Source organism: Triticum aestivum, chromosome 5A (genome assembly GCF_018294505.1).
Source record: "Triticum aestivum cultivar Chinese Spring chromosome 5A, IWGSC CS RefSeq v2.1, whole genome shotgun sequence".
NCBI classification, from domain to species: Eukaryota; Viridiplantae; Streptophyta; class Magnoliopsida; order Poales; family Poaceae; genus Triticum; species Triticum aestivum.
The window spans coordinates 581380429-581452517 of NC_057806.1; positions in this window are offsets into that span (position 1 = coordinate 581380429).

Here is a 72089-nt window from a genome sequence, read left to right on the forward strand (position 1 = left end):
GAATGGAGGCATTTCTTACTTGGGAATCGATGTGAAATATATACGGATCACAAAAGTCTCAAATATATTTTCACACAGCCAGAACTAAACTTACGGCAACGACGTTGGTTGGAGTTGGTAAAGGATTATGATGTTGGTATCCATTACCATCCAGGGAAAGCAAATGTAGTGGCCGATGCCCTTAGTCGGAACCCCAGCTCCGACGAAAACAATCTGCACAGCTTGAGGCCCGAATTCCAACAAGAATTTGCCAAGCTCAACTTGATAATGGTAGCAGAAGGCACCATATCAAACTTGGAAATACAACCCAACCTTGTGGAGAAAATTAAAGAAGCTCAGCCCGGTCACACCAGCATCGAAGGCATCAAAAGAAAGTTGAGTATGGGCAAGGCCTCGGAATTCGTCATAGACAATGAAGGAATATTATGGTACGGAGAAAGGCTCTGCGTGCCAAACATAGAAGACCTTAAACAGCAAATTTTAGCTGAAGCACACACCACTCCATATTCAATCCACCCTGGAGGAACCAAAATGTATAAGGATATTCAGGAAAGATTTTGGTGGCACGGTATGAAGAGGGACATAGCCACCTTCATTGCATGTTGCGACTCATGTCAACGCATAAAAGCTGAGCATCAGAGACCAGCCGGACTACTGCAACCGAACAAAATACCTGAGTGGAAATGGGATGAAATAGGGATGGATTTCATTGTCGGACTACCTCGGTCACGACACGGGAATGATGCCATATGGGTCATCACTGACAGGTTGACCAAAGTGGCACACTTTATTCCAGTGAAGACGACCCACACCACTCAGAGGCTTGCCAGGATTTATCTTTCCCGCATAGTTTGTCTGCACGGTGTCCCGAAGACTATAATATCCGACAGAGGCACTCAGTTCGTCTCAAGATTTTGGGAGCATTTACAACAGGCTCTGGGAACCCAACTAGCCTTCAGTACCGCATACCACCCACAGACTGATGGACAGACTGAACGCGTAAACCAATTTTAGAAGACATGCTGAGAGCATGTGTCCTCACATATGGAACCAGTTGGGAAGAAAGCCTGCCATACGCCGAGTTCGCGTATAACAATAGCTACCAGGCCAGCCTACAAATGGCACCATTTGAGGCTTTATACGGACGAAGATGTCGTACCCCGTTAAATTGGTCAGAGACCGGAGACAGCCGCATCTTCGGACCAGACATGCTCAGAGAAGCCGAGGAAAAGGTCAAGCTAATCAGAGACCGACTTAAGACCGCTCAAAGTCGACAGAAGAGTTATTATGATCAGAAACATCGTAGGGTCAGCTTCGAACCCGGTGAGTTCGTATACCTGAGAGTATCCCCTATGAGAGGACTGCAACGGTTTAAGATTAAAGGAAAGTTAGCACCAAGATTCATTGGACCATTCTGCATAGTGGCACGAAGAGGCACTGTAGCCTACCAGCTAGACTTACCCGAAGACTTGTCCGACATTCACGACGTGTTCCACGTCTCTCAATTAAGGAAGTGCGTAAGCAACCCAGAGAAACAAGTATCCCATGAAAACATTGACGTGCAGCCAGACCTCACTTATCGGGAACGTCCCGTAAGAATATTAGAGGAGTCTGAAAGGAGGACCCGACAGAAGACCATCAAGTTTTTCAAAGTCCAGTGGAGCAATCACACCGACAGTGAAGCAACTTGGGAAAGCGAGGATTTTCTTCGGACAGAGCATCCACACTTATTTAAGGATCAGCTGAAATCTCGGGGACGAGATTTTTCCTAAGGGGGTAGGTGTTGTGACACTCCAAAATTTTAATTTGGTTTTTATCAAAAACCTTGTGGTTTTCTTTGAAAAGAGGCCATTTAATTTTCTTTCAGAAAACCTTCCTCTTAAAAACTTCCTTTGCTTTGGCAAGGATTTTATTTTTTTCAAACTTTGGTGTTTGATCTTTTGAAACTTCTTCTCTGTTGGTTCCCTCTCAAATTTATTTTGGGAGTTTAATCTTTTTCTTTTAAAAAGAAACTCTATGAAAACTTGGGATTTTCATATCTTGAAAACCACCCATGACTTGGCATTTTTGCCCATGTGGTAAAACCCCTCCAAAACCTCCCCTACACCTTGTGATCAACCTAAGTTCTCTGTCCCAACTAATCCAAGCAAGTTTTGGATTTTATTCTAATTATTTTTCCTCTCAAATCAATTCTGAAAATTATTTGGAGCCTGAGTGATTTTCAAAGCAAGTACCCTATTGCATTTGAGTTTTGACCTCAAACCAACTCTCCTGGATAGTCCTTTGTACCCACAACCCAGAACCATCTTGATCCACTCCTCCTCTTTTCAAATTTTTCAAAATTCAGTCTCTGCAAGTTTGGACCAGATTTGCCAAATTTGATGAAATTCATATCTACACTCCTCCAAAAATTCCACCAAAATTCAGGCAGCCTACTTGAGCAATGAGAAGCCACTCCACCAAAAATCAGCTCAAGGAAAAATCTCCAGAGGCCAAAACATTCTGTCGAACACCTGAGCTGCACTGTTCCTTTGCAAATTCAGAAAGTTCAGAGATTCAGTTATCTTTTTCCTTCGTCAGACTCGGTCACGCGGCCACAGTGCGCCCTGGCGCGTTGCACGCAGCCTCTTCTCCCTGGCCAGCACCCCGCACGCACGCTTGGCCGATCCCTGGCGTCGGTAGCGACGAGCCTCGCCGGCGTTGGAAGCTTCTGCGGTGGCTGCACCTTCCGTGGCGGCCAACAAGGGCCCGAGCCCTCTCGCCACGCCACCCGGCGCCACCCAACACCCCCTGGCTCTCCGCGTGTCCCTGCCATGCCAGCGCACGCCCGTGGCACCGTCGCCGTGGTCCGGCAAGCACGGAACGTGCTCCCTGCCGCCGACGGGCCGCGCCACCCCCGTTCCGTCGAGCTCGCCCATAGCACCAAATCCCAGCCCGTTTAGCACCTAAATGGGACCGGTGGACCTCAACGGCGATGCCCAAGCCCCTAATCCCACTGCCCAACCACGGCACCGCCGTAATCACTCGCCGGAGACCCCCGTTCACGCCAACCGCCTCGGGCCGCCTATAAAAAGGGCCCCCGAGCTCACCCTCGTGCACGCATCATCACCACTCCTCACCAACGCCCCGCCAGGCCACTAGGAGGTCCTCGAGGAGGTCTCCTCCCCCAACTCCGGCCGCCCCGATCCGCCTCGGCCTCCACCATGATTCGCTCCGGTGAGGCCATCTCCGGCGCCCAAACCCCGTCCGTTACCCTCTCTAGCTACCAGAAGCCTAACCCCCTCTTCAATTTGATCTCTGCAGCCCTCTCCGACGAGTCCCTCGACCACCCGAGCCGCCGTCCGCCGGAGCAAAGCTCGCCGTCGACGTGGTACTCGCCGGCGACCACCACCACCACCAACCGACGCGGAATGGCGCCCTGAGCACGGAGGTACCCTCCGATCCCCCTGCCTCGCCGTGGATCGCCGCCGGCGACCACCGCGGCTCTCGGGCGCCGACGAGCTTCGTTCCCCCCCTTTTTGAAAGTTCAAACCTGACGAGTGGGACCCCACCGTCAGCCTCTCTGCCCTCTCTATTGAATCGTTTTCTGGAAGCGCCTTCGGGCAAAATGCGTTTTCCCTTTGGGCTGGCGTAGTTTCTGCCGAAGCGTTTCTGTTTTTATAAGCTAGCCCCTGGAAACTTTCTGTTTCATTACAGATGAGTCCCTGGGCAAAAACCTTTATAACTTTTAATCAGAAAAGTATTTTTGATTGATTCTTTTTCTGTTCTCTTTAAAATTTTGTCTAGTTTTTTATCAGATTTATTTGAAAAATATTTGGAATACTTTTTGTGCACTCCTTGGTATTTACGATAGCGCATATATTTTCTTTATACCGTAGATACCGAAGGAGGTGACGGAGCCGCGAACTTCACCGAGCTAGGCTCCGACTACTCTGAACCAGGCAAGCATGTTTGAACTTTTGATATGATGAGTGTCTTGGCATGTTTTGCATTTAGTTAGTTTCATGGCATGTTGAGAGCATATCGATGAACGTTATTTTATGCAATATTGAGGTAAGTGAGTTCGATGATCCATAAGTGGATGGATGTGAGTATGAATGGCCATGTGTTGGCATGAGGATGGGTAAGATGGCAGTGTCGTAGCATGCCAGTCTTATGCCAGACTATGTGACTTCAGTGTCAAACCGTATCGGTCCAGTTCCTCTCATTTCCTTCCCTGTACTACCACATGTTTTCCGCAAGGAATATGGTTTAGTAAGTTGCAAACCGCTTTTCTGGTACACACCAAAAGGAGAGGCCGTGATGATGGTTCCATGGCCCTGGATTAAAGCCAGTCATCCGGTCAGGGGGCATGGGTGTTTCCGGTTGGGACCGAGAGGGGGGCACCCCTTAGAGCGCGCGTATATAAATTTGATCCCATGCTATTCGAGATTGTGATCTCCCCGTCTCAAAAGTTTTTCTTGGACGATGTCTAGGGTGATTCCTAGCATCGAGAGGTAGGATGGGTGTGTACTGGTTAGCTGTGTTTTCTTCCGAAATACCGTAAACGGAACTAGTCCTTCGTGACTACGGAAATCCGTTGGCTGTGGGAAAAATTTTGTACAAACTCTGCAGAGTCATATATTCCTCCAAATCATCTATTCCATGTCCTAGATCGATATTATCTTATCCTAATCAAATGTCAGTTTTGATGGCAGAGACTCCGGTGATTCGCATGAGTGCTAATTCCGGTTAAATGATTATTCCTGTGGATGGACTAACCCATTTATTCTCATGAATTAAATGTTTATTATGAGTATTATTTACTTGTGAATAAAAGCCCTTTCTGCGATGTCGCTCAGACGTCCGACTGTGGCATTGTTGTATTCTACTTTCTTTTCAAGCCCTTTATGCGATGTCGCCCCGACGTCCGACTGTGGCATTTCTTTTAAAGCCCTTTCTGTGATGTCGCCCCGACGTCCGACTGTGGCATTTCTTTTAAAGCCCTTTCTGTGATGTCGCCCCGACGTCCGACTGTGGCATTTCTTTTAAAGCCCTTTCTGTGATGTCGCCCCGACATCCGACTGTGGTATTTCTTTTAAAGCCCTTTATGTGGTGTCGCTAAGACGCCCGACTGTGGCATCATTTCCTTATATTTATTTGTTCACCTTTCGAGGCGTCGCTTCAGACACCCGATCGGTAGTTATTTATGTTTTGTTGGGATTTCAGGCGGACTACCGCCGTTTCCCTTTTACTTACCTTGTTATGCTAATTTTTGAATGTACATTGGTGAATTATTCATGACGCATCCATGCATGCATTTGTTATATCTTACGTCCGAACTGTCTTGCGAGTACTTTCAAAGTACTCACTGGCTTGTTGATTTGGCCAGATGCTGACGAAGGCGATCTCATGGATGAAGAGTTTGATAGCGAGTCCGACACCTAGAGGAGTCCCAGTCAGTCTCGTGCGACCCTGGATTTGGTCACTGTTTTATATCCGCTTCCGCTACCAAATAAATTCATCGAGCCTCACCTCGACGCTCGATGAGATGACAGACTTAGAGTCTTGTATTTCTCTCCCCGCTGTGTTTCTCCACCACCGCCCTATCCTCGAGTCAGTAGTATGCCTCCACACCACTGTGTCATGTCCGCCATTATGTATAATTATTGGCGTGCTTGTAATAATTTGGTTGAGCAACCGTAGTTCGACCCTGTAATATATTTTATGCTACTGGCTTATTGTATCAAGAATTTGTCTACCAGTGAGGAGGATTTCTCTCATACTGGACTCAAAAGATTGGTTTCTCAATAAATATTTTTATTGGAAAACCGGTCGTGACATATATCTATATAATCAACGTAGTGAAGATAATCATGAAAATATGTTGAGTTCGAAGCCAAACCAAATGTGAAGACATTGCAAGGTAACGCCATGAGTGAAACACTTCAAAATAGAATGTTTGGTGGTGGCGTTACCCACCGTATAGGAAGTATTAGACCCAGACACGGCGCACAATTATCGTGGCGCTCCGAAGTCAAATTCCACATTAATGTATTCACACTTAGAATGTATGTCTTCATTGATTCAAGATATACTTCACTTCGTGTGTTGCACATCTAAGTCATCAATATGCATAAGGGTTAGGATGTGTGCCTGATCACAGGACATTTGAGGATTCTAGGATATTTAGCTCACACCGTAACTTGCAAAACCTCTTCTCATCCAAGGGCTTGGTGAAGATATCTGCCAATTGCTCTTCAGTGTTGACGTGTATGATATCAATGTCTTCCTTCACTACATGATCTCTGAGAAAGTGATGACAAATTTCAATGTGCTTTGTCTTCGAGTGCTGAACTGGGTTGTTGGCAATCTTGATGGCGCTTTCATTGTGGCAGTAAAGTGGCACTTGCTTCAGATGAATGCCATAGTCCTTGAGTGTTTGCTTCATCCATAGAAGCTGAGCGCAGCAAGATCCAGCAGCAATGTATTCAGATTCAGCAGTGGAGAGAGATACACAGTTCTGCTTCTTTGAAGACCAACATACACGTGATCGTCCCAGAAAGTGACATGTGCCTGATGTAGACTTGCGATCAACTTTGTCACCAGCATAATCAGCATCCGAGAATCCAACCAAATCAAACTATGAGCCCTTTGGATACCATAATCCTAGAGTTGGGGTGTGAGCCAAATATTGAAGAATTCGCTTCACAGCTAAGTGATGTGACTCCTTTGGTGCCGCTTGAAATCGAGCACACATGCAAACACTAAGCATAATATCTGGCCTAGATGCACATAGATAAAATAAAGAACCAATCATGGAGCAGTATACCTTTTGATCGAACTCTTTACCATTGTCGTCAGGACCCAGATGATGTTTGGCTGGCATTGGTGTTGTGAAGCCTTTGCAGTCTTGCATACCGAACTTCTTCAGGCAATCTTTGAGATACTTCTCTTGAGATATGAAGATGCCATTGCGTTGTTGTCGTATTTGAAGACCAAGGAAGAACTTCAGCTCCCCCATCATGGACATCTGATATTGCTCTTGCATCATATATCCAAACTCTTCACTGTACTTCTGATTGGTGCAGCCGAAGATAATGTCATCCACATATATTTGGCACACAAACAGTTCACCATCATATGTCTTTGTGAAAAGAGTGGGATCTAGGGAACCAGGTATGAAGCCTTTGCTCTTCAGGAAGTATTTTAGTGTGTCATACCAGGCCCTAGGGGCTTGTTTGAGGCCATACAACGCCTTGTTGAGCTTGTATACCATGTCAGGATGTTTTGGATTTTCAAAGCCGGGCGGTTGCGCAACATACACTTCTTCTTCAATCTTGCCATTGAGAAAGGCACTCTTCACATCCATTTGATATAGAAGAATGTTATGATGATTTGCATAGGCTAGCAGTATGCGTATGGCTTCAAGCCTAGCCACAGGAGCAAATGTTTCATCGAAGTCAATGCCTTCCACTTGAGTATATCCTTGAGCAACGAGACGAGCTTTGTTTCTGACAACTTGACCATGTTCATCTTACTTGTTGCAGTATATCCATTTGGTGCCTATTATGTTGTGCTTCCGTGGATCAGGACGCTTGACCAGTTCCCATACATTATTCAGCTCAAACTGTTGAAGCTCTTCTTGCATAGCTTGAATCCATTCAGGTTCCATAAAGGCTTCTTCAACTTTCTTGGGTTCTGATATTGAGACGAATGCGAAGTGCCCGCAGAAATTTGCTAGCTGAGTTGCCCTTGAACGAGTGAGTGGACCAGGTGCATTGATGCTATCAATTATTCTTTCAATCTGCACTTCATTGGCAACGCGAGGATGTACAGGGCGAAGACTTTGCTCTTGCTGTTCACTATCGTTGTTGGAAGGAATGTCTTCAGGATGAGCAATGTCTTCATGTTGATCAGGTGCTGAAATGATAAGTTCTTCTTCAGGATGAGTTTCAGAAGGTATAATGTCTCCAGTTCCCATTAGCTTGATTGATTCACTGGATGGAACTTCATCTAGCACACTTGGCAGCTACTCTCTTTGTGATCCGTTGGTCTCATCGAACCGCACATCCACTGTTTCAACCACTTTGTAATGAAAGAGATTGAAGACTCTGTAGGAGTGCGAATCCTTTCCATATCCAAGCATAAAACCCTCATGTGCTTTTGGTGCAAATTTTGAGGTGTGATGTGGGTCCTTGATCTAGCACCTTGCGCCAAATACTCTGAAGTAACTGACATTTGGCTTTTTGCCAGTAAGGAGTTCATAAGATGTCTTGTTCAGAAGCTTGTGAAGATAAACACGATTGATTGTATGGCTTGCAGTGTCAATGGCTTCAATCTAGAATTTTCTTGGAGTCTTGTATTCATCTAGCATCGTTCTGGCCATCTCAATGAGTGTTCTATTCTTGCGTTCGACGATGCCATTCTGCTATGGCATGTACGGAGCTGAGAATTCATATGTGATGCCCAAGGTATCAAGATATGTATCAAGGCCAGTGTTCTTGAATTTAGTGCCATTGTCACTTCTGATGTGCTTTATCTTGGCACCAAAATTGTTCATAGCTCGATTGCGAAGCGTCTGAAGACATCCTGCACTTCAGTCTTGTAAAGGATTATGTGGACCCAAGTATATCTATAGTAATCATCAACAATGACAAAGCCATAGAGGCAAGCAGTAGTAGTGAAAGTTGAGTAGTGAGTGGGACCGAAAAGATCCATGTGGAGCAGTTCGAAGGGTTGAGTAGTAGTCATGATTGTCTTCGAAGGATGTTTTGCCCTCGTCATCTTCCCTGCTTCACAGGCACCGCACAAGTGATCTTTCTTGAACTTGACGCCCTCGATGCCTATGACATGCTTCTTCTTTGCAAGGGTGTGGAGGTTCCTCATGCCAGCATGCCCAAGCCTCCGATGCCAAAGCCAGCATTCTGAAGCTTTTGCAAGAAGACATACTGCAAGTTGTGGCCCTGCTGAGAAATCTACCACGTACAGATCATCTTTTCGATACCCTTCAAACACTAGAGACTTGTCAGATTCCATTAGTACAAGGCAATGATATTTTCCAAACATTACGATCATGTTCAAATCACAAAGCATTGAGGCAGACATTAAGTTGAAGCCAAGGGATTCAACAAGCATGACTTTATCCATGTGTTGATCCTTTGAGATTGCAACTCTACCTAGACCCAATACCTTACTTTTACCAGTGTCAGCAAATGTGATGTGGCTCTTGTCGGATGGACATAAGGTTGAGTCCATAAGAAGGCTTCTTTTGCCAGTCATGTGATTTGTACACCCACTGTCAATAATCCATTCTGAAGACTTTGAAGACGCTGGTGTCGTACCCTACAGTGCAGTTAGGGGGATAGGCTTCACGAAGAGAATTGTGAAGCAAAAACATTTGACGAACCAGTGGGTTATGAAAACTTAGATCCAGATTAGGACTAATAGGGAGAGTAGCATGCGATTCAGGAATGAAGTACATAATGATGCCATTCGGGCATTTTATCTTGTGCCCTACAAGATTTTTAAGGTCCCCAGCAATAGCGTCAGACGATTTTGGTTTTCTGCTGGAGACCATTCCCTGCAAAAGAGAGTTAAGCCTTCTTAACCACCCACATATTCAAGGGTGGCTTAGAAGCAATAAGTCTAAGTGCAGCATCTGAGAATTTTGGCTTTGAAGCCTTAGCAAACAGTCTTGCAGGTGGACAATTGTCAGGACCCCGACTCAATGCCACATCGATCTAGCATGTAACACCTCATATCACTTTGCGGCCTCACGCACGGTATCCCACGGGTGTCGCCTTACCTTTGCCCGGGACCGTTTGCGCCTTTTGGCTCACGTATATGATAGTGTCGCTAGCATCCATATGATAAGGAGCCCGGGCTGACATGGCTAGTCGTAAACCCAAAGCGGCACAGACTTACAGGGACAGGCATCCATGACCCAGCATCGAACGTGTCGGTCATCAGCGAGTGAATCCAGGCTGTAGCACTGGGCTAGCAGGACTCCGGTGAACCGGGCTGTAGCGGGCTAACAGGACTCCGGTATTCATCGCGTGACATTTCCCCGAAGGGACAGACACAGGAACGAAGAAGGACACATGCCGGCCAGCCTAAGTGTTCCGGAGCAGTAGCAAGCTACCATGGCTCGGTGGAAACACTAGGAGACATTTCCCGGTAAGAGAGGCTACTAAAGATAAACAACTAGATGGTCAGATCCCACACATACCAAGCATTTCAATAACATACACACAATATGCTCGATATGTGCAAATACAACATGGCATCACAACATGACTCTACGACTCAAGTAATTTATTCATTAGGCTCCGAGGAGCGAGATATTACAAACATGGGTCTCATGACCCAACAATCAGAGCATACAAGTCAAAGCACAAGCGGAAGCTATCATGTCTGAGTACAGACATCTATAAATGAAAAAGGCTGAGAAGCCTGACTATCTACCAGATCCTGCCGAGGGCACAAGATCGTAGCTGAGGTAACAAGCTAAACGTCGAAGTCCACGCGGAAACTACTAGTGAGACTGAAGTCTCTCTGCAAAAACATAAAATAGGCAAACGTGAGTACAAATGTACCCAGCAAGACTTACATCAGAACTATCTACATATGCATCATTATCAACAAAGGGATGGTGGGGTTTAACTGCAGCAAGCCAGCTTTGACTCGGTGGCTATCCTAAACTACGACTGCAAGTGACTCTTTGAGGTGGCGCACACGAGTCCACATATTCACCATATCAATACACCACTATGGATCCACTCCCGTCTCCCTACGAGAATGCCATCCATAGCACTCACGCTTATCTTGCGTATTTTAGAGTATCCACTTTCACTTGTCTATGAACTGATATAAGCAACCCAGAAGTCCTTTTCCGCGGACACGGCTATTCGAATAGATTATGTTAACCCTGCAGGGGTGTACTTCTTCACACACGCTCTCACCACTTACCGCCGTTTACACGACATGTACTCGGCAACCTTCAAGCGGAAGCCCAACGTGGGTGTCGGCCACGGCCTGCCTAAACACTCAAGTCTCTAGTCCAGGTTTATCGCCTATTCGGGTTCCATCCATGAGGAGATCCGGCCGGAGTTTCGCTCACAGCCCCAAACGATGTGAACAGGGTTCCGTGACACCAAACGGGCGCCCGGTTTACCCGGCCACGTGCCTACCGCATCACAGCCCACCCCTACGGTCAGCGCTGCGCACGGCCTCCAGCATACTACAAACACCAGAAACTACTTGCAACTCCTGGACAGAGGACAAGGGTGATTAAGAAGCCGAGAGGGTCCATTGGTTTCGGGCCCAATGCGTGGTAGTAGCTGAATCATGGATCACAAACACAGAACTCAGTTCCTGAGGACGGCTGCAATGAGACAACCCACCATGTACTCCTACATGGCCTCTCACCGCTACCTTTACCAAACGTGTTCACACACTTAGCTCACACACAGTAGGACATGTTCACACACCTCTGATTCATCCCCGATGAATCAGACCTGACTCAACTCTAAGCAGTAGCAGGCATGACAAACAAGCATGAATGAGTAGGCACAACAGGGCTCAAACAACTCCTACTCATGCTAGTGGGTTTCATCTATTTACTGTGGCAATGACAGGTCATGCAAAGGATAAAGGGGTTCAGCTACCGCAGCAAGTAACAGATGAATCGGTGTTGTCCTAATGCAGTAAAAGAGAGCAGGAGCGAGAGAGTAGGATTGTATCGGAATGAACAAGGGGGTTTTGCTTGCCTGGCACTTCTGAAGATAACATTGAGTCTTCATCAGTGTCAACGATCACATCATCGGTATCACGTCTATCGAGAGGGGACAATACCGGCAACACAGAAAGGAACACAATCAATGCAATGCACAGTATGATGCATGCTATGACATGGCAATATGAATGTGTTTTGGGCTAATGCAACTAGCACAGATTAAATGAAGTTGGTTTGAATATAAAATTCAAATTCAAACTCCATATGTGATTAAATAAATGCCCTTTAATTGATTTGTGCTAAACAGCACCTATAAGTTGCTCTAACATGCATGAAAATGGTACAGATGGATTCCTTGAATTTTTCTGATAATTTTTCATATATAAATTATTTAATTTGGAGTTACGGTTAATTTTCTATGATTTTTAGAAGTTTTAGGCATTTTCTGAAATTAATAAATCATTTTAGATTTACTTAAATTCCAGAAAGGAATTATTGCGTCAGCACTAGGTCATGCTGACCTCAGCATAGTCAACAGGGGCTGGTCCGGGTCAAACCTGACCAGTGGGGCCCACTGGTCAGTGACACACCGCTGGCATGAGTCACTGACGTGTGGGGCCAGTCAAAAGCCACGTCAGCAAGTCAAACTGACATCGAGGCCCACATGTCAGTGAGATAGAGAGCTAACAGGGGGTTATTTAACTTAACCCGTGTTTTTAACAGCAGCGGTCCCACATGTCATGCACAAGGGTTTAATTAGCTGAGTGATTAGCACCTAACCTAATGCTCCACGTCAGCTAGTGACGCCGGCGACCACGGCGACGGCGAGACCTCGCCGGAGTTGCTCGGGACGGCGCTACAGGCTGCGGTTGGGCACCCTGAGGGCACCAGGAGGGAGCCCGTGCTCCTGCGCATCCAGCGGAGGCAGCGGAAGGTCGCGGGGCGGCCGGGGCTGACGGCGGCGAGCTCGGCAGCGGCGGCCGGAGCTCGGTTAGTTTGGGCTCGGCGTTAGGGTGCTCGGGAGGAGGAGCTGGTGGGATCTGCGTGCTCCTGGGAGGGCACCGAACGCGTTGACACACTCAGGCACGGGCTGTGGTGGCTAAAACGACGGAGGCATCATGGCCGGCGGCGATGAGCTCTCGGCTCCGGCGGAATCGAGCTAGCGGAGAGAAACAGAGGGGGGGGGGGGGCGAGCATAAGGGAAGATGCAGGAGCTCACATGGGGTCGGAAGAGAAGCTCGGCGGGCTCGGGGAGGCTTCTGCGCCGGCGAATTGACGGCGGCGATCTCCGGGCACCAGAGATAAGGACGACGACGCTCCGGTCGTTTTCGGCCTCCTCTGATCGCGTGCGTCGGTGGGTAGCTCCACGGGGTCAGGGCGGAGCTCAGGCATGCGGAGAGGGAGCGAGGGGGGGGGGTGGATGTGGCCGTGGTGTAGCTCATCGGAGTGGCCATGGCGGCTTCGGCCATGAGGGGAAAAAGAGCAGGGGAGTGAGAGGGAGAGAGCAGGGAGGCAAGGGAGCGGACGAGGGGGTTCCAGGGGGGTGTCGTGGCATCCTCAGCCGATCCGGGGCGGGGCGGCAAGCAGGAGGTGGCTCGGGCGCGTGCGTGCGCGCCGCGGCCACACGCTCGTCCTTCTGTCCGAGGACGAAGACGACAGGAGAAGGGAGTGGAGATGGGCTGGGCCGGCTGGGGGGGAACTGGCCGGCTGGTGGGCTGCACGGGTGGGCACCAGGTAAGTCCTTCTCTGTCTTTTATTTCTATTTCAGTTCTGTTTTCTTTTATTTATATTTTGCCACTGTTTTCAATTCCAAAATAATTTCATACAGTGCCAAAACATTCTGAAATATTTTATGTTACCTCTCTGGACTATTCCAAAAGTACATAAAACATTTCAAAGCATTTGAAAATATATTCATTATATATTATGAATATAGCCCCAAATTCAAATAGATTATTGATTTAAATTCAGAGACCAAATAATTCCTTAAAAATATTCCAGAATTTTGGTTTGATATATAACTCTTGCCAAAATTCACAAAACTATTTTTAGGGCATTTTGGATTCACAGAATGCAATTTAAAGGGTGCTTGCCCTTCTTTTAATTAGGGTTTTGAGGCTTCTGAATTCCTCAGTTCAAATTTCATTTGAATTTAAACATGATGCAGCAACCAAGCTAGTCCAAGGCCAGGGTAAAGCTAGGGATGTGACAACTCACCCCCACTAAACAAGAATCTCGTCTCGAGATTCAAGCGTAGGGTAAGGTGAAAGGTAACGCAACTAGTACAATCTTCACGATCCAGGTTGCACTTCATAGAAACGTTGATTCGATCACCATCTTTGTCTTGTCGTCTTGCTCTGAGAAATCCTGCCAACATGACCTGGAGGGAAAGAGACTCTAGAAGGGTCGATCTTCTCGAAGATCGAACAACTCACGGAATGAGACATAGCAACATCTCTTGAGCTGGGAGACGAAGCACAGATTTGAAGAAATGGAGTGGAACAGATGACGAAGGTTCACTAGGTAGACAACGATTCCACGCTTAAGAAGGTGGTAAACGATTGCCAACGTAGCGAAGAGTTGAGTTGCCATGATACCACGACGAAACATCCTGGAGGAAGGTGATCGTAGAGTATTACCTTAAGTGGCAAAAAGAATTACTTTTGATTCAGAGATCATTGAAACTCTTCATACCAGCATAAGGCAATTCACAACGATCGTTTGGAGGGGGTCGGTAGAATGGCATACTCGGACTTGGATGATGTGGATTACCTTGTTGAAGACAACGTAATGGATGAATTTGCTTATCACCGGAGGTGGAAGAGACCCATGGTAGAATGGCACATTGGCGGTGCAAGCTGGGAACAAAATGCAAATGCTGGGAATGATTCTGGTAACTGGGGAAGAACCCAACAATAAAGAGTGAATTCACTGTTGGAGTAGGTTATAGCATTACCGAGGGAACTGAGAGCAAACCCGGTTAGTGCCGATGATAGCACGTAGCGCTTGTGCGTGCTCTCAAGAACTTGAGCATTTCCACAATCATCAAGGTTTTACCAACATCCGTGTCAAGGGTCCGGTAACACAACTCACTACCATGATGAATGGTGATGGAAGATGCAGATGCAAAGGAAGATAACACCTTCTCAGATTTCACCTTAGCGAAGCCAAGGAACAAAATCTGGATGATCGACCGAGAGACATTTAGCACTCCGCTTCTAATGTTCTCCTTGATGTGCTAGTGTAACCCATTTATAGAGACGGTCTGGTATCTAGAACATCAAGTAAAGGTCGGACTTCGGGAGCAATAGAATCCATATGGAACAGTTTCGGAGGTAAATCCTACGAAATCCTTATGGGGAGGTGGCCAACTTTCTCAACAAGATACTACAATGATAGGTCTTCCGGCTGGTTGTGTTGGCCATGACATCCACTTTACCGGTTATCGGGGGACCAATATTATAGTTCTTGGGAAATGTTCCAACCATCATATCTGCCTGAGATTCAGATCTGGTTGGTGTCAGGATATTCCAGACTCATCGAGTCTAGGAAGGAAAACGAAAGTTTGCAACACAAATCGACGAGATGACGTTGCGAGATTCTCGGGAAATGAACTACGATAGTAAGCTCCAAAACATGAGCTGGTTCTGCTACAAACATGTGAACACGTTGTCCCAGACAAGCATGGCCACGTGGTAGTCTTATAATAAAACACTACCGAGTTCAGGAGGGGAATCATCATCGAGGATATCAAAATCCTTGCATAAGGTATACTCTTAAGAAGGAACTTCTTCTCCTTGAACAAATCAATCAGTGGCTTGGTGTGCTAGGGATACATATAGATTGAAGGTTGCAAGTCTTCAAACCACAGAATTCTTCGCACGTGTGCATGACTGACTTGCGATGATTCCAGAGGAAGCAACATTGACTTTCTCGAGTCCACGGCGGCAACTTGCATCATATGCACATGAATTAAAGGAAGTCACTACCTTCATCCAAACATATGCTTCATGAGCTAGCATGAACAAATGCTTTCAAAAGTTTCCAACACTAGCTTAATGTTCAACAAAATTATGGAGGAGATAAAGATGTTGTCAATGGGCTCAACAACAATTCATCTAGGTTTCCTTTTAAAAGGAATTCCATAGTTAGGTGAACAAGTGATAGCATTGGTCAGACCCAAAAGATATAATGGTGTCTGCTCGAGGGATCAACCACGAATAAGACAACATTACGAGCATCGTTGGTACTGATTTGATTTGACGATAGCCCACACTCAAATCAAAGGATTGATAAGACAATAGGTCCAGCAACTGATCACAAGGACCAATCGATGAAGATATCATCTTTCTTCAACACACACTACACAAGAATATCCCTTTGGAACGAACTAAGTCAGACAAGCTTTTATCTTCCAACTCTCCAAGTTGTTGTCCAGCTTAACCAACTAGCTCAGGGATATCTAACACCGATTCTTGGAAAGAAGGTGGTTCTTAAGAAACCAACTTGATCACGGGCTCAACATAACGGTCAGGTGACGACCTGGTAGTACTTCCGAGAAGATCTTCGGAAAATCACGAACCACCGATATGTTACTAAGCTCGAGAACAATCTTGCTTTTCAGGGCAAGATGATATGATCAAATGAGCGAGGACTTGACAAATCCTAACTCATCAATCAAAAAGTGCACCAGGAAATAAGGACTAGGTAGCACGATCAATCTTAGAATGGTGATTCAATAACCAACATACTAAGAATAAAATTATTATCCTTTAACTACCAAGCAACGAGGTTGCTAGGAGTATTGATTTCACACATCACAATTCATTTGTCGGTATTCCGGTTGCATCAACACGAGGGCCGAGGAATGACTAATGATGGTGAGAAGTATCACTGTACCAAGAGTTCATAGGATGGTGTGCAATTCCTATAACAATCTCGATATAGAATAAGGTAATACTCCAAGGTAGAACAGAACCAAAAGCTGGATTGGCATTTGATCTGCGGAATACAACTACTTTGACCCAATCCTAGATATGGACGAGGTACTGGAGTTTGTTTCTCCAAGTCATTCAGGACAGAATGGCTTGACGGACCACAAGAGTAATAGGCATCGATAAACGAACACACGCATACTCTTGACTATCAATTGATAGACGAAGGTCAGAATGCAACTAAAGAGAACAACTCAAAGGAACATATAATTTTCTGAGTTGTGGATGCATAGATTAGTATGTCGAACCAAGTTCAACATATTTCTTCCAGATAACCCATGCGGAAAGGTAGAACTGGCAGAGCCACAATATATAATGGAGAACTCATCAAAAATAATACTGTTGTGATATTTCAGTTCAACGAGGAACTTCTACCATAAGTAGTTCATGGTATCTGGAAGAAGAAGATACCACGGACTTCAAGGACTATCGCAAAGGTTACTAATATCCTAAAGGCGCTAGCAATTACTATCAACATGAAGTAAGTAGAGTGAATCTCGGGTTCAAGAACCCAGGGATAGAATACCTACTACTAAGTAGCATCACGGGATGCTTCCGAGAATAAAGGCCAGAATCTTCACACTAGGACACAAATCATGGCTAGACCACTAGATGATCCCCTAAGCACTTAGGGTCATAATAATAATTCCAACATATATGTCGAGGCAATAATTACCTCAACACACCGATTAGTGTGGTTAATCTGGCCCATGGGAACATCGGAAACAGAAGGAAGGGATTTGCAAATGCATCGGACTATTTAGAACCTGGGATGACTCGGACAGCATAACGGCTATAATTGCTCAAAAAGATTTGAGACAATCACAAAAATGGTGGCATAACCACTCAGAAGCACAATATCAAGGTTCCGAGATCAACAATTAACATACGGAAGTAGTAGGAACTGAACTGAGACTTAAATCCAACAATCTTATAAGTCTACTGATTAGTAACACGTGATCCTAATAGAAAGAAGAGATAGCCTAGTTCTTAATCCCCGCAGGAAAGATAAGATGACTCAGATCAGAAGGGCATAAGGTATAAGGAATAAAAAGAGCCTTACGTTCCATCCCACAATCAATTCCCTTATATAACTAAAGAATTTCTAGACTCAACTTCGACCAGTTTGGCTTGGTAATCCTACAGGCAGTCAAGCTCTGATACCAACGCTGTCAGGACCCCGACTCGATGTCACATCGATCTAGCCGGTAACACCTCATATCACTTTGCGGCCTCACGCACGGTATCCCCACGGGTGTCGCCTTACCTTTGCCCGGGACCGTTTGCGCCTTTTGGCTCACGTATATGATAGTGTCGCTAGCATCCATATGATAAGGAGCCCGGGCTGACATGACTAGTCGTAAACCCAAAGTGGCACAGACTTACAGGGACAGGCATCCATGACCCAGCTTCGAACGTGTCGGTCATCAGCAAGTGGATCCGGGCTGTAGCACTGGGCTAGCAGGACTCCGGTAAACCGGGCTGTAGCGGGCTAACAGGACTCCGGTACTCAAGCGTGACATTTCCCCGAAGGGACAGACACAGGAACGAAGAAGGACACATGCCGGCCAGCCTAAGTGTTCCGGAGCAGTAGCAAGCTACCATGGCTCAGTGGAAACACTAGGAGACATTTCCCGGTAAGAGAGGCTACTAAAGATAAACAACTAGATGGTCAGATCCTACACATACCAAGCATTTAAAAAACATACACACAATATGCTCGATATGTGCAAATACAACATGGCATCACAACATGTCTCTACGACTCAAGTAATTATTCATTAGGCTCCGAGGAGCGAGATATTACAAACATGGGTCTCACGACCCAACAATCAGAGCATACAAGTCAAGCACAAGCGGAAGCTATCATGTCTGAGTACAGACATCTATAAATGAAAAAGGCTGAGAAGCCTGACTATCTATCAGATCCTGCCGAGGGCACAAGATCGTAGCTGAGGTATCAAGCTAAACGTCGAAGTCCACGCGGAAATACTAGTGAGACTGAAGTCTCTCTGCAAAAACATAAAATAGGCAAACGTGAGTACAAATGTACCCAGCAAGACTTACATCAGAACTATCTACATATGCATCATTATCAACAAAGGGATGGTGGGGTTTAACTGCAGCAAGCCAGCTTTGACTCGGTGGCTATCCTAAACTACGACTGCAAGTGACTCTTTGAGGTGGCGCACACGAGTCCACATATTCACCATATCAATACACCACTATGGATCCACTCCCGTCTCCCTACGAGAATGCCATCCATAGCACTCACGCTTATCTTGCGTATTTTAGAGTATCCACTTTCACTTGTCTATGAACTGATATAAGCAACCCAGAAGTCCTTTTCCGCGGACACGGCTATTCGAATAGATATAGTTAACCCTGCAGGGGTGTACTTCTTCACACACGCTCTCACCACTTACCGCCGTTTACACGACATGTACTCGGCAACCTTCAAGCGGAAGCCCAACGTGGGTGTCGGCCACGGCCTGCCTAAACACTCAAGTCTCTAGTCCAGGTTTATCGCCTATTCGGGTTCCATCCATGAGGAGATCCGGCCGGAGTTTCGCTCACAGCCCCAAACGATGTGAACAGGGTTCCGTGACACCAAACGGGCGCCCGGTTTACCCGGCCACGTGCCTACCGCATCACAGCCCACCCCTACGGTCAGCGCTGCGCACGGCCTCCAGCATACTACAAACACCAGAAACTACTTGCAACTCCTGGACAGAGGACAAGGGTGATTAAGAAGCCGAGAGGGTCCATTGGTTTCGGGCCCAATGCGTGGTAGTAGCTGAATCATGGATCACAAACACAGAACTCAGTTCCTGAGGACGGCTGCAATGAGACAACCCACCATGTACTCCTACATGGCCTCTCACCGCTACCTTTACCAAAACGTGTTCACACACTTAGCTCACACACAGTAGGACATGTTCACACACCTCTGATTCATCCCCGATGAATCAGACCTGACTCAACTCTAAGCAGTAGCAGGCATGACAAACAAGCATGAATGAGTAGGCACAACAGGGCTCAAACAACTCCTACTCATGCTAGTGGGTTTCATCTATTTACTGTGGCAATGACAGGTCATGCAAAGGATAAAGGGGTTCAGCTACCGCAGCAAGTAACAGATGAATCGGTGTTGTCCTAATGCAGTAAAAGAGAGCAGGAGCGAGAGAGTAGGATTGTATCGGAATGAACAAGGGGGTTTTGCTTGCCTGGCACTTCTGAAGATAACATTGAGTCTTCATCAGTGTCAACGATCACGTCATCGGTATCACATCTATCGAGAGGGGACAAATACCGGCAACACAGAAAGGAACACAATCAATGCAATGCACAGTATGATGCATGATCATGACATGGCAAAATGAATGTGTTTTGGGCTAATGCAACTAGCACCAGATTAAATGAAGTTGGTTTGAATCCAAGATTCAAATTCAAACTCCATATGTGGATATTTAAATGCCCTTTATTTGATTTGTACTAAACAGCAGCTATAAGTTGTTCTAACATGCATGAAAATGGTACAGATGGATTCCTTGAATTTTTCTGATAATTTTTCATATATAATTTATTTCATTTGGAGTTACGGTTAATTTTCTATGATTTATTGAAGTTTTAGCTATTTTCTGAAATTAATAAATCATTTTAGATTTATTTAAATTCCAGAAAGGAATTATTGCGTCAGCACTAGGTCATGCTGACCTCAGCATAGTCAACAGGGGCTGGTCCGGGTCAAACCTGACCAGTGGGGCCCACTGGTCAGTGACACACCGCTGGCATGAGTCACTGACGTGTGGGGCCAGTCAAAAGCCACGTCAGCAAGTCAAACTGACATCGAGGCCCACATGTCAGTGAGATAGAGAGCTAACAGGGGGTTATTTAACTTAACCCGTGTTTTTAACAGCAGCGGTCCCACATGTCATGCACAAGGGTTTAATTAACTGAGTGATTAGCACCTAACCTAATGCTCCACGTCAGCTAGTGACGCCGGCGACCACGGCGACGGCGAGACCTCGCCGGAGTTGCTCGGGACGGCGCTACAGGCTGCGGTTGGGCACCCTGAGGGCACCAGGAGGGAGCCCGTGCTCCTGCGCATCCAGCGGAGGCAGCGGAAGGTCGCGGGGCGGCCGGGGCTGACGGCGGCGAGCTCGGCAGCGGCGGCCGGAGCTCGGGTTAGTTTGGGCTCGGCGTTAGGGTGCTCGGGAGGAGGAGCTGGTGGGATCTGCGTGCTCCTGGGAGGGCACCGAACGCGTTGACACACTCAGGCACGGGCTGTGGTGGCTAAAACGACGGAGGCATCATGGCCGGCGGCGATGAGCTCTCGGCTCCGGCGGAATCGAGCTAGCGGAGAGAAACAGAGGGGGGGGGCGAGCATAAGGGAAGATGCAGGAGCTCACATGGGGTCGGAAGAGAAGCTCGGCGGGCTCGGGGAGGCTTCTGCACCGGCGAATTGACGGCGGCGATCTCCGGGCACCAGAGATAAAGACGACGACGCTCCGGTCGTTTTCGGCCTCCTCTGATCGCGTGCGTCGGTGGGTAGCTCCACGGGGTCAGGGCGGAGCTCAGGCATGCGGAGAGGGAGCGAGGGGGGGGGTGGATGTGGCCGTGGTGTAGCTCATCGGAGTGGCCATGGCGGCTTCGGCCATGAGGGGAAAAAGAGCAGGGGAGTGAGAGGGAGAGAGCAGGGAGGCAAGGGAGCGGACGAGGGGGTTCCAGGGGGGTGTCGTGGCATCCTTAGCCGATCCGGGGCGGGGCGGCAAGCAGGAGGTGGCTCGGGCGCGTGCGTGCGCGCCGCGGCCACACGCTCGTCCTTCTGTCCGAGGACGAAGACGACAGGAGAAGGGAGTGGAGATGGGCTGGGCCGGCTGGGGGGAACTGGGCCGGCTGGTGGGCTGCACGGGTGGGCACCAGGTAAGTCCTTCTCTGTCTTTTATTTCTATTTCAGTTCTGTTTTCTTTTTATTTTATTTTGCCACTGTTTTCAAATTCAAAATAATTTCATACAGTGCCAAAACATTCTGAAATATTTTATGTTACCTCTCTGGACTATTCCAAAAGTACATAAAACATTTCAAAGCATTTGAAAATATATTCATTGTATATTATGAATATATCCCCAAATTCAAATAGATTATTGATTTAAATTCAGAGACCAAATAATTCCTTAAAAATATTCCAGAATTTTGGTTTGATATATAACTCTTGCCAAAATTCACAAAACTATTTTTAGGGCATTTTGGATTCACAGAATGCAATTTAAAGGGTGCTTGCCCTTCTTTTAATTAGGGTTTTGAGGCTTCTGAATTCCTCAGTTCAAATTTCATTTAAATTTAAACATGATGCAGCAACCAAGCTAGTCCATGGCCAGGGTAAAGCTAGGGATGTGACAACAATAGTACTCATAAGAATAGGCAGAATAGTTCTTGGTCATATGAACATGACGGTTTGATGAACCGCTCTCATATTCATATGCCTGAGTATGGTTCCCCTGCAAAACATTTGCGTTAGTGTGACTCAGGTGAGTCCTTTGTCTGTATGAAGCCTTTGGACCGTATGATGCCTTTGGTCTGAGGTTTGTCTTCTTCATGTGAGGTGTCATGAAGACATTCACAGGAAGATTTTCCAGACACGTTTTCGGAACCCAGATCTTCTTCATAGGCGGTCCATTCCTGCAGTTAGTACCAATGTACCTGGCAAACACTTCACCATTCTGATTCTTAAACAGTTTATAGTTTGCATCAAAGGATTCATCAATGATAATGGGGTTAGCACAAGTGAAGCCAGATAAATTGGATGGATCTGCTGAAGGTCCCTTTGCAGCAACCCATGTGGTTTTGGGGTACTGCTTAGGTTTCCAGTAAGAGCCATCTGCATTTATTTTCCTTACGAACCCAACACCCTCTTTCCTAGGGTTTCGGTTCAGAATCTGCTTCTTGAGGACATCACATAATGTCTGATGTCCTTTAAGACTTTTGTACATCCCTGTTTCAAGCAATGTCTTCAACCTAGCATTCTCATCAGCAATAGCAGTGGTATCCTCAGCAGAGGGGTTAGTTACCACATCAACAGTTGAAGATATTGCAATAGCAGTAGCAGTGGAACATTCAGCAACAGAAGTAGCATTGTCACGCTCAATGCATTTAAGACATGGTGGTTCAAATCCTTCCTGAGCGGAACTGATCTGTTCGGCGCGAAGTGACTCGTTTTCCTTTTGAAGATCTTCATGAGCCGCTCTCAATTTCTCAAGTTCTTGCTTCCTTTGAAGATAATCATAGGAAAGCTTTTCATGAGTTGTTGAGAGAGTATCAAGACGATCTTCAAGTTCCTGATACTTAACGTGAAGATTTTTTATGTCTTCAATTAAGGATTCAGATCGAGTCATTTCAGCACCCAACAGATCATCGCTTCTGTCTAACAGTTTTTGAATATGTTCCATGGCTTTCTGTTGTTCAGTTGCAATTTTAGCAAGTGTTTTGTAACTGGGTTTTGAATCACAATCAGAGTCATCGTCACTGGATGTTTGATAGCGAGTAGTGCATGTGTTTACCTTGGCACCGCGTGCCATGAAACAGTAGGTAGGAGTGGAGTCGTCCTTGTCATTTGCATCGGTGTCGGTGATGAATTCATTGTCTTCAGTATTGAAGATGGACTTGGCGATGTATGCTGTAGCCAGACTTGCAATGCCAGAATCAGACTCCTCCTCAGACTCCACCTCTGCCTCCTCAGAAGCGGACTCCTCCTCAGAATCCATTTCCTTGCCAACAAACGCACGTGCCTTGCCAGATAAGCTCTTCTTGTGTGATGAAGACTTTGAGGAAGACTTGGAAGAAGACTTTGTGTATTTCTTCTTCTTCTTGTCATCTGAGTCATATTCCTTGCTCTTCTTCTTCCTTCTGTTCTCATTGTCCCACTGTGGACACTCAGAGATGAAGTGTCCAGTTTTCTTGCACTTGTGGCATGTTTTCTTCTTGTAGTCATGAGCAGAAGCTTCATCATTCCTTGAGCTTGATCGTGAAGACTTTCTGAAGCCTTTCTTCTTGGTGAACTTTTGGAACTTCTTTACTAGCATTGCAAGTTCCCTTCCAATGTCTTCAGGATCATCAGAACTGCTGTCAGATTCTTCTTCAGATGAGGAAACAGCTTTTGCCTTCAAGGCACGAGTTCGCCCATAGTTTGGACCGTAGATATCTCTTTTCTCAGAAAGCTGAAACTCATGTGTGTTGAGCCTCTCAAGTATGTCAGATGGATCGAGTGTCTTGAAATCAGGACGTTCTTGAATCATCAGGGCTAGGATGTCAAACGAACTATCAAGTGATCTCAGCAGCATTTTGACGACTTCGTGTTTGGTAATCTCAGTGGCGCCGAGGGCTTGAAGCTCATTTGTGATGTCAGTGAATCTGTCAAATGTGTGTTGGACATTCTCATTGTCATTTCGCTTGAAGCGGTTGAAGAGATTGCGAAGGACACTGATTCTTTGATCTCTCTGTGTTGAGATGCCTTCATTGACTTTGGAGAGCCAGTCCCAGACCAGTTTGGATGTCTTCAAAGCACTCACACGGCCATACTGTCCTTTGGTCAGATGACCACAGATGATGTTCTTGGCAGTAGAGTCCAGTTGAACGAATTTCTTGACATCAGCAGCAGTGACACCTTCTCTAGCCTTGGGAACGCCGTTCTCGACGACATACCATAGGTCGACGTCAATGGCTTCAAGATGCATACGCATCTTATTCTTCCAGTAGGGATATTCAGTTCCATCGAAGACGGGGCACGCAGCGGAGACTTTAATATCCCTGCAGTCGACATAGCTAAAACTCCAGGTGGTTAAACCGAATCACACAGAACAAGGGAGCACCTTGCTCTGATACCAATTGAAAGTGCGTTATATCGACTAGAGGGGGGGGGGTGAATAGGCGATTTTTATGAAAGTCTTCAAAATGTGGAAGTTATGAAGACAAATAGTAGAGATATGCCTATTACTATGGAGCGGAAGTTAGACTACACTAGGCGAGCCATGGTCAAGTATCAACAGAGTGAAAGCACATTGACAAATAGCTGTAGTGTAATTAGGATCAGGTAGGAAGAAGTTATGAAGCCAAACAAATTATACAGTTACGTTGTGAAGACAAAAGATAGAGCAAGCATGCAATAGCTTCACAATGAGTAACAGTAAGTAAAAGGAAGTGAAGATGAAACCAGTGACTCGTTGAAGACAATGATGTGTTGGACCAGTTCCAGTTGCTGTGACAACTGTACGTCTGGTTGGGGCGGCTAGGTATTTAAACCTTAGGACACATAGTCCCGGACACCCAGTCCTGAACACGCAGCTCAGAACACCAAGTCCTCACCGTATTCTCCTTGAGCTAAGGTCACTTAGTCCTCGCCCAATCACTCTGGTAAGTCTTCAAGGTGGACTCCCAAACCTTCACAGACTTTGTTCACTGGCAATCCACAATGTCTCTTTGATGCTCTGAACGCGACGCCTAACCGTCTGGGGATGCACAGTCCTCAAGTGTAATAAGTCTTCAGATCACACAGACAAGAAGACTTAAGTGATGCCCAATGTTCTCTGGCTCTGGGTGGTTAGGGCTTTTCTCCTCACTAGGAATTTTCTCTCAAAGGCTTCAAGGTGGGTTGCTCTCAAACGACAAAAGCCGTGCACTGAAATCTGAGCAGCCAACCGTTTATGGTTGTAGGGGGTGGGCTATTTATAGCCACTTGGCAACCCGACCTGATTTGTCCGAAATGACCCTGGGTCACTAAGGAACTGACACGTGTCTCAACGGTCAGATTTCAAACTCTCATGGCAACTTTACTTGGGCTACAAGCAAAGCTGACTTCTCCGGCTCTGGACAAGATTCGCTCTCATTGTCTTCACTCGAAGACATAGGTTTTAGGTTTAGGCATCACTTCAGTCATTCTGACTGGTTCTCCTGGACCTACTTAACAGTACGGTGGTTCCTATGACTCAACACAAAAGAAGAAGAACTACGAAAGATCTAAGTCTTCAAGCTCCATAGGCTTCATAACGTGTCTTCTTTTGTCATAGACTTCAACGTGAATATCTTCATATACCACCTTTGACTTCAATGTCTTCATACATTTTTAGGGGTCATCTCTGGTAGTAAAACCGAATCAATAAGGGACTTCTACCTGTGTTATCCTGCAATTCTCACAAACACATTAGTCCCTCAACTAGGTTTGTCGTCAATACTCCAAAACCAACTAGGGGTGGCACTAGATGCACTTACAGTATCCATCCCACCAACGAAAAAGACCTAGAGTTCCCAATACTTTCCATGCATAGATATATCATAGGCGGTTACCAAATAGAAAATAAAGTTTATTTCTTTTTCCACCATACTTTCACTTTCCATGGCTAACCGTATCCACGGGTGCCCTCCATACCAACACTTTCCAAGGAATTTATTATTTGACAACATAAAATAAATTCAATTTTTTTTAAAATTTTGGGACTGGGCATCCCTAATACCTTTGCCTTACTCTAGTGGAATGACAAGTGAATAAACACTCATCTTGAGAATAACACATCTAGCATGGAAAATATTAGCCACCCCTCACCGCTCCGCGAGCGAAACAAACACACAAAAGAGAAGTTTATTTTGAAAATTAGAGATGGCACATGCAAATTTGCTTAGAACGGCAAAAGAATACCGCATATAGGTAGATATAGTGGACTCATGTGGCAAAACTGGTTTAAAGGTTTTTGGATGCACAAGTAGTGATCATACTTAGTGCAAAATGAAGGCTAGCAAAAGATTGGGAAGCGACCAACCAAGAAACGAATAATCTCATAAGCAAGCATTAAGCATAAATAACACCGAATAATGCACCACAAGTAGGATGTAATTTCATTGCATGACTATTGACTTTCATACTTGCATAGGGAACAACAAACCTTAACACCAATATTCTTACTGAACCATAATTACTCATCAAGATGACTCACATATCACATCATCATATCTCAAAACTATTACTAAGAATCAAGTTTATTTTGTCCAATGATCTTCATGAAAGTTTTTATTATATCCTTCTTGGATATCTATCACTTTGGGACTAATTTTCATATGTTTCTTTTGGCAAGCTCCAACAAATATAAGTGAAGATCGCGAGCATAATAAATTTTTATTTCTCTCAAATTAATTTAAGTGAAGCAAGAGATAATTTCTTGAAAAGTTTACTAACTCTCAAATAAATCTAAGTGAAGCAAGAGAGCACTTCTTGAAAGATACTAAAACACACCATGCTCAAAAAGATATATAAGTGAAGCACTAGAGCAAGTCCATTGCTCATAAAAATTTAAGTGAAGCATAGAGAGCAATTCTAACAAGTCATGACATAATTTTGGCTCTCTCAAATAGGTGTGTCCAGAAAATAGGTGTGTCCAGAAAGGATTGATGACTTAAAACAAAAAATAAAACAAGCAAAGACTTATAGCATACAAGACACTCCAAGCAAAACACATACCATGTGACGAATAAAAATATAGTTTTGAGTAAAATACCGATAATCGTTGGAAGAAAGCGGGGATGCCACTCGGGGGCATCCCCAATCTTAGTTTGTTGCTCATTTTTGGACAATAGCTTTGGATGCCGGGGCATACCCAAGCTTAGGCTCTTCCATCGTTCCTTCATCCATCGTAAGATAACCCAAAACTTGAAAACTTCAATCACACAAAACTCAACAAAACCTTTGTGAGATCCGTTAGTATAAGAATAATAAACCACCACTATAAGTGTTGTATAAAACCAATTCATATTTTGTTTTTGTATTATATCTAATATATTGCAACTTTTATATGGCAAAAACTCATCAAAGAAAACCATAGAGCCATCAAAATAAGCACACAACACAAAGAAAATAGAATCTGTCAAAACAGAACAGTCTGTAGCAATCTGACTATTTCGAGTACTTCTGTAACTCCAAAATTCTGAAAAATTAGGACGACCTGAGAAATTTGTATATTGATCTACTGCGAGTGGAATGGATATTTTATCGCTCTTTGGTAAAAAATGAAAATTAATTTCCTGAGCGTAGAAGTTTGTGTTTTTTCAGCAAGATCAAACAACTATCACCCAAGAAGATCCTAAAAGATTTACTTGGCACAAACACTAATTAAAACATAAAAAACACAATCATCACAGTAGCATAATTGTTCTAACACACAATAATAGGAAACAAAAATAAAAAAAAATAAAATTTATTCATTGGGTTGCCTCCCAACAAGCGCTATAGTTTTACGCACTCAGCTAGGCATAAAGCAAGGATCTAAGTTTTGTCATCTTTGTCCTTAAATTTCTTAGAGGTTTTTCATCATGAGGATTTGTAAACACAACATAAAACATATTATCCATAGAAACCTTAGCATTCCTAAGTTGATGTTCCTCATACCCTTTTTGATTTCCTGCAACAATCCAAGAGTAATGTTGATTAACATTATTGAAAACTTGTTGGATTATATCTAGAACGGGGACTATCTTTTTGAGATTCTCATCAAAGATTTTATTATCCCCCAGCAAGTGTCTTAAAGCATAATCACTATTGTAGAGAATTTCATCTATCACAGATTTTTCAAGATTCATACCATAAAAATCAAAGATTTCCCTAGCTTCCCGTATTATGTAATCAAATTCATTCATAAGGACAAGAGTGGACAACTTTTTAGACTCTTTATAACAGGAAGCTCAAAAAATAATCTTTGCAAAGTAGGACGAGTACGAATAAATTTACTTTCATGTTTCAGAACTAGTGTTGAAATAGCATCTGCATAAGATCTAGTAGTTTTAAGTATAGGGGCATCATCAAGACTTAGATTTCCAAAACAATTGAAAAATTCTTGGATACGTTCTTTTCCCATAATGTTCCCTTGCCCCAAGATAAAGTTTTAGCATCCAGATTGCTCGTACGTCTAATCTTAGGAGTAAGGCCATCATCTGTTGGTGCCATACCAAAATCACTCATGATTGCAAACAAAGGATAGATCTGACAAGAAAACAACGAACGAAAAGAGAGGCGAATAAAACGACGAATTTTTGTCAAGTGGGGGAGAGGAAAATGAGAGGCAAATGGAAAATAATGCGAGGGGATGAGATTTGTGATTAGGAACCTGGTATATGTTGAAGATCCTCCCTGGCAACGACGCTAGAAATTCCTTTTGATGTCGCTTGAAGCTACGTCAGTGTTTCCAAGAGGAAGGGATGATGCAGCACATCGGTGGTAGATATTTCCCTCATATATGAAACCAAGGTTATCGAACCAGTAGGAGAACCAAGCAACACAATGTAAACAGCCCCTGCACACAAATAACAACCAGTCGCAACCCGATGTGTTAAAGGGGTTGTCAATCCCTTTCGGGTAACGGCGCCAGAAACGGTGCGCGGGCGGGTGAAAGTTGTAATAGATTGAATAAATAGATTGCAAATAAAATAAAGTGCAGCAAAGTATTTTTGAGTTTTTGGATTAACAGATCTGAAAATAAAAGCAAATAAAAGTAGATCGCAAAGGCAAATATGTGAGAAAAAAGACCCGGGTCCGTAGGTTTCACTAGTGGCTTCTCTCGAGAAAAATAGCAAAGTAGTGGGTGAACAAATTAATGTTGGGAAATTGATAGAACTCCAAATAATTATTAGTAGACCGACTCCTGCCTGCATCTACTACTATTACTCCACACATCGACCGCTATCCAGCATGCATCTAGTGTATTATGTTCATGGAGAAATGGAGTAATGCAATAAGAACGATGACATGATGTAGACAATATTTATCTATGTAGAGATAGACCCCATCATTTTATCCTTAGTAGCAATGATACATATGTGTCGTTTCCCTTTCTGTCACTGGGATCAAGCACCGTAAGATCGAACCCACTACAAAGCACCTCTTCCCATTGCAAGATAAATAGATCAAGTTGGCCAAACAAAACCCAAATATCGGAGAATAAATACGAGGCTATAAGAAATCATGCATAAAAGAGATCAAAGAAACTCAAATAACTTTCATGGATATAAAAAGATAGATCTGATCACATACTCAAAGTTCATCGATCCCAACAAACACACCGCAAAAGAGTTACATCATATGGATCTCCAAGAGACCATTGTATTGAGAATTAAGAGAGAGAGAGATGAAGCCATCTAGCTACTAACTACAGACCCGAAGGTCTACAAAGAACTACTCACGCATCATGGGAGAGGCACCAATGGAGGTGGTGGGCCCCATCCGAGATGGCGTCTAGATTGGATCTGGTGGTTCTGGACTCTGCGGCAGCTGGATGAATATTTCGTCGACTCCCCTAGGGTTCTGGGATTTTTGCGGTATTTATAGAGGAAAGAGGCAATCCGGGGGGCACTCGAGGTGGGCACAACCCACCAGGGCGCGCCTGGGCCTCCTGGCGCGCCTTGGTGGGTTGTGCCTCCCTCGGGGCACCCCCCAGGCGCAGCCAGGCCTGTTGTGTTCCTTCTGGCCCATAAAAATTCTCTGTGAAGTTTCATGGCATTTGGACTCTGTTTCATATTGATTTTCTGCGATGTAAAAAACATGGAAAAGACAGGAACTGTCACTTGGCACTATGTCAATTGGTTAGTACCAAAAAATGATATAGAATGACTATAAAATGATTATAAAACATCCAAGATTGATAATATAACAACATGGAACAATAAAACATTATAGATACGTTGGTGACGTATCAGGCACTATGTCAATAGGTTAGTCCCAAAAAGGATATAAAGTTGCTATAAAACAGTTGTAAAACATCCAAGAATGATAATATTACAGCATGGGACAATCTAAAATTATAGATATGTTGGAGACGTATCAGAGGCACACACTAGCCCACAAGGGGGCTGGCGCGCCCTCTCCCTGGCCGCCGGCCCTAGGGGAAGGAAAGGGGGAGGGTTGGCTCCTCCCGCCTTTCCCTCCTCATGAGAGAAATGAAAAGGGGGGGCTCCACCTCCCCCTGCTTTCCTCCCGTGCGTCAATAAGGAAGGGGGAGGGGCAGCGGCCAGGGCAGGAGCCCAAGGGGGATTCGTCCTCCCTTGGGGCGCCTCCTGGCTGCCTCCCCTCTCCCCCACCTATATATATGAGGGAAGGGGCGCCACACAGGGCCACGACAATCTCTTAGCCATGTGCGGCGTCCCTCTCCATAGTTTCGTCCCTCGGTCATATTTTTGGAGTGCTCAAGTGAAGCCCTGTGGAGATAGCATTTACCATCACCGTCACCATGTCGACGTGCTGTCGGAACTCATCTACGTGCAACTTCGCCCATCTTGATAGATCAAGAAGGCGAGGACATCATCGAGCTGAACGTGTGCTGAACGCGGAGGTGTCGTACGTTCGATACTTGATCGGTTGGATCGCGAAGAAGTTCGACTACATCAACAGCGTTAATAAACGCTTCCACTTACGGTCTACAAGGGTACGTAGACACACTCTCCCTTCTCGTTGCTATGCATCTCCATGGATAGATCTTGCGTGTGCATAGAATTTTTTTTGTTTTCCTTGTAACGTTTGCCAACAGTGGCATCCGAGCCAGGTCTACACGTAGATGATATACACAAGTAGAACACAAAGGAGTTGTGGGCGGTGATAGCTAGTCATACCGCTTACCACCAACGTCTTATTTTGATTCAGCGGTATTGTGGGTCTGGACCAACCTTACATGTCCACGCACATGATACCGGTTCCACCGACTAACATGCAACTTGTTTTGCATAAAGTTGGCTGGCGGGTGTCTGTTTCTCCTACTTTAGTTGAATCAAATTTGACTACGACCGGTCCTTGAAGAAGGTTAAAACAACAAACTTGATAATCACTATTGTGGTTTTGCGTAGTTAAGAACAGTTGTTGCTAGAATCCATAGCAGCCACGTAAAACTTGCAACAACAAAGTAGAGGACGTCTAACTTGTTTTTGCAGGGCATGTTGTGATGTGATATGGTCAAGACATGATGTGATATACGTTATTGTATGAGATGATCATGTTTTGTAATATCGACAACTACGAGGAGCTTAGGGTTGTCTCTTAATTATTGTATGATATGCAAACGCCATGTAATTGCTTTACTTTATCGCTATGAGTTAGCAAAAGTTGTAGAAGCAATAGTTGGCAAGACGACCCTGACGCAACGATGAAGATCAAGATGTCGAGCCAGTGACGATGGAGATCATATGTGTCGTTATCCTTAGTAGCAACGATACATATTTGTCGTTTCCCTTTCTGTCACTGGGATCAAGCACCGTATGATCGAACCCACTACAAAGAACCTCTTCCCATTGCAAGATAAATAGATCAAGTTGGCCAAACTAAACACAAATATCGGAGAAGATATACGAGGCTATAATCAATCATGCATAAAAGAGATCAAAGAAACTCAAATAACTTTCATGGATATAAAAAGATAGATCTGATCACAAACTCAAAGTTCATCGATCCCAACAAACACACCACAAAAGAGTTACATCATATGGATCTCCAAGAGACAATTGTATTGAGAATCAAGAGAGAGAGAGAGAGAGATGAAGCGATCTAGCTACTAACTACGGACCCGAAGGTCTACAAAGAACTACTCACGCATCATCGGAGAGGCACCAATGGAGGTGGTGAACCCCATCCGAGATGGTGTCTAGGTTGGATCTGGTGGTTCTGGACTCTGCAGCGGCTGGATGAATATTTCGTTGACTCCTCTAGGGTTCTGGGATTTTTGGGGTATTTATAGAGCAAAGAGGCGGTCCGGGGGCACCCGAGGTGGGCACAACCCACCTAGGCTCCCCTAGGCCTCCTGGCGTGCCCTAGTGGGGGGGGGTGCATCCAAGGCCCGTTGTGTTCCTTCTGGCCTATAAAAATTCTCCGTAAAGTTTCGTGGCATTTGGACTCCCTCTGATATTGATTTTCCATGATGTAAAAAACACGGAAAAAACAGGAACTGGCACTTGGCACTATGTCAATAGGTTAGTACCAAAAAATGATATAAATGACTATAAAATGATTATAAAACATCCAAGATTGATAATATAACAACATGGAACAATAAAAAATTATAGATACGCTGGATACGTATCAGCATCCCCAAGCTTAACTCCTACTCGCCCTCAAGTAGGTAACTGATAAAAATAGAATTTTTGATGTGGAATGCTGCCTATCATGGAGATCATGACGACTGAGGGAGTCCTGGAGTAAGGGGTCCTCAGGCGTCCGGCCTGTTATCCATGGGCCGGACTCGTGGGCTGTGAAGACATGAAGGCCGAAGAGCGCACCGTCTCCGGATTAGACTCTACTTGGCGTGGAAGGCAAGCTTGGCGACCGAAGATTCCTTCTTATGTAACCTACTCCATGTAAACCCTAGATCCCCTCGGTTTCTCTATAAATCGAAGGGGATAGTCTGGAAAGGACACCCCATATACTCATTACCATATTCATAGGCTAGACTTCTAGGGTTTAGCCATTACGATCTCGTGGTAGATCAACTCTTCTAATACTAATATTCATCAAGATCAATCAAGAAGGAAGTAGGTATTACCTCCATAGAGAGGGCCCGAACCTGGGTAAACATCGTGTCCCTCGTCTCCTGTTACCATCGATCTTAGATGCACAGTTAGGGACCCCCTACCCGAGATCCGCCGGTTTGACACCGACATTGGTGCTTTCATTGAGAGTTCCACTGTGCTGTCGATGAAAGGCTCGATGGCTCGCCTTGTCATTAAAGACAACATTACCGCAGGGGTAGTTTTGGCCTCAGGCCAAACCATCCGGCTGGGCGACTTTACTATGATCGCCCATTCGGCTGCGGAGCCGACGATGACCTCTCGGGCCATCGAAAATCTCCTTCGCATCAACTCCGAGCACTCCAAGCAGATGGATCCAGTTGAGTTTTCGTCCTTAAATGAACTCCTAGATCGCATCGCCGCTTTGGGAATCGTCACAGATTATGATCAGATCAGGGCTAAAACCGATTAGGGAGAAACCGAAACTCCACCGGTCACCCACCAGATCGCGGCAGTCCTTGAGCAGGACGGCGAGTCTTCTTCTATATTGAAGACGGACTATGTTCGGGTCGCCGTTCATGAAGAGCCGTATACTCACCCACGAAAGGACGCAACCAACCCTCCGAACATAGCATCAGACGGCGGTTCCAAACAATCAGAAGCCAACTAAGTCTCATTTATGAGGACACACTCCATAAAATGGAAATGGACAGGAGCCGCATCAAACAAAGTAACACAACCTTCCGGGGAATTATTCCTAGTCGGGAGGCGCGGTGCGCGGGCAAAATCACACTTGACGTGGTATTCGGATCGTGGAGAACTATCGCTCGGAAGAAATAACCTTCCAAGTGGCCCCTTTCAGCAGCGGATATCACGCCCTGTTGGGGCGGTGTCGGGTGGTGGGTGCGACATATGCCAACGGGTGGCTTATCTTTGTGGGAACCAGTAAGACATCGCCGGTGCCTGGAAGCGGGATGAGGCGAAGACATGCACGCCGGTGGATCTTACCCAGTTCGGGGCTCTCCGAGGAGATAACACACCTACTGCTACTCTACGGGGTCTCCGCATGCTCACTCGATGAATCAAGTAGCTACACAACGCTCCTTGAGCTGTTTTTGGGGGGAGGAGGAAGAAAGGGCACGACTAGCCTGCTTCTTCTCCTTGTGTGGTGCCTAGAACTAGTAGGGGGTCCAACCCCTTGCATGGGTGCTCCGGGGGGTTTATATAGGCCTACCCCTCGGGGGTACAATGGTAATCCGACTGGGTATGGGGCCCAGCCGTCTGTGACTATGCTCGCTGGCTTCTGCGCCGGCTGCTGGGGCCCGCCGACGGGTGGGTCCCGCCGGCGGCCGGCTCCTTGATCGACAGGCAGGCCCCACTGTCCAGGGCCTGGTCGGCGGCTGGTCACTGTGGCCTCATCTTGTTGACGTGAGCTTCGTCGTGGTAAGCGAGGCTACAGTACCGCTGCCCGTCAGGCGATCGCTGTAGCCTTACCGTGTCTTGTCTCCTTAATGGGGCGTCTTCTTAGAGGGAGGCGGCAAGCCGGCTGCAGGGAGCCGACTCTGTCTTGGGCCGACTAGTTGGAGGCGTGGCCGCCTTCGGGCGTCTCCCTGCTCGAAGGGGCCCGCCGTCGATGGGCCAGGCTGGCGGCCCGTCGTGGGTGACGCCAGAGCCAGCATGGCAACAGTGCTGCGCCGGACAGGTCACGCCTACCCCGTACGGCGCACTGTGCCAGGCGTGCTCCGGGATTCGGGGGTGGCAGGCTTTACTGTAGCCACGCCCCGTCGCACCGCCGTTAGGTGGGTGCAAACTTTGTGGGTACGGTCTTGACTGCTTTACAGGGAGCCGGCTTCTTGGAGTCGGCCTTCTCATAGCCGGCTTCTTGGAGTCGGCCTTCTCATGAGGGCTAAAGCCGGACCGCCTTCCGAAAGCCGGCCAGGGTCGCGGCTAGCTAGGGGAAGGCGGCCCCGTGTCTTGGATTCTTGAGAGTCGGGCGGGCTCGTAACTTTTTCAGAAGTGCCAGGGGAGGCCGGCTAGGCTACCCATGGCTATTTACTCCGACAGTAGTCCCCAAAGCTGATCGAGCTCTGAGGTGAGCAGGGGGACGAGAAGCTTGGTCAGCTTCCTATCCTGAAGAGCCGGCTTTGCGGGCGTACGCCGACTTCAGAGAGCCCGCGTAGGCGGGAGGAGAGGGGACCTGCGTGCTGACCACGGGCCCTCTCGCGGCCATGTGGCGGCAGGATCCTGCGTGTGCACGCGCGCGACGGGACGCCGCCGTAGGCCCGGACCTGCCACTCGTGAGCCTTGGTCCGGGCGCGGATCTTCTGTGGCCCACAGGGGCCGCTTGCCTTCTCAAGGCAGTTTCGTCTCGCCATTAAGGCTCGATAATCGCGGGACGTGGGGAGTGGGCACGATCAATCCCCACGCTTCCCCACGCCGCACCTCCTCGGCTCTGCCACGTGAGCCTATAAGTAGGGGGAGGAGGGAGAGCGATAGAGGTTCGCGCACTCCCTCCCGCTCCGTCCCTCCTAACCCTCGTCTTCTCCTTTCGCTGCCGCAGCAGCTTCCCGTCTCAGCGCCGTCGCGTCTCCACGCCACCTCGCTCCCATGGCGTTGTCAAGCTCCTGGGACGTCTCCAACGTCCATGAAGACCACGTGGAGTTCCTTCGCCAGACCCGGCGCCTGCCCGGCGCCGACCGCGTACAGGTCCGCCTGGCGCCCGCGAGGGAGATCTCGCCAGCGCCGGAGGAGGGCGAGCGGGTCGTCTTCCGCTCGCACTGCCTGCGCGGCTTCGGCCTCCCGGCGAGCGGGTTTCAGCTCTCCTTCCTCGACTTCTACAACCTACAGCCGCATCACCTCACGCCCAATGCGGTGATGCTGCTGTCGGCCTTCGTCTCCCTCTGCGAAGGCTTCTTGGGGCTGCTCCCCACGCTGGAGCTCTGGGGAGAGTTCTTCCAGAGCAAGCTCGGCACAGTCGTCGCCGGCGTGCCCGCCCCCTGCGGAGCCTTCATCGCCATGAGGAGGGCGAGCGAGAACAATCCGTTCCCGCCCATCCCCCTGATCCAGTCGGTAAAGGTCTGGCAGAGATCTTATTTCTATGTGAAGAACGTCGCCGAGCAAGAAGACTACATCAACCTGCCGGCTTACGTAGCCGGCCCGCCGGCTGGGAGGCAGCCCTCGTGGAGCTTCCGGTCCCGGTCGTTGTCTCCGGCCGGGAACGCCGCCATCTCCCGGCTTCGGGTGCTGATTCAGTCGGAAGGCTTGCGCGGGGCCGACTTGGTGGCCGCCTTCGTGGAGCGCCGGATCCTTCCTCTCCAAAGCCGGCCCCACATGATGTGTCAGATGAGCGGCCGCTTCGACCCAAGCCGGCTGAGCACATGGGAGATGCCCCACGCGGAGGTGGCGCTCATGGTCAATTACATTGCCAACTGCAAGCTCGGCGGGGACTGGCAATACGGCAAGGCGCCGTATTCTCGCGCCAATCCTCCACCCGTGGTAAGTTTCTCTCTTTATCTTCTTTTTTGTCGTCAGCCGGCTTCGTGACGGCCGGCTTCTGACCAGTCGGTTCTTTGAGCAGAACCCTCTTCTTGCGCCGCCGGCCGGGGTGGCAGGGATTGAACGCCAGTACGCCCCCGACCGCACGGTGGATGACGTTGACGACCCGGACTTGGGGGCGGCCGCCATGGAAGACGCCGACGTGGGGGACAGTGCCGAGCCCGGAGGCTCAAGGTTCACCGCGAGCTTCGAGGACTGGCCGGACGACTTCGAAGCCGAAGTCGCTCCGCGTCGCCAGCCGGCGGCCGACCAACAGGGCGCGGGCTCGTCTGTCGCGCCGGCTGCCGGCGGCGCGCAGAAGCGCCGGGCCGCTCTAGGCCTCTTCGGCAGTCGGCCGAAGAAGTCCAAGCCTTCCGCCGCGGCGACAAAGCGAGATGAGGCGGCCGCGAAGGCGGCCCGCTTCCGCAAGGCTGTGAAACAGCCCCAGGCGGTCTCGGCGTAAGTCTTCAATTACCTTGCCGCATTCTCGTTATTGTTCTCTTTTTCTTCGAATGTCTTCTTAACTTTTCCTCGCTTGCTGGACAGGGCGCCGCTTTCCCTTGAGCGGGGCCCGGGCGGCTCCGTCGTGGGGCCGGCTGGAGGGTCTTCGAGCTCCCGCCGCGTGGACCCCCGCGCCGATCTTAGGGAGGCCACAGAGCGGAACGCCCGCGAAGCGCGGGAGGAGCGCGAGGCGGCGGAGAAGGCGGCCGCCCAGGCGGCGAAGGAGCAGGCCGAAGCGGTAGCCAAGGCCCAGAGGGAGGCGGCTACCGCGGAGACGGAGGCGGAAAGCTCGCGCAGCCAGCCTCCGCTGCTCGCCGTTCCTCTCCGAGCCGTAGCCCCCGACACCCCGTTGCCCTTGGCGGAGGAGATCATCCAAGACCCGCCGCTGTTGGAGAGGGAGGAGGACCCCGTGGCCTTGGCGGGGAGAGCGCCGCCTGCGGCGCCAACCGGAGCGGGCCAAGGCGGTCAATCGTCAGCGGCGCCAGAGGAGCCGGCCGGAGGTAAGCCGGAGAGCAGAGCCGGCCTCGAGGTGCAGCTGGCGACGGGCCGGCGTGCTGGGGGAGGCGCCGCTCCGCCGGAGTTGCGCCGAGCCGCGGGCGCAGGCCAGCCGGCGGGAGATCTGGAGGCGGCCAGCACCGCCGTGTCCGAGTGGACTCCCAGCGGGGGGACTGGCGAGCTGGATGCGGCGGCTCAAGGGGTCCGGAGCCGGCTACAAGCTCAAGCCGCCCTGCTGCAACAGCTCAACCAAGAGTTCTTGTCAACGCGAACCACTATCCGGGTGAGTCCTTCGCTCTTGGCTGCTTTGCTTTCTTGATTTCTTCCGTGGGGGCGCGTCAGCGCACCCACTGGGTGTAGTCCCCGAGATTCGGGCCGACTGCTGCGCAGTTGGGTCGGATCTTTCTCGACGGCTATCTTACTTTGCTTTTTTCTGAATTTTCAGGAATACCACAACCTTCGTGCTGCCGCCTTCGACTCCCAGGCTCGAGAGTTGAGCCGGCGGACCGACGACCTGGCCGACAGCCGAAGTAAGTACTTGGTTTTGTCTGTCTCCTGTGGGGGCGCGTCAGCGCACCCACTGGGTGTAGTCCCCGAGATTCGGGCCGACTGCTGCGCAGTCGGGTCGGATCTTTCTTGACGACTCTTTTCTTATTGATTTTTCTTTTTCTTTGTCTTCAGGGGCCAACGCCGACTTGAGGAAGGAGCTTGGCGAAGCGAAGGCCGCCCTTTACACCAAAGAGGCCGAGTGCGCTGCCTTGGTCCAGGAACGGGATCGCCTGGCCAAGAAGCTGGCCGACCAAGAGGAAAGCCACAAAGCGGCCCTGCAGGCGGCGCGGGAAAGTGAAGCCACCTTGCTGGCGGAGTATGAGATGGAGGCGGCGAGCTGGTCTGAGACCCGGCGAGCCCTGGACGAAGGCTTCGGCCGGATCGAGGACTTGATCGACGGTAAGTTGCCTTCCTCGGCCCTTCTCCTGCCCCTTGCCGCCTGGGTCTTTTGACTTATCTTGAGCTGTTGCTTGTTGTTTCTTGCAGATTACTTCCCGGGCTACTCCGCCTTCGCCGCCCAAAGCATTGAGGCCCATCGCGAGGCGCGCCGGCAAGCGGGGGCCGACATCGCGCCGGATGCAAACCGGACCCTTGAGGAGCAGCTCCTGGCTGTCCAGGCACGGTTGCAGCCGGCTCATCGGATGCTTCGCCGGCTCCAACGTGCCGGGGCGCAAGTGCTGGCCGCCCTCTGGCCCGGCGAGACGATCCCCCGCACTCCAAGCCGAACTGCCGACTGGCTGGAGGTCGCAGTTGGTCGCTTCGAGGCTTGGAAAGCGTCAGCGGCCCGCCTCGGAGCCGGGCGGGCGTTGGAATTCGTTCGGGCATGGTACCCAGGGCTGAGCCTGGACCAGCTGCGCACTTGGCGGATGGAGGCCGACGCGGAGCTGGAGGAGGTGAGGCCGGCTATCGCCCAGCGGGCTTCGACGATCGCCGAGTGCACCGACATCAGCGTTTTCGCACCCGAAATCGATGATGACGGTGTCGCTCAGCCGGAGGAGTGGTTCGGGCTGAACCCGGCGGTGGGCGAGGACTCGGCGGAGGAGATTGCCTCCAGCGACGAGGGCGAAGAAGACGAAGACGAGGACGGCGGAGACGTCGAGCCGGCTGGTGGAACAACCAGCCGACCTCAGGCCGACCGTGCCTCCAGCAACGAGGCGCGTGGAAGCGCGCCCTCTGCGGGAGGCGGCGACCAAGCCGAAGTTCGTCAGCCGGCCGCTCCTTCAGCCGGCACGACCGTCTCCGCCAACCGGTCTGGCTTGTCGGCCGCTCCGCCAGCTTGACCTGCCGTCTTTATCTTTCCTGCTTTGTTGTCTTTGAACAATCTTTGTTAAGTTTTCGCAGTTCCACCCACTGGGGGTGTATCCAAACTATGTTGAATGCTGGCCTCTTGGAGGTCTTTTTATGTAAATATTATCATGTGCATGTTTGGTTTCCATTCGCGTATGCTTGTTTATCCTTAGGCTTTTTCCTTTGCCGCCTTCCCTCTTTGGGGAGGCAAGTACTTGAGCTTTCTTGGATTAAAGTAAAGTGAATGGAAACCGGCCGGCCGGCTACTCTGGTAGCCAGTCGGCGGTGTGAGAAAAACCGGCTTTTGTTATATTAGTCCGTTAGTCCCTAGCCGTTTTTCGTGTGGGCGGTCGTTCCTACCTTTAACTCTTGCCAGCCGGACAGCCGGTTCTTCGAACTGCGACTTTTGGCAAGAGAAGGCTTGAGAGCCGGCACACTACTTGTCTGACTGCGGGTAGGACTTCTAACATAACTTCAGTCGGCCAGTCCCCGAGCCGACTAGTCGAACTCGGTGCCGGACGGAATAAGTAAATGATACGACAAGGTCATAAGCATGATACTTTTCATTCATAAATAAGGGATGGCAGTCCCCGAGCCCTCCTCGGGGAGCCTATTGTCTTGTACTTAATACAAAAGTTAGCGTGATACATACTGCCTTTCAACTGTAAAATCTTCGAAGGAGGTTGGCGTTCCATGGCCGTTCCGACTCCTTGCCGGAGTCGTCTCTCTTGCGTGCCTTCGGCTTCTGTGCGTCGATCAGGTAGTAGGAGTCGTTGCCTAGAGCTCTGCTGATGACGAAAGGGCCTTCCCAAGGGGCTGAGAGCTTGTGCTGGCCGGCTGTTCGCTGGATCAGCCGGAGCACAAGGTCGCCCTCTTGGAAAGATCTTGGCCTGACCTTCCGGCTGTGGTAGCGGCGCAAACCCTGCTGGTAAATTGCAGACCGGCTGAGGGCTAACAGCCGGCTTTCTTCCAGCAGGTCGACGCCGTCTTCTCGTGCTTCCTTGGCCTCCGCTTCCGTGTACATGGTTACTCGAGGCGAGTCGAATTCGATGTCAGTTGGGATGACCGCCTCGGCACCATACACAAGGAAGAAAGGGGTGAAGCCGGTTGACTTGTTTGGTGTAGTGCGCAGACTCCAGAGGACAGCCGGCAGCTCATCGAGCCAACAGCCGGCTGAGCGCTCCAGAGGTACAACCAGTCGGGGCTTGATGCCGGAGAGGATGAGGCCGTTGGCTCGCTCGACCTGGCCGTTTGACTGCGGGTGGGCGACGGATGCTAAGTCCAGCCGGATACCTTGGGCTGCGCAGAAACGTGCCAAGGCTCCTTTGGCGAAATTCGTGCCATTGTCGGTGATGATGCTGTGCGGCACGCCGTACCGAGTTGTTATGTCCGCGATGAACGTCACGGCAGTCGGCCCATTCAGCTTCTTGATCGGCTTTGCCTCAACCCACTTGGTGAATTTGTCCACGGCGACGAGCAAATGCGTCATGCCGCCGCGCGCCGTCTTGAATGGGCCCACCATGTCCAGTCCCCAAACGGCAAAGGGCCAAGTGAGGGGAATGGTCTTGAGTGCCGAAGCCGGCATGTGTTGCTTGGAGCTGAAGAGCTGGCATCCCTTGCAATGCTTGACTAATTCTTTGGCGTCATCCAAAGCAGTCGGCCAGAAGAAACCATGGCGGAAGGCTTTGGCGACAAGTGATCTTGAGGCCGCATGGTGGCCGCATTCTCCTTGGTGAATGTCTGTGAGGATTGCAATGCCCTTCTCTTGCTCGACGCACCGTTGGAGGATTCCAGTGACGCTGCGCTTGAGTAGTTCTCTGTTGACGATTGTGTACGCTCCGGCTCGACGCTGGACTTGTCTTGCTTCTGTTTCGTCAGCCGGCAGGTCTTGGTTTACTAGGAAGTTGAGGATGGACTGAGCCCATGATGGAGCCGCGACTTCTTCTACTGCCAAAGTGGCTACTGCCACCAGGGTGGGCGGGCTGGGCGGTGAGGTGCTGGAGTCAGCCGCCGGCTGTAGTGCTGGTGCAGTCCCCGGGCCGGCTACCGCAGTCCCCGAGCCGGCTGCCGAAGTCCCCGAGCCGGTTGCCGAAGTCCCCGAGCCGGTTGCCGAAGTCCCCGAGCCGGCTGCCGAAGTCCGCCGGAGTCCGGGCTACGGGGGTCTTGGGGTCGGCTACTTGATTCTTCGAGCCGGACCTGGCCGCATCGGGGTCAGGCGGCACGAAGATGGAATCGGATTCCGGAGACGGCTTGATGGACGGCTTGAGGAGGCGTTGTAGAGCGACGCCGGTTGGAATTGCTTGCCGAGTGGAGCCTATTCGAGCCAGGGCATCGGCTGGCTCGTTGTCGGCTCGTGGTACGTGGAGGAACTCGCATCCTTCAAAGTATCCGCTGAGTTGTTGGACCAGGAAACGGTAGCTCGCCATATTCGCGTCCTTGGCGTCCCAGTCGCCGGATGATTGCTGGACTACCAGGTCCGAGTCGCCATAACATAGGATCCGGCGAATGCCAAGTTCTTTGGCAAGCCGGAGCCCATGTATGAGCGCCTCGTACTCGGCCACATTGTTGGAGGCGGCAAAGTGGATCTGTAGCGTGTATCTGAGCTTGTCGCCTTTGGGAGAGGTAAGGACGATGCCGGCTCCCAAGCCGGTGCGCATCTTGGACCCGTCGAAGTGCATGCGCCAATGGGTGGAGTCGGGAGCCGGCGGCAGGTACTGGGTCTCGGCCCAGTCGACGAGGAAGTCGGCCAGTGCTTGGGACTTGATGGCAGTGCGGGGCTGGTAGAAGATCGTGTAGGGGGCCAGCTCGATGGCCCATTTCGCCACCCGGCCGGATGCATCCCGGCTGCCTATGATCTCGGCTAGCGGGGCAGTGCATACGACCGTGACGGGATGCTCTTGAAAGTAGGGCTTCAGCTTCTTGGCGGTGAAGTACACGCCGTAACACATCTTTTGGTAGTGCGGGTAGTTCTGCTTTGAGGCGGACAGCACCTCGCTCAAATAATACACCGGCCTCTGGACCGGCTGGGCTCGGCCTTCTTCCGGGCGCTGGACTACGATGACGGTGCTGACCACCCGGCTGGTTGCAGCGATGTAAAGGAGCATGGGCTCTTTCTCAGTCGGCGCCGCGAGGACAGGCGGCGTGGCCAGCATCTTCTTCAGCTCGTGAAAAGCTTGGTCGGCCTGGTCGTTCCACTCGAAGTGAGTGCTCTTCTTCATGAGGCGGTAGAGGGGGAGAGCTTTCTCTCCGAGCCGGCTCATGAAGCGGTTCAAGGAGGCCAAGCACCCGGTGAACTTCTGGATGTCTCGAAGCTTGGTGGGGATCGCCATTCTCTCGATGGCCTTGATCTTCACCGGGTTGCACTCGATGCCGCGTTCGGAGACCAGGAAGCCTAGGAGCTGGCCGGCTGGCACCCCGAACACGCATTTCTCGGGGTTAAGCTTGATTTGGAACCGGCGCAGGTTCTCAAATGTTTCCTTGAGGTCTTCCAGCAAGGTGCCGCGCTTCTCCGTCTTCACCACGATGTCGTCCACGTAAACGTGAGCATTCCTGCCGAGCTGCTTGAGGAGGCACTTCTGCATGCAACGCTGAAAGGTGGCACCGGCATTTCTCAAGCCGAATGTCATAGTCAGGTAGCAGAAGGCTCCGAACGGCGTGATGAAGGCGGTCTTCAGGCGGTCGTCCGGATCCAGCTTTATCTGATGGTATCCGGAGTAAGCATCCAAAAAACTCAACAGCTCGCATCCGGCTGTGGAGTCTATCACTTGGTCTATCCTTGGCAGGGCGAAAGGGATCTTTGGGGCAGGCCTTGTTGAGACTTGTGTAGTCTATACACATGCGCCACTTGTTGTTCTTCTTTAGCACAAGGACCGGGTTGGCGAGCCACTCTGGAAAGAAAACTTCCATGATAAAGCCGGCCGCCAAGAGCCGGGCTATCTCCTCCCCTACAATCCTGCGTTTCTCCTCCGACAGTCGGCGAAGGGGTTGTCTGACTGGCTTTGCGTCTTCTCGAACATGTAGTTTGTGCTCGGCGAATTTCCTCGGAACACCCGGCATGTCCTTGGGGGACCACGCAAAGATGTCCCGATTCTCACGGAGGAAATCGGCGAGCTCGCCTTCCTATTTGCTGTTCAGGTTTGCCCCGATGACGGCAAACCTCTCTGGATGCTCGGGGTCAAGAGGTATCTTCTTCGTCTCCTTGGCCGGCTGGAAAGATCCTTGAGCATCATGCTCCTTGGGGTCGGGGGACACGGCCGACTGCTTGCCGGCTATGGCCACGACTCGGTCCAGCATCTTCTTCTCTTCGGCAATCACAAGGGACTCGGCCAGCCGGCTGCTGGCCGCTGCGCACTCGGAGGACTTCTTGTAGTCACCGGCTACGGTGATGACGCCTTTGGTGCTTGGTATCTTCATCTTGAGGTATGCATAGTGGGGAACCGCCATGAATTTGGCCAAGGCAGGTCGGCCCAGTAATGCATGGTAAGGGCTCTCCAGGTCCACCACTTCAAACCAGATCGCTTCCCGGCGGAAATGCTCCTTGTCCCCAAAAAGTACATCAATCTTGATTTTGCCAATGGGGGCGCAGGACAGGCCGGGTACGATGCCGTGGAACACTGTCCGAGTGGGCGTGAGCTGTTTTGTCTTGACGTTCAACTTCTCCAGGGTGTCACAATATAGGATGTTGATGCTGCTCCCGCCGTCTATCAACACACGGGAGAAGCGGGCGGCGCGTCTGTCCGTTGCAAGGGTGGCTTCCAGGACCAAAGCATAAGAGCCGGGAGACGGCATCACCTTCGGATGGTCGGCCCGGCTCTAGCTGATGGGCTTTTCTGACCAATGCATGTGTCCTGCAGGGTTGGCAGCGACCACGCTGACTTCCTGGTGCTCTCGGCGTTTGCTATGCCGGTCTTCGGGCTGGCTGGTAAAGACGATGTAGGTTGCTTGCTCATCAGGGAACTCTTCATGCACAGCTCCGACTGTGGGCCGAGCGGACGGAGGCGGCGGGGCCGGAGGCGGCGGGCCGGCAGGCGGAGGTGGCAAGAGCCCCTCGCCCTTAGAGATTCGGGTGAGCCAGTTGCACTTCCGGGTCGTGTGGTTGGACGGCTTCGCGCCGCTGTGGAACTTGCAAGGGGCGTCGAGGGTTTGCTCGTAGGAGAAGGCGGGCTGCCAAGCCGGCCTGCCGCCCTTGGGCTTCTTGGGCGCCGGTCGTTCTTCAGGCGGTGCATCTTCGACTGTGGCCACCTGCCGGCTGGCGGGAGGCGGCGCGGGGCCCTTGCGCTTGTGGTTGTTCGAGTTGGGGTGTCGGCCGGAATCCCCAGCCGATGTCTTGGGCACCGGGTTGAGTACCTTTCCGGACGCGTCTGCCCGAAGCTCAGTCTTCATCGAGGAGTCGGCGGTGGCGTACTTGTCCGCTATGTCCAGAAGCTCGTCGAGGGTAGCCGGCTCGTCCCAGAGGAGCTTGTGCTTGAGGAGGGTGCCTTCTCGGCATCCGGCTGTGAAGTATTCTATGGCTTGTACATCGTGCACCCCTTCACAGGAGTTGCGGAGCTCGGCCCAACGCGTGAGGTAATCGCGAGTGGACTCGGCGGTGCCTTGTACGCACAAGGAAAGCTGTCTGGGCTTGGGAGCCCGCTTGTAGGTGCTGGTGAAGTTGCGGATGAAGGCTTCTGTGAAGTCTAGCCAGCTGTTGATGCTGTTGAGCCAGGTCCGCGCCGTGCCCTGCAGCATGAGGGGCACGGACTTCACGGCGACGCGCCGGTTGCCGTTGGCTATGCTAACTGCGGTGGAGTAGTCGATCAACCAATCTTCCGGCTTCACGGAGCCGTTGTACTTGGGCATGTCTCTTGGGAGCGAGAACCCTTTGGGAAAGGGCTCGTCGTGGATGCAGGGGCCAAAACAAGGCGGGCCGACATCGTTTTCTTCTTCCAACGCCAGGGATCGCGCCAGGCGGTCGATCCGACGGCGGGCGTCGTTCTCGCCGATTCCTTCGCGGCGGCCCAGCCGGCCGCTGAGAGTCGGGTGCGCCACTGGCGGCGAGGCGGGATGTCTCTCTCCACGGGGCGTAGGCGGAGGCGGGTCGCCCCGCCATTCCATGGCTCGGGGATGACCGTCCGCGTCCCGCTCGATGGAGATCCGGGTCCGGCTGCGGCTGGTAGCCGGCTCCTTCTCGCGTCGCGCGCGGGTATTGCTCGCAGTCGGCGTCCGGGATGTCGCTCCGTGTTCTCGGCGCGGGGGAAGGCTTTCCGCGTGAGCGTCGCCTTCGTGCCGCTGCGCGGCAGTGTCAATCAATTGCTGGATGCGTCGGGTCATGTGGGGAAGGTCTTCGGCCTCCAGGCCGTCCAGCTCGTCTACGGCCGCCTGGGCGGCACGCAAGTTCTCGAGCGGAGTGGCATAGACCGGGTGGTCGACTCCCAGTGTGTCGGCGATGACGGCACCGCGTTGCTTGACAAGGCCGGCCCGGCTTGGCCCGCCCGGGGCCGGCGTGCCGAAGGCGGCGCGGTCAGCTTCGCGCTGGTAGGCCTCAGTGAGGCGTCTTACGGAGGCCAGCCTCCGGCCCTCTGCGAGGAGGGCGAGGCGGCATGCTTCCAGTGCTTCGTCGTTGGCGTCGGCTGGGAGATGAGCGGACAAGTCGTGGGCCGCCGCGCGCGAGGCGTCGTGGGTGCTCTCGTCGGCCAGGCCGCCGTGGCCGACGACCATCACCTCGGCGGTGACAGCATCGCAGCTGTCGGCTCGAGGAAGCGGGTCGTTGTAGATCGCGACGTTGGTGGGGAAGGTGTCATAGGAGGCCGTGTCGGAGTCGACAGGCATCGGGTCGGTGGAGCCAAACCGACTCCAGGTCCGTAGCGGGCTCGCTGGAGACATGGAGCTGGCCGAGAAGGTTGGTGAGGCGGTCAGTGCCCGCATTGGAGGCGAGCTCGTCGGAGACGAAGGTCTTGTCGGGGAGATCGGCGAGGCCGCTTGCCGCGCAGATGCTGGTGACGCCTTGCAGCGCGTCGTGGCAAGCGCCATCGGGCGTGCCAGGCTGGCTACACTCGCTGGGGAGGAAAAGGGTTCCCGTCCAGAACAGGTCTCCGGACAACGGTGCACCTGGCCCCATGGTGGGCGCCAAATGTCGGGTGGTGGGTGCGACATATGCCAACGGGTGGCTTATCTTTGTGGGAACCAGTAAGACATCGCCGGTGCCTGGAAGCGGGATGAGGCAAAGACATGCATGCCGGCGGATCTTACCCAGCTTCAGGGCTCTCCGAGGAGATAACACCCCTACTGCTGCTCTGCGGGGTCTCCGCATGCTCACTCGATGAATCAAGTAGCTACACAACGCTCCTTGAGCTGTTTTTGGGGGGAGGAGGAAGAAAGGGCACGGCTAGCCTGCTTCTTCTCCTTGTGTGGTGCCTAGAACTAGCAGGGGGTCCAACCCCTTGCATGGGTGCTCCGGGGGGTTTATATAGGCCTACCCCCTGGGGGTACAATGGTAATCCGACTGGGTATGGGGCCCAGCCGTCTGTGACTATGCTCGCCGGCTTCTGCGCCGGCTGCTGGGGCCCGCCGACGGGTGGGTCCCGTCGGCGGCCGGCTCCTTGATCGACAGGCAGGCCCCACTGTCCAGGGCCTGGTCGGCGGCTGGTCACTGTGGCCTCATCTTGTTGACGTGAGCTTCGTCGTGGTAAGCGAGGCTACAGCATCGCCGCCCGTCAGGCGATCGCTGTAGCCTTACCGTGTCTTGTCTCCTTAATGGGGCGTCTTCTTCGAGGGTGGCGGCAAGCCGGCTGCGGGAGCCGGCTCTGTCTTGGGCCGACTAGTTGGAGGCGTGGCCGTCTTCGGGCGTCTCTCTGCTCGAAGGGGCCCGCCGTCGATGGGCCAGGCTGGCGGCCCGTCGTGGGTGGCGCCAGAGCCAGCATGGCAACAGTGCTGCGCCGGACGGGTCATGCCTACCCCGTACGGCGCAATGTGACAGGCGTGCTCCGGGATTCGGGGGTGGCAGGCTTTGCTATAGCCACGCCCCATCGCACCGCCGTTAGGTGGGTGCAAACTTTGTGGGTACGGTCTTGACTGCTTTACGAGGAGCCGGCTTCTTGGAGTCAGCCTTCTCATAGCCGGCTTCTTGGAGTCGGCCTTCTCATGAGGGCTAAAGCCGGACCGCCTTCCGAAAGCCGGCCAGGGTCGCGGCTAGCTAGGGGAAGGTGGCCCCGTGTCTTGGATTCCTGAGAGTCGGGCGGGCTCGTAACTTTTTCAGAAGTGCCAGGGGAGGCCGGCTAGGCTACCCATGGCTATTTACTCCGACAGGCAGGATGCTTTTACACGCTTCCAAGCTATACCTCACTACGGATATATGAAGCTCAAAATTCCCGGACCAAACGGTATAATCACTCTCGTCAGTGATCCGGACATAGCACTCCGCACTAAAAACAGAACCGCATCCATGGCCCTGGAAGCGCTATCCGAAGCCCTCGCAGCCGAAGAATTAACCGCACTATGCTCCACAGTGGACAGGGATGATGTGATCCTTGACAAACACCCCAAATCCACCTCGTTCAAACCGGCAGAAGAAATAATCAAATTCCAGGTCCACCCAACGGACCCCAAGAAGACAACATCCATCGGAGCTCAACTGAACCCAACAGTCAACGCCGCACTACGAGAATTCCTGCGCGAAAACTGGGACATATTTGCCTGGCACCCTTCGGATATGCCAGGGATCCCAGGCAAGTTGGCCGAACATAGCCTCAACATGTTAAAGGGATTTAAACCAGTCAAGCAAACACTTGGGTACTTTTTCGAACCTAGGTGACAAGCCATGGGGGAGGAGCTGGCCAAGCTCATCGAGGCCGGATTCATCAGAGAAATCAAGCATTCGGACTGGCTGGCAAACCTAGTAATGGTACCGAAGAAAGATAAATCCTGGCGCCTATGTGTCGATTTCAAGGACCTCAACAAGGCTTGCCCTAAGGACCCCTTTCCCCTTCCCCGCATTGATCAAATCATTGACGCCACCGTAGGACACGACTCAATGTGTTTCCTTGATGCATACTCCGGATACCATTAAATCAAATGGAAGGAATCTGATCAAGCTACAACAACATTTATTACCCCATATGGGCCATTTTGCTTCAATACCATGCCCTTTGGGCTCAAGAACGCCGGCGCCACATGTCAACGCATGATTCAAACATGCATGGAAAAACAGATTGGCAAAATAGTAGAAGCTTATGTTGATGACGTCGTCATCAAAACGAGGCACGTGGAAACACTAATAGACGACTTGCGTCTTACATTGGACAACCTCAGGGTGTATGACATCAAGCTCAACCCGAAAAAGTGTGTCTTCAGCCTCCCCGCTGGAAAATTGCCGGGCTTCATCGTCTCCAATAGGGGAATCGAAGCAAACCCAGCCAAAATCCGAGCTTTGTCACAATTGGCTAAGCCAACAGACCTTAAACAAGTTCAAAAACTTGCAGGTTGCGTGGTAGCTCTAAGCCGCTTTATCTCCAGATTAGGAGAAAAGGCACTGCCAATCTATCGCCTTCTACGGTGAACCGACCACTTCGAGTGGACGGACACGGCAATAGCCAAACTGGAAGAAATAAAAACCATTCTTGCGAGCAATCCAATCCTGGCCGCACCAAACGCCGGCGAGCCGATGTTATTATACATATCGGCAACACATCGGGTGGTGAGCGCCGTACTCGTCGTGGAATGAGAACAGGACGGACATAAATTCCCGCTTCAGAAGCTAGTATACTACGTATCTACTGTACTTACACCATGCAAATCCCGGTACCCTCATTATCAAAAAATAGCATACGCGGTCTTGATGGCATCCCGAAAGCTCCCTCACTACTTCCAGGAGTGTTCAATCACGGTGGCCTCCGAAGTACCACTCAACGACATTATAAACAACCGCGATGCTACAGCCCGGATTGCCAAATGGGCCATTGAGCTCTTGCCTTTTAACATTACATATAAACCACGTCGAGCTATCAAATCCCAAGTACTGGCCGACTTCATCACCGAATGGACAGAGGCCAAACTCCCTAAAGAGTACGTCACATACTCCAATTGGGTCATGCACTTCGACGGCTCCGAAATGCTGGCAGGGTTAGGAGCGGGTGTCGTTTTAACGTCCCCTACCGGAGACATCGTCCAGTACGTTCTCCAAACACTATACATAGACTCCAATAATGCAGTCGAATACGAGGCCTTATTGCATGGTCTCCGGATGGTTGTCTCCATGGGCATACAATGCCTAGAAGTGCGCGGGGACTCAAACCTTGCAATATCTCAAAGAAACGGAGATTTCGACGCTAAAGATCCGAAGATGGCAGCGTATCGTAACGCAGTCATAAAAATGTCGGCCCTGTTCAAGTGGCTCGAGTTCCATCATGTGGCTCGAGAAAGTAATCAAGCGGCGGATGTTCTTGCTTGCATTGGCGCTAAGCGCGACCCCGTCCCACCTAATATCTTCCTGGAAAGGCTCTTTAAGCCATCCGTGGTGTGACAGGGGGAAAACTACAATAATAGTCATGACCGAAACATTGCCCTAGATCCCAGAAACACCGACATAACACCGTCGGTGCATCTCATCATGGCAGTCATTGCCCCATGGACCGAACCCTTCCTGGCCTACCTTAATAGGAAGGAGTTTCCCGAGGACCAGAATGAGGCCCGCTGCATTGTCCGGCGCTCAAAGGCCTACAAGGTTCATGATGGAGAGCTCTACAAGAAAAGCTCCACCAGAGTCCTTCAACAATGTATATCCTAGGAAGAGGGGTGGCAGCTCTTGTCTGAAATTCATGCCGGACTCGGCGGTCACCACGCCGCAGCTCGGGCCCTTGTTAGCAAGGCCTTCCGTACATGGTTTTATTGGCCGACGGCCCGAGCAGATGCACAATACCTTGTCCAACGTTGCGTCGGATGCCAACTCTTTGCCAATCAAAGCCATATGCCCCCACTACCCTACAAACAATCCCCATCACTTGGCCTTTCGCGGTCTGGGGACTCGGCATGGTTGGTGTCGGCGTCCTGGGAATGGGGGTCCCCAGACTTTCCTGCCTGCGGCCCGCGGCGTGGCTAAGCCAACAGGCCGTACGACCCATCTTCACCAACAAAGAATCCAAGACCCTCACGAGGGTCCAAGCCTCGTGAGGCGGATGATGCAAGCCCTCCTCTAGAGTGGCCTAGCTAGGCAGGATCACAAGGAGCGGAGATGTCAAGGCGGGGCAAACCTCACGAGGCCCTTGTGACACGAGCCATGACACACGACACCAGGCGGGCGCCAGCGCGCACAACGTCCTTATTTCCTCTTTGGTGCTAAGGAGGCCAGCGCAGGCAAAGAGTACCGAGGCATCAGGCAAAGGTTGCTATATTGGTGCAACGAGATCAAGACCAGGAGGACGGCAAGATGAAGGTCATCATGGAGCCCAAGACGGCGTCATCGCCAGAGCTTTTCGCAGGCGAAGACCACTTTTGTCAGGATAGCTTGTACTAGCTGCCCCCTTCAAATTGGCCCGCCGTTGTTGGCTCCCTTCCTGCTTGATATTTGGGAAGAGGACCAGGGCCTATATAATTAGAGCTAGCCACCATAGTAGGGGCATCTGATCGCATCTCATCTCATCTCATCTCATCTCATCTTAGCTTGATCCAACCCGATCGAGAGCCTACTCACAAGAACACCTCAACCTCCGGAGGCTGTTCTTCATTTGTACTGTTCATCATCTGCCCTGGAGGCAATCCACCACCACCACACTGGAGTAGGGTATTACACCACAACTGTGGCCCGAACTAGTATAAACCTCGTGTCTTTCTATGTTGCGAGTTCATCGAGTTTGTCCACGAGATCTTAGCGAGTTAGGGCGTAGATCAGTAGGAAGGGAAGACTTCGCGCGCACCCCAATGTTCAAACCTTAAGGGTTTGCCGGAACCCCACATCCGACATTTGGCGTGCTAGGTAGGGGTGCGCCGTAGCTTCCCTTCCATCAGTTCGTCGCTCCGTCGCTCTGTCGTCTCCATGACGGACGCTCCATGCTCGAGCTGAGCGTCGAGCTGCCCTCACCGCCCGCGTCGCTCAGACGGCTCCCGTCGGCGGGCCACATCGCCATTCTCCATCTCCCGCCGCCAACGCTGACACCGGACCGGCGGGGAATGAGCAGCAAGCGTCCTTGCTGCATCCTTCGGTGCGGCAGGCCGGCCGCACCACCACTCCATCGCTGACCCCTGCCGGTTCTTCGTCTCACGCGCACCGTGCTCCCATGGAGGCACGGGCCGCACTCCTCGCGGCGAACGAGCTCCTGCGTTACCGCCCCATCGACGACCTCTACGAGGAGTGGCTCGACCGCGTCACCGAGCTCGTCCGCGCCGTAGGGGGCTCTCCGACGCCGTCCCACTCTCTACCTCCCCCTCAACCAGCCGCGGGCGACGGGGCTCACGGCGTGCCTCCAGCACCTCATCCCCAAGACGGCGCCTTGGCACCAAGGCGCGCGGCTCCGCGGCGTGATCCGCCGCGCCCGGTGCCCGCGCGCGAAGAGAGAAGCTGCCAAGAAATTCCGCGGCCGCGGGAAGCTGCACCTGCGCTCCCCACGCCACCTCATCAAGACCGCGCATCGCCCGCAGCGGTGCAGCGCGGACCTCGTCAAGACCAAGCTCCACCTCTGAAGCGGGCCCCGGCAACCACGGCTGGCTGCCGCGCCTTCACCCCCCAGCTGCATAGCATCGCCTGGACGGGCAAGTTCAAGCCAGATCTGCCTCCTCGCTACGATGGTACCGCCGACGCTGCAGAGTTCCTGCAGCTCTATGAGCTGAGCATCGAAGCGGCCAACGGTGACGAAAAGGTCATGGTGAACTGGTTTCCCATGGCTCTCAAGGATGGAGCTCGCTCCTGGCTCCTGAACCTGCATCACGGCTTGATCTCCTCCTGGGACAAGATGCGCGACCGCTTTGTCGCCAACTTCCAGGGCACTCGCGACCGCCCACCGGCCGCGGGTGATCTACGCCGCATCAGGCAGCAACCAGGAGAGACCCTCCAGAAGTACATCCAGCGCTTCAACAACACCCGCCTCAAGATCCCCGAGGTCACGGACGAGGCCATTATCTCCGCGTTCTCCGACGGCGTCCGTGACGTCAAGATGAAGGAAGAGCTCGCCATCCACAAGGAGCTCTGCATATCTTAGGAGCTGTTCAACCTGGCGACCAAGTGCGCAAGAGATGAGGAGGGGCGCCTCTCTCTCCTTGCACTGCCAGCCGTGGGCGCGGAGGAGAAGAAGGCCAAGGCTAAGGACGTGAAGCGCAAGGAGGCAGCTGTGCTCGCAGCGGAGCCTGACATCAAGCGGGGCAGAGATCAACCCGAGTCATCCAAGAACGGCCGACCGTTCTGCGCCTTCCACAACCTAAACACCCACAACACCAGCGACTGTCAAGAGCTCAGAGCCATATGAGAAGGACGCTATGGTCGACGCCCCGAGCGCAACGATCGGGGCTACGGCCGCGAAGGAGGAAGTGGAGGCGGATGCTGGGACGACCGTGGCCTGCGCCAGGAGTGGCGCGACCGACCTCATGAGGACCTGGCAGGACCAGCCTCGCGAGGGCGCCTGGAGGGACCCGCCGCGTGAAGATCGCCCCCAGGGTAACACCGGTCTTCCCCTGCTGCCGCCACCAAGAAGGAACGACGACCACCACCAGGACGAGGGGGCTGGGGGCTTCCAGGAGCCACGTGCGATCGCCTGCATCTTGGGTGGTGCCCAGGCCCCAGCCTCTCAATGCACCTTCAAACAGTTCGCTCGCGAGGTGAACGCAGCGCTCCGCAAACTCGAGGCCACGCGCCCGCTCAGGTGGTCCCAATGCGCCATCACTTTTAACTCGGCGGATCAGCTCAAGTGCGCAGCCACCACTGGCGCCCTCCCTATGCTGTGTTCCCCAGTCATCAGCAATGTGTAGGTCACCAAGACCCTCATCGACGGCGGCACAGGGCTCAACGCCCCGTCCGTCGACACGTTCGACAACCTCCAAGTGCCTTATGAACAGCTCCAGCCCACCAAGCCTTTCTCAGGAGTGACCGACGGCTCCACCACACCGATAGGACAGGTCCACCTGCCTATCACCTTCGGGGAGCGCAAGAACTACCGCACCGTGCTCATCGACTTCGATGTCGCGCACATCCGCCTGCCATACAATGCCATCCTCGGGTATCCAGCGCTGGCCAAGTTCATGACAATCACTCATCACGGCTACAACATTCTCAAGATGCCAGGAAGCGGAGGAATCATCATGGTCCTGTGTGAAGAGGGGGATGCGATGTGTTCCCTCGAGCGCGCCTTTTAAGCCACAACGATCGACGACCCCGACAGCAGAAATGAAGGCCCTCTGGAGGCCATTCCGAAGAAGAAGCAGCCGCGCCGTGCAGGACCTCAGGAGGATGGCATCGCGGCAGGAGCCTCGTCAGGACTAGCGCCCGCTCCACGGGCGCCTCCCTCCATCGCATACGAAGGCGCACCGGTGTAGCGCCCCGAGACCGATGTGCCTGGTGTCCTCCTGTTATTCACTGTTTTTGCGTTGTCATTGCTTGCGTGTCATGCATTGCATACCATGTCATCATGTGCATTTCATTTGCATACATGTTCGTCTCATGCATCCGAGCATTTTCCCCGTTGTCTGTTTTGCAATCCGGCGCTCCTATGTCACCCGGTGTCCCTTTCTACCTCTTTTCGTGTGCGGGTGTTAAACGTTTCCGGATTGGACCGAGACTTGCCTTGGTTTACTACTGGTAGACCGCTTGTCAAGTTTCGTGCCATTTGGACTTCGTTTGATACTCCAACGGTTAACCGAGGGACCGAAAAGGCCTCGTGTGTGTTGCAGCCCAACACCCTTCCAATTTGGCCCATAACCCACTTAAACCCTCTCCATCATCTAGAGCATTCAATCACGATCGCGTGGCCGAAAACCGCACCTCATTTGGACTCTCCTGGCTCCCTCTACCTATAAATATGTGTCTCCCTCCGAAATTCTCGCGCAGATGAAACCCTAACCCTCGTCCTCCTCGCGCTGCCGGACGTTTCTTCCTCCCGCGCAGATGAAACCCTAACCCAAAATCCACATCGCTCGGGCCAATCCCGTCATGCCACATCAGCTCCACCGCCGCCCTCAGCCACTCCCGCATCGCCACCTGTCCACCGCCGCCTTTCTCTCTCCTCCCCGCCTCCCGCGGCCCGCCGGGCCCAGGGCAGGCCCGCCCGAGCCCTATCTGGTCCGCCGCCGCTCGGTCGCGCGTCGCCCCGCCGCCGGCTGTTCCTCGCTGCGCCGCCCGTCTCTGCCGCTTGCACCGCCGTGCGCCTCGTCGGGCCCCGCCGTGCTGCGCGCCGCCGCCTCGCACGCCATGCACCACCGCCTCGTTTGCCGCACCCGCCGCCTCCGTTCACCGGCGTCAACTGCCGCTGCCTCGCCGATGTCGTCCTCCGGCGACCGGAGCCGCCCCTCATCGGAGATCCCCTCAGTCCGGCCGGATCTGAGGAGTGGGATGAGATCCACCACATCCCCGAACCAAACGCACCCTCGCCCGATCCGGATCTCGATGTCCCGGATCCCTCCGTCCCTTTGACTTTTCGCGGAGGTAAAATTTCACTAAGTCCCCGAAATTTCTAGATTCATATGCCCATGTTCATCGTGTCATAACTCGGCATTCGTAGTTCCGATTTGTGCGTGTAGCATATCAAAATGTTCGTCTCGACGAGTACATTGTTTCACCTCACTGCATCAATTTCATTTGAGCTCATCTTGATGCCGGAAATGATGTTGGAAGAGATCTATGTGAGGAATTTGTCAGATCTGTTTTCAGCAAATGGTATTTTGTCATTTTTGCCATGATTAATGTGTGCATGCTATGATCCTGAGCTCTACATGTGTTTTTTATATGCCATGCCATCTTTACAGGGTTGCTTGCCATGTATTTTTGTGATATGTGTGGTGACTAGCACAAGCTTGCAAAGTAGCATAATCGGTAATGCTGATTTCAGGGACTTAGAATTTCACTAAGTCCTTGTCCTGATTTTGTCATTGTGCCATATGTTCATGTTGTTTCCTAGTGATCCGTGCCTCTTTTGAGGATGATCAGTAAGGGTGTTTTGTTAATATTGTGGTGCTCTATCCACCCATGTCTTTGTTTGCATTATGGAGCACCCTAGCTTGAGTCAATCGAGCTCTACTTTTGCTATATCGTGAATCCTGGCAGATTGTTGACTTGTTAGCGATTTTGCCGAGGATGTTGCTATTGATCCGTGCATGCTATGTTGTTGTTCTTGCCATGTCTTCTTGATGGGGGTATGCTTAGTTTGTCATGCCATGCTCTGTAGTGAGTGCATCAAGCTCGTAAACATGCCGACTCGTTAACTGATTTGCATGCTCCAGTTTTTCACCAAGTCTGAATCTGTTTATGTTTTTGCCATGTTCACATGCTTACAATTGTATTTTCTGATCCCTTTTGGCTCAAGGTCACTAAGGGACTTTTGTTAAGTGCTTTGAGTAGCTTCATGCCATGCCTTCATTTTCCATGATATGTTCCTGTAGCATGTAGTTTTCATGCTCCAAAGTATGCTTCCTGATAATAAATCCCAGACTTGTGTTAATTTCACTAAGTCTGAAACCTGTTATCATTTGCACTTTTGCCATGCTTGTTTGAACCTGTTAACAGATGAATTAGCCGTAGCCCAGTGTTCATCTTTTGTCAAGCATCATGAGTGGATCCCTGCCATATATTTTGTTGCCATGTTTGAGTGCTGTAGCATATATATCTTGGTGCATTTAGTTGGTCACTTGCTGATTATCGCAGACCGGTGCCATATTTGTTTTGCTTGCCATTTCCAAATCGTGCGTCCGATTCCGCTGATCTTTATATTGATTTCAACCAAAATCACCTCACCTTTCCAGTGGCACTCTTGGATTTCCAAGTTGAGGCCAGGTTCAATCATTCCTTTCCAAATCATGCATATGCATCACATACCGCATCCCGCATATCATACCATGTTCATGTATTGGTTGTTTACTATGTTGTGTGCTTCTTTCCGGTGTTGCTTCTTCGGGTTGGTTCCGGCAACATCATGATTGCGAGGAAACGTTCGACTACGTCCATTTGTCTTCTTCATGGACTCGTTCTTCTTCCTTGCGGGATTTTAGGCAAGATGACCATACCCTCGAAATCACTTCTATCTTTGCTTGCTAGTTGCTCGCTCTTTTGCTATGCCTATGCTGCGATACCTACCACTTGCTTTATCATGCCTCCCATATTGTTAAGCCAAGCCTCTAACCACCTTGTCCTAGCAAACCGTTGTTTGGCTATGTTACCGCTTGCTCAGCCCCTCTTATAGCGTTGTTAGTTGCAGGTGAAGATTGAAGCTTGTTCCATGTTGGAACATGGATATTTTGTTGGGATATCATAATATCTCTTATTTAATTAATGCATCTATATACTTGGTAAAGGGTGGAAGGCTCGGCCTTATGCCTGGTGTTTTGTTCCACTCTTGCCGCCCTAGTTTCTGTCATATCGGTGTTATGTTCCCGGATTTTGCGTTCCTTACGCGGTTGGGTTATAATGGGAACCCCTTGACAGTTCGCTTTGAATAAAACTCCTCCAGCAAGGCCCAACTTTGGTTTTACCATTCGCCACCTAGGCTTTTCCCTTGGGTTAGGCCATCCCAAGGGTCATCTTTATTTTTAACCCCCCCGGGCCAGTGCGTGTCAAAGTGTTGGTCCGAACTGAGTAGACTGCGGGGCCACCTCGGGGAGACTTGAGGGCTGGTTTTACTCGTAGGATGCCTCATCCGGTGTTGCCCTGAGAACGAGATATGTGCAGCTCCTTTCAGGATGTCGGCTCATCGGGCGGTCTTGCTGGACTTGTTTTACCACTGTCGAGGATGTCTTGTAACCGGGATTCCGAGTCTGATCGGGTCTTCCCGCTAGAAGGAATATCCTTCGTTGACCATGAGATCTTGTGATGGGCTAAGTTGGGACACTCCTGCAGGGTTTTGAACTTTCGAAAGCCGTGCCCGCGGTTATGGGCAGATGGGAATTTGTTAATGTCCGGTTGTAGAAAACCTGAAGTTGATCTTAATTAAAATACATCAACCGCGTGTGTAACCGTGATGGTCTCTTCTCGGCGGAGTCCGGGAAGTGAACACGGTGTTGGAGTTATGTTTGACGTAGGTTGTTCTAGGATCACTTCTTGATCATAGTTGTTCGACCGTGCTTTTGCTTTCTCTTCTCGCTCTCATTTGTGTATGTTAGCCACCATATATGCTAGTCGCTTGCTGCAGCTCCACCTCATACCTTTTACCCTTCCTATAAGCTTAAATAGTCTTGACTGCGAGGGTGCGAGATTGCTGAGTCCCCGTGACTCACAGATACTTCCAAAACCAGTTTGAAGGTGCCAAGGTTACTGAGCGGATGACGCAACCAAGCTCAAGGAGGAGCTCGACAAAGATCTTGTCCTTTGTATTGTTCCATTCTAGTTGATCAGTAGTGGAGCCCAGTTGGGGTCGATCGGGGATCTGTGTAGCTTTTGGGGTAGTCTTCTTTTATTTTGGGTTCCGTAGTCAGACCTTGATTGTATCTGGTTGATGTAATGCTTTATTCTTGTAATTGTGTGAAGTGGCGATTGTAAGCCAACTATGTATCTCTTTCCCTTATGTATTACATGGGTTGTGTGAACATTACCTCACTTGCGACATTGCTTTCAATGCGGTTATGCCTCTAAGTCGTGCTTCAGCACATGAGAGATATATCCGCATCTAGGGCGTTACAAGTTGGTAATCAGAGCCTTCCCCCACTTTAGGAGCCCCCTGCTTGATCGAATCGCTGGCGTTATTGAGTCTAGAAATGTTTTGAGTCATTTAGGATTATATATATCGGAGAGTTAGGACTTATTTTTACTCCTCAGTCCCTTCATCGCTCTGGTGAGGCATCCTGACGTGGAGTTTTGACTCTTCTCTTCTCAAATTTCACTAAAAAAATTTTTAGGATCACGCGGGTATCTTGGAATCGTTCCGATCGATTTGTGACGAGAACATTATTCTTGGTGCCTCCTGTCATTTATGGGTTGTGGCAGTGTCCCCGGGAGTTGAGCTCCGAGGTGTTGTCGTCACAATTTTATCGTTGCAGTTCTGGAATACCTGAGTTTAGTTTCGCCGACATCGAAAATCTCTTTTATGCAGTTGTTGGTGAGATAACCTTGACACCACCCAGTACTGGGCGGGAGTTCGGGAGTATTGCCATAACTCGTATAACGGATGCTTTTCGAAGGTTGAGGTAAACTATTTCCGAAGGTTTCTTGGTTATGTGTTGAAGGATGGATACATCTGGATGTAGGATTTGTGTAGTTTTGGGTGAGATATTATGCTTCCCCTATATCCCCAACACCTGATTGCATAACCGGAAAGTTTCGGGAGTTTATAAGTGGGAATTCAAGTAGCTCTCAGGATATCTTTCCGACAGATGTATGATATGAAATTGGGGTTCGACGTCTAGTGGTCCGCCTATCCACGGTTGGTTTTACAGTGGTCTCGCTGTGTCTTAAAGAGTCCTTGGCTATGCTGACTCGGGGACGCTTCGTATTTCATGTGCACTGCCTTGTACATGATGGTGCTGTACGATCGAGCCCGTGTTGGCCCCACCACAAAAACTTCGGACGAAATCTCTATCATATGTTTGTTCCGGCTTATTTTGCAAGCCAATCCTTTGTTTGTTTTGAGTCGTGGTATTCGAGTTGCTTCAATGTCAAGTGTTTGATTCCGTACCTTCCCCAAATGGTGTTCTCATACTCCGATGCAAATACTAATCCTTCTTGATAATCGAGATTGTCATGTCAACCCTTTTCAACCAGTGTGTCTCTCTTTAAGTGGATCCGATCATTTCAACAGTAGCAAGATCAATTCTCAGTTCTTCTCAACGGTGTTTGTTTCAGCCGTCTCCAAGTTGCCTTTGTTTTTTTCCCGCCCTCCCTCCCTTGTTTTTCTTCAAGGACTCAGATTTCTTAATCAAGTATCCATTTCTTTAATGTGAAGCCTCTCCATTCTTTTCCGTCAATGTTCTTACCCGGTGATTCTCATGAAGATCCTAACGGAGCCTCAAGTTCGTCATTCTTTGTTTCTGTTATCTTCTCCGGTGGATCTAATTCAAGCTTTCGGTGTTGATCATATCACTTTTCCTTATTTCAAATACCTTCTTATGCCGGTGCACCTCTTAATCATCCACTTGTCGCTATTCAATTGTTCCGGAGTGTTCAAGATATCTCGAAGATTCGTGGTTCCACTCTACATTCATTCAAGATCTTTCGAGGATGTTACCTCTTTCAAGCCATTTTATTCAACCGGTGCTATCTATCTCTCTTCAAATCTTTTCAACGGTGTTCCTTTCGAGGGGGCCCTAACCCACAGATATTTTCCCGGGATCTTACCTGACTCTTCTTATTTTCCCGGAGCTATCCTCAAATTTCTTTTCGAAGTTTGACGTAAGAATGATTTATCATCAGTCAAATGTCTTTCTCCAAGATCTTCCAAATTCTTTTCATCATTGGTTCAACTTTTCCATTCTTCTTTATTCCGGAGTGTCTCAACAATTCACGGTGGTGTTTCTCGTCGTCTTCCTCATCATTTGAAGACCGAAGAAGAGCCTTACCTCCATATCTTATCCGTTCTCTCAGAGATTCGTGGTTCTAGTTCGAGGCCATCCTCTCTTTTTTGTTTTCGATCACCAGAATTCATTTCACCCATCCGGAGCAATTCAGGAGTATTTTTAGTTTGTCCCTCTAAAGGCCATCATTTCAGATCATTCATTTCAGCTTTCAGCTCACTTTCTCCAAATCTTACCGGTGCATCATTCAAGTATTTTCTCTATTAAGTTCGCGATCTATTCGTTCTCATGTATCAAATCCTCTCAAGTATCTTCGTTCTTTTATAATTCTTCCCGGTGTTTCTTTATTTTTCTCTTCGTTCATTTTAAATTCTTACGGTGGTTCGTTCAAGACTTCTCGTCATTCGTTTATCATATCAATTCATTCGTTGTTTCAATCCTACCGGCGGCTCATTGAAAACCTTTCCAAGTTGACTCTATATCTATGAGAATAAGTAGTATGCCAAAGCCATTGATTGTCATCAATTTAATTGGTGAAGGATAAGCATATTGTAATTCTTATTCTTGTTTCTTCCAAGTGATTAATTCCTTATTCCGGAGGTTCATCAAAATTCTTGATCTCAATTATTCATCTTTGTTTTGCCGGAGTTCCGAGTTCTCTCAATTATATCACCATGGAGATCCATCTAAATCATTGCAAGGATTCAGCTTGTGTTTTCAACTTCTCTTCCATTTGATCATTCTTTTGTTTAACGGAGATCTTCATGGAGGCTCTACATAGTGATTCATCAAGGATTTAATCTGTTCTCGAAATGTTCAACAAGATTATTTTCAGAGGGGTTCAAGCTTTCTTCTTCTTGCAATCCGGAGTGCAATTCCTTCTACCATATCATTTGAGGTGGTGCTATGTCATTCTTCATAACTTGAGTTCATGTTTCATGATTCACATGTTGTCAAGGATGAGGTATCTTAAATCCATCGATCTCGTCAGTGGAGTTATCTTGGGTTATATTTCACCTAAAGCTTTCCCTAAGGATTGTTGCTAATTATGGTGCTTATAAATGACCCCAGTTCTTCATTTATCCTCCCGGTGATATAAGTTTTCTCGTCTCCTTGTTCATATCAATCCAAATCCATTGTTTCCGTCTGTGGTAGAATTTCACCTCATAATTTTGAGATGTCTTCCACAAGCCCACAACAAGCTTACTCTTTTCGTTGTTGTTTTTCCAACAACTCCATTCGACCCTTATCCTAAGGATACCTTTTTCAAGCTCATTTGTGGCATTAGTTGACCTTTTCTTCTCCATCCTTTCAAGGATCTTTTTTTCTTTCTTCTTACGGAGGCATTGTGATGTTTCACTTTTCTCTCATATTCTCGAGTTGTGAGGATCATGTTCTTTTCATGCTTATCCATTTAACCGGAGTGTTGTGCCCTCTGCTCAAGTTCTTTTGTACTTATCTAGTCTTGCATCTCTTTTCAATCCGAGTGCTTCCCGAAGTTGTTATTCCTTGTCCCTCTTTCCTAACGGAGTGGTTTCAACTTTGTCATCTCCGTTGTATTCTTTTCTTGAAATGGCTTAACCTTTTCAAGGTTCTTTGGTTTCACTTGTTTGTCAAAGAAGCAACGCAGTTTTACCTGTTCTCTTCCTCTTTCGTTTCTCTCCGGTGCCATTCTAGATCTCGGGACGAAATCCTCTCATAGTGGTGGAGTGTTGTAGCGCCCCGAGACCGATGTGCTAGGTGTCCTCCAGTTATTTGCTGTTGTTGCGTTGTCATTGCTTGCGTGTCATGCATTGCATATCATGTCATCATGTGCATTTCATTTGCATACATGTTTGTCTCATGCATCCGAGCATTTTCCCCGTTGTCCGTTTTGCAATCCGGCGCTCCTATGTCACCCGTGTCCCTTTCTACCTCTTTTCGTGTGCGGGTGTTAAACGTTTCCGGATTGGACCGATACTTGCCATGCGGCCTTCGTTTACTACCGGTAGACCGCCTGTCAAGTTTCGTGCCATTTGGACTTCGTTTGATACTCCAACGGTTAACCAAGGGACCGAAAAGGCCTCGTATGTGTTGCAGCCCAACACCCTTCCAATTTGGCCCAAAACCCACTTAAACCCTCTCCATCATCTAGAGCATTCGATCACGATCGCGTGGCCGAAAACCGCACCTCATTTGGACTCTCCTAGCTCCCTCTACCTATAAATATGTGTCTCCCTCCGAGATTCTCGCGCAGATGAAACCCTAACCCTCGTCCTCCTCGCGCCACCGGATGTTTCTTCCTCCCGCGCCGGACATGTCCGCCCTCCACATCGCTCGGGCCAATCCCGTCATGCTACATCAGCTCTGCCGACGCCCTTAGCCACTCCCGCATCGCCACCTGTTCACCGCCACCTTTCTCTCTCCTGCCTGCCTCCCGCAGCCCGCCGGGCCCAGGGTAGGCCCGCCCGGGCTCGATCTGCTCCGCCGCCGCTCGGTCACGCGCCCGAGGCATGCGTCGCCCCGCCACCGGCTGTTCCTCGCTGCACCGCCCATCTCCGCCGCCTGCGTCGCCGTGCGCCTCGTCGGGCCCCGCCGTGCTGCACACCGCCACCTCGCACGCCATGCGTTGCCACCTAGTTTGCCGCACCCGCCGCCTCCGTTCACCGGCGTCAACTGCCGCTGCCTCGCCGGTGTCGTCCTCCGGCGACCGGAGCCGCCCCTCACCGGAGATCCCCTCAGTCCGGCCGGATCCGGGGAGTGGGATGAGATCCACCACTCCCCCGAACAAAATGCACCCTCGCCCAATCCGGATCTCGTCGTCCCGGATCCCTCCGCCCCGTTGACTTTTCGTGGAGGTAAAATTTCACTAAGTCCCTGAAATTTCCAGATTCATATGCCCATGTTCACCGTGTCATAACTCTGCATCCGTAGCTCCGATTTGTGCGTGTGGCATATCAAAATGTTCATCTCGATGAGTACATCATTTCATCTCATTGCATCATTTTCATTTGAGCTCATCTTGATGCCCGAAATGCTGTTGGAAGAGATCTATGTGAGGAATTTGTCAGATCTATTTTTAGCAAATGGCATTTTGTCGTTTTTGCCATGATTAATGTGTGCATGCTATGATCTTGAGCTCTACATGTGTTTTTTATATGCCATGTCATCTTTACAGGGGTGCTTGCCATGTATTTTTGTGATATGTGTGGTGACTAGCAAAAGCTTGCAAAGTAGCGTAATCGGTAATGCTGATTTCAGGGACTTAGAATTTCACTAAGTCCTTGTCCTGATTTTGTCGTTGTGCCATATGTTCATGTTGTTTCCTAGTGATCCGTGCCTCTTTCGAGGATGATCAGTAAGGGTGTTTTGCTAATATTGTGGTGCTCTATCCACCCATGTCTTTGTTTGCATTATGGAGCACACTAGCTTGAGTCAATCGAGCTCTACTTTTGCTATATCGTGAATCCTGGCAGATTGTTGACTTGTTAGTGATTTTGCCGAGGATTTTGCCGAGGTTGTTGTTCTTGCCATGTCTTCCTGATGGGGGTATACTTAGTTTGTCATGTCATGCTCTGTAGTGAGTGCATCGAGCTCGTAAACATGCCTACTCGTTAACTGATTTGCATGCTCCAGTTTTTCACCAAGTCTGAATCTGTTTATGTTTTTGCCATGTTCACATGCTTGCAATTGTATTTTCTGATCCCTTTTAATTCAAGGTCACTAAGGGACTTTTGTTAAGTGATTTGAGTAGCTTCATGCCATGCCTTGCTTTTCCATGATATGTTCATGTAGCATGTAGTTTTCATGCTCCAAGGTATGCTTCCTGATAATAAATCACAGACTTGTGTTAATTTCACAAATCTGAAACCTGTTATCATTTAACGGATGAATTAGCCGTAGCTCAGTGTTCATCTTTTGTCAAGCATAATGAGTGGATCCCTGCCATATATTTTGTTGCCATGTTTGAGTGCTGTAGCATATATATCTTGGTGCATTTAGTTGGTCACTTACTGATTATCGCAGACCGGTGCCATATTTGTTTTGCTTGCCATTTCCAAACCGTGCGTCCGATTCCGGTGATCTTTATATCGATTTCAACCGAAATCACCTCACCTTTCCAGTGGCACTCTTGGATTTCCAAGTTGAGTCCAGGTTCAATCATTCCTTTCCAAATCATGCATATGCATCACATACCGCATCCCGCATATCATACCATGTTCATGTGTTGGTTGTTTACTACGTTGTGTGCTTCTTTCCGGTGTTGCTTCTTCGGGTTGGTTCCGGCAACGTCGTGATTGTGAGGAACCGTTCGACTATGTCCGTTTTTCTTCTTCATGGACTCATTCTTCTTCCTTGCGGGATTTCAGGCAAGATGACCATACCCTCGAAATCACTTCTATCTTTGCTTGCTAGTTGCTCGCTATTTTGCTATGCCTATGCTTCGATACCTACCACTTGCTTTATCATGCCTCCCATATTGTTAAGCCAAGCCTCTAACCACCTTGTCCTAGCAAACCGTTGTTTGGCTATGTTACCACTTGCTCAGCCCCTCTTATAGCGTTGTTAGTTGCAGGTGAAGATTGAAGCTTGTTCCATGTTGGGACATGGATATTTTGTTGGGATATCACAATATCTCTTATTTAATTAATGCATCTATATACTTGGTAAAGGGTGGAAGGCTCGGCCTTATGCCTGGTGTTTTGTTCCACTCTTGCCGCCCTAGTTTCCGTCATATCAGTGTTATGTTCCCGGATTTTGCGTTCCTTACGCGGTTGGGTTATAATGGGAACCCCTTGAAAGTTCGCTTTGAATAAAACTCCTCCAGCAAGGCCCAACTTTGGTTTTACGATTCGCCACCTAGCCTTTTTCCCTTGGTTAGGCCAGCCCAAGGGTCATGTTTATTTTTAACCCCCCCCAGGCCAGTGCTTGTCTAAGTGTTGGTCCAAACTGAGTAGACTGCGGGGCCACCTCGAGGAGACTTGAGGGCTGGTTTTACTCGTAGGATGCCTCATCCGGTGTTGCCCTAAGAACGAGATATGTGCAGCTCCTTTCAGGATGTCGGCGCATCGGGCGGTCTTGCTGGACTTGTTTTACCATTGTCGAGGATGTCTTGTAACCGGGATTCTGAGTCTGATCGGGTCTTCCCGCTAGAAGGAATATCCTTCGTTGACCGTGAGAGCTTGTGATGGGCTAAGTTGGGACACCCCTGCAGGGTTTTGAACTTTTGAAAGCTGTGCCCGCGGTTATGGGCAGATGGGAATTTGTTAATGTCCGGTTGTAGAAAACCTGAAGTTGATCTTAATTAAAATACATCAACCGCGTGTGTAACCGTGATGGTCTCTTCTCGGCGGAGTCCGGGAAGTGAACACGGTGTTGGAGTTATGTTTGACGTAGGTTGTTCTAGGATCACTTCTTGATCACAGTTGTTCGACCGTGCTTTTGCTTTCTCTTCTCGCTCTCATTTGCGTATGTTAGCCACCATATATGCTAGTCGCTTGCTGCAGCTCCACCTCATACCTTTTACCCTTCCTATAAGCTTAAATAGTCTTGATCGCGAGGGTGCGAGATTGCTGAGTCCCCGTGACTCACAGATACTTCCAAAACCAGTTTGCAGGTGCCGAGGTTACTGAGCGGATGACGCAACCAAGCTCAAGGAGGAGCTCGACAAAGATCTTGTCCTTTGTATTGTTCCGTTCTAGTTGATCCGTAGTGGAGCCCAGTTGGGGTCGATCGGGGATCTGTGTAGCTTTTGGGGTAGTCTTCTTTTATTTTGGGTTCCGTAGTCGGACCTTGATTGTATCTGGTTGATGTAATGCTTTATTCTTGTAATTGTGTGAAGTGGCGATTGTAAGCCAACTATGTATCTCTTTCCCTTATGTATTACATGGGTTGTGTGAAGATTACCTCACTTGTGACATTGCTTTCAATGCGGTTATGCCTCTAAGTCGTGCTTCGACACATGGGAGATATAGCCGCATCTAGGGCGTTACAGCCGGGCGCCCTCCTTAGGCAGGGCTCGGGGGCTCTCTTCTGGAGGGCCTCAGACCTTACCAACCTCACGGGGGAGGCGCTTGGGCACCACTTGGAGGCGTGCTTCGCGACACGTGACCCTCAGGAGAGCACATGGCAAGGAGTGCCCACCACTCAGGAGTTCATCACCAAGACCACCCAAGAACTGCAAGAAGCAAGAGCCATGCGCGGCGACAGCCATCCACGAGGCGCAGCTCCGCATCCTGGCGAGGATGCTAGGCTGCGTGTCTGCATCGATGTCCCAGGGCTCAACAGGGTTGCATCTCAGGAGCGCTTCTGGCCTTCGCATGTGGGCCGCTACGGGGGCCCACCGGACAGCTACGTTCGTATGCCCTTTGGCTTGCCGAGCGTGGCGTCATCCTATTAGCGCAACATGCGATGTGTCCTGGCGGCTCAGGAAGCCAGGTACCACGCCGTTCTGGAGGAGATGGAGATGGTCTTCAGGGAACCTCCCGAGCCCCCAGTGCCTCCCGAGGCTTAGGGTTCTGGCAGCTCATGAAGAGTCATTTCTTCAACGCACGCCTTCAGCTGCACCAACTCTACTTCGTCTATAGAACCAGGTGACATCTTCCAAGCTCGTTTAGCTGGGAGCGCCCCTCGGGCTGCATTATTCCCATGCCGTGTGGGCTCGTCCTTGCGGCATGTATCCCTTTTGCTTACATCTTTAGCTTACTAGGGGCGCCCCTCGGGCTGCATCACCCCCAAGCCGCTCGGGCCGGACCCGGTGTCATGTATCATCCTACATTTATCCAAACTGATCTGCTCTCCATGCTTAACCTGCCAACTGCTGTCACCTGCTCGATTGCTGCCCACCACGGGTCTGTTCATCCTATGCAATTCGCTTGCACGTTAAAAGGGGGGCTCCTGAGCATCGCAACTCAGGAGCTCCTACTGGCTCTCCAGCCCTCACCACCTAGCCTTGACCACGGCATCGCGACCTAGCATACCAGCGGCGGCTGAGCTCGCTCGAGGGCCGGGACCTGAGGATGTAGAGTGCTGATACGTCTCCAACGTATCTATAATTTTTGATTGTTCCATGCTATTATATTATCAACCTTGGATGTTTTATATGCATTCATATGCTATGCTATTTTATATGATTTTTGGGACTAACCTATTAACCTAGAGCCCAGTGCCAGTTTCTGTTTTTCCTTGTTTTAGAGTATCACAGAAAAGGAAAATCAAACGGAGTCCAATTGACCTGAAACTTCACGGAACTTATTTTTTGACCAGAAGAAGCCCAGGGAGTATCGGAGTTGGACGAGGAGAGTCCCGGGCTGCCCACGTGGGTGGGGGGCGCGCCCACCCCCTTGGGCGCGCCCCCTGCCTCGTGGACAGCCCGAAAGTCCACCAACGTACTTCTTCCTCCCATATATACCCATATACCCTAAAAACTTCGGGGAGCACAATAGATCCGGAGTTCCTCCGCCAGAAGCCTCCGTAGCCACCGAAAGCCAATCTAGACCTGTTCCGGTACCCTGCCGGAAGGGGCAATCCCTCTCCGGTGGCCATCTTCATCATCCCGACGCTCTCCATGATGAGGAGGGAGTAGTTCTCCCTCGGGGCTGAGGGTATGTATCAGTAGCTATGTGTTTGATCTCTCTCTCTCTCTCTCTCGTGTTCTTGAGGTGGTACGATCTTGATGTATCACGAGCTTTGCTATTATAGTTGGATCTTATGTTTCTTCTCCCCCTCTACTCTCTTGTAATGGATTGAGTTTCCCCTTCGAAGTTATCTTATCGGATTGAGTCTTTAAAGATTTGAGAACACTTGATGTATGTCTTGCCGTGCGTATCTGTGGTGACAATGGGATATCACGTGATTCACTTGATGTATGTTTTGGTGATCAACTTGCGGGTTCTGCCCATGAACCTATGCATAGGGGTTGGCAAACGTTTTTTTCATGATTCTCCGGTAGAAACTTTGGGGCACCCTTTGAGGTTCAGTGTGTTGGTTGAATAGATGAATCTGAGATTGTGTGATGCATATCCTATAATCATACCCACGGATACTTGAGGTGACATTGGAGTATCTAGGTGACATTAGGGTTTTGGTTGATTTGTGTCTTAAGGTGTTATTCTAGTACGAAATCTAGGGCTATTTGTGACACTTATAGGAATAGCCCAACGGATTGATTGGAAAGAATAACTTTGGGGTGGTTTCGTACCCTACCATAATCTCTTCGTCTGTTCTCCTCTATTAGTGACTTCGGAGTGACTCTTTGTTGCATGTTGAGGGATAGTTAGGTGATCCAATTATGTTATTATTGTTGAGAGGACTTTCACTAGTGAAAGTATGAACCCTAGGCCTTGTTTCCTAGCATTGCCATACCGTTTATGCTCACTTTTATCATTAGTTACCTTGCTGTTTTTATATTTTCGGATTACAAAAACCTTTATCTACCATCCATATACCACTTGTATCACCATCTCTTCGCCGAACTAGTGCACCTATACAATTTACCATTGTATTGGGTGTGTTGGGGACACAAGAGACTCTTTGTTATTTGGTTACAGGGTTGCTTGAGAGAGACCATCTTCATCCTACGCCTCCTACGGATTGATAAACCTTAGGTCATCCACTTGAGGGAAATTTTCTACTGTCCTACAAACCTGTACACTTGGAGGCCCAACAACGTCTATAAGAAGAAGGTTGTGTAGTAGACATCAAGCTCTTTTCTGGCGCCATTGCCGGGGAGGTTAGCGCTTGAAGATATATCTTTAGATCTTGCAATCGAATCTTTTTGTTTCTTGTTTAAGCACTAGTTTAGTTTATAAAAGAAAACTACAAAAAAATGGAATTGAGTTTACCTCAAACGCTTCATCTTTTTAATATCTTTCGTGAGTATGATGGAAAGGAAAATTGTGCCAAAGTGTTAGAAGACGAATGCATTAAAATGTTTGGCACTAAATATTTGAATGATGAGCATGATTGCAATGTTGTTAGTATGAATTCCTTGAATATCCATGATGCTAATGATATGCAAAGCCACAAGCTTGGGGAAGCTATGTTTGATGAAGATGATATTTTTTGTCCCCCAAGTTTTGATGAGAATATTTGTTATGATGAAAGCATGCCTCCTATTTATGATGATTATATTGATGAAAGTGGTTTCAGAGAGGTCATGACTTTATTTAGTGACGAATCCACTATTTCGGAAGAGGTTCCAATTGATTATGAGAACAAAGTTGCTATCTATGATGATTATTGTGATGACATGTATGCTTTAAAGAATAATGATAACCATGAAACCTGTCATCATGATTTTAGCTTTCAATTGGATTATGCCTCACATGATAGTTATTTTGTTGAGTTTGCTCCCACTACTATTCATGAGAAGAAGTTTGATCATGTGGAGACTAATAAAAATTCTATGCTTGTAGATGATGAAAAGAATGCTTTATGTGCTGGTTATATTGTTGAATTCATTCATGATGCTACTGAAAATTATTATGAGGGAGGAATATATGCTTGTAGGAATTGCAATAATATCAAGTTTCCTCTCTATGTGTTGAAAATCTTGAAGTTATGCTTGTTTTGCCTTCCTATGCTAGTTGATTATTGTTCCCACAAGTTGTTTGCTCACAAAATCCCTATGCATAGGAAGTGGGTTAGACTTAAATGTGCTAGTCATATTCTTCATGATGCTCTCTTTATGTTACAATTCTTATCTTTTATGTGAGCATCATTGAAATCATCATGCCTAGCTAGGGGCGTTAAACGATAGCGCTTGTTGGGAGGCAACCCAATTTTATTTTTATTCCTTGCTTTTTGATCCTGTTTAGTAATAAATAATTTATCTAGACTCTGTTTTGATTGGGTTTTTATGTTTTAATAAGTGTTTGTGCCAAGTAGAACCATTGGGAAGACTTAGGGAAAGTCTTGTTGATCTTGCTATAAAATACAGAAACTTTAGCGCTCACGAGAATTGCTGCCATTTTTATTTGGAAAGTTATATTTAGTTAATTATTTTTGCAGATGATTAATAGATAAATTCCTCACGCCCATAAATTTATTTGAGAATTTTATGAGTTCCGGAAGTATACGTTTGATCCAGATTACTATAGACTGTTCTGTTTTTGACAGATTCTGTTTTCGATGTGTTGTTTGCTTATTTTGATGAATCTGTGAGTAGTATCAGAGGGTATGAACCATAGATAAGTTGGAATACAGTAGGTTTAACATCAATATAAATAAATAATGAGTTCATTACAGTACCTTGAAGTGGTGTTTTGTTTTCTTTCGCTAACGGAGCTCACGAGTTTTCTGTTAAGTTTTGTGTTGTGAAGTTTTCAAGTTTTGGGTAAAGATTTGATGGATTATGGAATAAAGAGTGGCAAGAGCCTAAGCTTGGGGATGACCAAGGCACCCCAAGGTAATATTCAAGGATAACGAAGAGCCTAAGCTTGGGGATGCCTCGGATGGCATCCCCTCTTTCGTCTTCGTTCATCGGTAACTTTACTTGGAGCTATATTTTTATTTACCACATGATATGTGTTTTGCTTGGAGCGTCATTTTATTTTATTTTGTTTTGCTTTCTGTTTGAATAAAATTCCAATATCTGAAATTATTAAATGTTAGAGATTCTTGACATAGTTACATAATTATTCAACTACTCATTGATCTTCACTTATATCTTTCGGAGTAGTTTGTCGTTGCTCTAGTGCTTCACTTATATCCTTTTAGAGCACGGTGGTGGTTTTATTTTATAGAAATAATTGATCTCTCATGCTTCACTTATATTATTTTGAGAGTCCTTTAGAACAGCATGGTGGTTTTCTTTGGTTATGAAACTAGTCCTAATATGATGGGCATCCAAGATGGATATAATAAAAACTTTCATATAAAGTGCAGTGAATACTATGAGAAGTTTGATACTTGATGATTGTTTTGAGATATGAAGATGGTGATATTAGAATCATGCTAGTTGAGTAGTTGTGAATTTGAGAAATACTTGTGTTGAAGTTTGTGATTCCCGTAGCATGCACGTATGGTGAACCGTTATGTGATGAAGTCGGAGCATGATTTATTTATTGATTGTCTTCCTTATGAGTGGCAGTCGGGGACGAGCGATGGTCTTTTCATACCAATCTATCCCCCTAGGAGCATGCGCGTAGTACTTTGTTTCGATAACTAATAGATTTTTGCAATAAGTATGTGAGTTCTTTATGACTAATGTTGAGTCCATGGATTATACGCACTCTCACCCTTCCACCATTGCTAGCCTCTCTAGTACCGCGCAACTTTTGCTGGTACCATAAACCCGCCATGTACCTTCCTCAAAACAGCCACCATACCTACCTATTATGGCATTTCCATATCCATTCCGAGATATATTGCCATGCAACTTTCCACCGTTCCGCTTATTATGACACGCTCCATCATTGTCATACTGCTTTGCATGATCATGTAGTTGACATCGTATTTGTGGCAAAGCCACCGTTCATAATTCTTTCATACATGTCACTCATGCATCATTGCACATCCCGGTACACCGCTGGAGGCATTCATATAGAGTCATATCTTGTTCTAAGTATCGATTTGTAATTCTTGAATTGCATGTAAATAAAAGTGTGATGATCATCATTATTAGAGCATTGTCCCAGTGAGGAAAGGATGATGGAGACTATGATTCCCCCACAAGTCGAAATGAGACTCTGGGCGAAAAAAGAGGCCAAAGAAGCCCAAATAAAAAAAAAGAGAAAAGAGGCCATAAAAAAAGAGAAGGCCCAAATAAAAAAATAAAAAAATGAGAGAAAAAGAGAGAAGGGGTAATGCTACTATCCTTTTACCACACTTGTGCTTCAAAGTAGCACCATGATCTTCATGATAGAGAGTCTCCTATGTTGTCACTTTCATATACTAGTGGGAATTTTAC